This window comes from Castor canadensis, chromosome 1, assembly GCF_047511655.1.
Source record: "Castor canadensis chromosome 1, mCasCan1.hap1v2, whole genome shotgun sequence".
In the NCBI taxonomy this organism is placed as follows: domain Eukaryota; kingdom Metazoa; phylum Chordata; class Mammalia; order Rodentia; family Castoridae; genus Castor; species Castor canadensis.
Window position 1 is genome coordinate 46,100,346 of NC_133386.1, and position 72,089 is coordinate 46,172,434.

At 34.9% G+C, this 72,089-nt stretch overlaps 1 protein-coding gene across 1 annotated transcript; it reads right to left on the reverse strand.

Annotated features, from left to right (window-relative positions):
* Window positions 1–4,925: 4,925 nt before the first annotated feature.
* Rfx6 (regulatory factor X6) lies at window positions 4,926–56,835 on the reverse strand. Its single transcript, XM_020151477.2, has 19 exons — window positions 56,613–56,835; window positions 56,178–56,334; window positions 53,105–53,228; window positions 50,978–51,039; window positions 40,202–40,279; window positions 39,109–39,136; window positions 26,152–26,259; window positions 21,953–22,030; window positions 21,723–21,836; window positions 19,736–19,785; window positions 17,158–17,317; window positions 16,180–16,324; window positions 14,749–14,858; window positions 13,735–13,852; window positions 12,182–12,304; window positions 11,321–11,527; window positions 8,884–9,396; window positions 7,744–7,953; window positions 4,926–5,101 (listed from the first exon to the last, which is right to left on the reverse strand). Exons 1-19 carry the CDS (start codon window positions 56,833–56,835, stop codon window positions 4,926–4,928), a joined length of 2,784 nt encoding a protein of 927 aa, XP_020007066.1.
* Between the last annotated feature and the right edge of the window lie 15,254 nt (window positions 56,836–72,089).

The window sequence follows — 72,089 nt, forward strand, 5'->3', positions numbered from 1 at the left end:
TTTTTCTAGCTGGACTAAATTCTATAAAAAATCATTTTAGTTTGCTCATTCTGGAAAATAATTTTTTTAATAGGAAACATTTCTATTATAGTATTATATAGTTCAGATCACTAAAAATTAAGTACTATTCATAGAATTTTGGTATGAGAAAACTACTTGAGAACCTTTTATCAGTCAGAACAGAGGCAAAACTATTTCATGACAAAACATCTAAAAATTAATGTCTCAACTCTATCAGAGACTCCTTACAACTACGAATCTTTCCCAGTCATTGCTAGTGCTTATAATCAAGGAGCAACTAAAATTTATTTTCTTTTCATTTAATTATTGTGCTTTTGGAACAGATAGGTTGCGTTCTCTGCCATTTACAAACTCAAGGATTTAATTTAGCATTCAATCATTGAATGAGATGGTATGCTAACTTTTTATATGAATTCATCATTTCTTATCTTTCCAAAAGAACAAAATGGCCTGTATGTCATAACCACTGTTGTTTATTTTTTTGGAAGGTTTTTGTTTAAATTTCTATAACTCATCCTGGATTATCAATCTGTCCTCAAAATACAGTGTGACCAGTTTTCTATTCCAGACCCTGTAAGAGCCCATAGCTGCAATTGTGACATTTGTATGGCAATTAATTTCACTCCCTGTTATATTAAAACTTCAGTCCTTATAATATCACTTTCCAGGGGGTTGGGCATTATCACTCTCAATTCTTACTGCTCTTTTGAAAACCTGGAGCTTTGGGATTGGGTTTCAGAATTTGTTTATCTCAAATTTTTTTTCTTTCTCCTCCCATTCCTTTGTCTTTCTGTCCTTCCTGCCATTCATTCCTTACTTCCCTCCTCTCTTTTTCCTTTTCTTTTTTGGAGGTATGGGGAAGGAAAATGCTCTACCTAAGCTGACTTTCAAAATACTATGTATTTCAAAAAAGAAGAAAATAGGTATTTAGAAGAACTAGGAGAAAGAAGTTTGAGTGTTTGAGAAGATAAATGTGTTTAAACTGACTTAGACATTACAAAATATATATACATACTGGTGTATCATGTGTACTAAATTAGTATGTCCAACTTTTATGTCTTTATGATATTTGTTAAAAATAAAGTTAAATTAAAAAATTCAGTATTCTTTGTCCCATTTTTATGGATTGCATTTTTATGAAAATAGATTCAGTCCTTTAAAACTAAAAATCAATGAGTTTATAATACAGTTTAAACAAGTTTATCTGCAGAAAATACACACACCACAGTGGACACAGAAGTATAGTTAAAGCATCTGTGCCATGAATGGCTGAAGGAGACTGCATCTATCAAAGGTCCCAAGGGCAAATTCAAGTGGGCATGAGAGAAGTAGGCAATGCTCCTCACTGGTCAGGATAGCACATCTGCTGCTCTACTGCACTCCAGGAGGACGGGGACCTCCCTAGAGGAACACACTCATCGGTGCCTCCCCGGGCCCCCCTCACAAGTCAGCTTCTCTCCACCTCTGCTTTTCTCTCTCCTTCTAGCCCTACTCCTCCACCTGTTTGTTTTTCTAGGGTGTGTGTGTGTGTGTGTGTGTGTGTGTGTATAAAGAGAAGAGAACAGAAGAGAAGAGAAGAGACTGAAGAGAATTTAGTAGCTAAGTACTGAGGAGATTATCTGAGTTGAGTTGGTTGGATACTGTGTAATATAAATGGCCACTATCAGCAAAAGTTTTAGGGGTAATAACATCAGTCTATTGGTCTTCTTTCCTTTCTTCGTACAAGTATCACTGTCTTTTGAAGCAGGATAATTCTTTAATGTGAAAATCTGTCCCACACATTACCAGGTATTCACATCCCTAATCTTAGTACTAAATACTGGTGCATCTGTCTTTCTAAGGCACCATGGCTACCCGAACACTACCCTCTCTCTTTCTTAAAGCAGGAACAAAGGGACAGATTTTTACATCACAACCATAACTGGAATTTAGCTTAATTTAAAAAAAAATTTTCAACCTGGACATATACTTGGGAACATGTGACTAAGGAGAGTGCTGACTTTTCTTAGTGCAATATTGCCTGGAGAGAGGAAAATAAAACAGGTCCCTTCTGATCAGAGATTCTATGTTAATGACACAGCTGAGTTTTAGAGTGTTACAAAACATGTTCTTGACCTCAAAATTATATTAGTGATTCACTGAATTGAAAGGAGCTTTCATCTGTCATTATGTCTTTTAGCTACATAAATGAAAAATTTGAAAAGTATACCTTAAAAACCAAGTTATAAACTTAGCATTTAAAAATTTTGATTTCTAGTCTTTACTTTGCATTTCACATAAGCAATAGCTTGAATAGGTTACTTCTTTATATTTATTACTCTACAACTTCAAAAAAAACCACTTGAAGAGTAATGTGTTTTCTTTTGAAAACAGGAACATTAAAAAGTTAGGCAAGATACTTTACATACATAAAAATTCAGAAAGAGAATATCAGAAAATACCTTGAGTATTCAGGCTTCAGATCTTTGAAGGAAGAATTCTTAAATGCTGAGTAACTAAAGGGCAAAGGATTACTATGCTGTCTCATGTTCCATTGAGGTAAAATTTAAGGTGCTGTCACCCTTAATTCATGCAGGACCAGCCCATTTGGAAGTGTGTGAGGTGGTGGTGTCATAATGACTCAGAAAGGGGCTCCACTGGCATGTAGTGCTTGAGGACCAGGGTTACTATATTTGTGTAATACTCAGAATAGTCATACAAAATACAGAACTGTCTTGCATGAAAGCCAATAGTGTCTCATTGGAAAACATCTAACACAATCTTCAGTCCTATTCCCTGAGGAAAGTAGAAAGTTTTCGTTCTTCCTGAAGTCAACATCAAGCACCTTGTTACCAGCCAAGTGCACATGAAACACAATGACACTGCTCACCTGTTTTCTGAGTCTCTCTTTCATGCTCCTGTGTCAAATATTTCCACTGCAGAGCTTTGCAAATAGGGTAGGGCAAAACCTTTTCAAATAGGGCTAGTGAAAGGCATTAATATGTTCTTTGAAATGATACTCATGTTTCTTCCTCCCTTCTACATATCCTTTCTTAAGCTTCTAAGTATTCTTTGTGCTTATCTGCTGGGCAGCAGATGAGAGAAATGGCCTGCCAGGTAGGCCTCTTCTATCCAATCCATCTCCTCCCTGCAACTGCTGCTAGATGTCCTCTAAACATCCTTCCCCCAAGTTGCTTTTCTACCCCCAAATCTTCAAGGTGCTTCTATCTCCTATCACATCACCCCTTTGTCAATTGTTTTAAAGGTATGTCAATATCTTTTTCATCTTTACATTTTCTATGTTGTCTAATGTAGCATCTGAGACATATTGGATGTTAAATGTATATTTGATTGCAATTTTAGTTCCTAACTCTCAAGACTCACAGCCAAGCCTTTCTTTTATTTGGTTGAGGGTTGGTCCTGGATCTTGAACTCAGGACTTCACACTTTCTTGATAGGTGCTCTACCACTCCAGCCCCCGAACCCTTCTTAATGCTGTTTTGTTTACTATTTCATCCCAAGTCTTTAATTTCATCCTCCTTTGTATTCCCACTATATTATTATTGTACAGAGTTGGACATTTAGTTTTCTATTTCTTATGATTTGCTAGCATTGCAAAACTTCTCTTCTCAATTAATTATATCATGCAACATATTACTGAGCATTCTACTAAGCAAATGGTAGCAATATACTGACAAGTCCACAGGTAATTGTGTATTGCCTGCTGAAAACAACTCCACAGTTTCTTTTACTAAATTATATCATAATTTTAATGGATATTTTGAGCTTAGGAATTCTCTTATGATGTACCTGGGGCTTATAGTATGATCTAATTCTTTATACAAATAATATGAGTCCTGCATTAAGATTATATGAGAATCTGGTAAAATTAATGGAAGTCTCCTGTTATAGGCTAAGAATTGTACAACAAATCTTTCAACCAAGACATATGGAAAAGAAAAAGAAACAAACATAGACAGATGGTATTATCAAATTATAATAACTTAGATGTAATGAGTCCTTCACTTCTGAATTAGCCTTGGCATTCAGATGATCCTTGAATCCTCATTTATTCTCAATTTATATGCAAAGTATTTGATAAAAGACTGCTTTCAAATATGAGGAAGTTCAAACAGTCTAAAAGTCACAATTTCCTGACATTTATAGGTATTAATATGATATACAAATGTTCATGAATTATAGTGTCTTGACCAACCAGTTTCACTTTTTCATTTCATACCCAAAGGCATTAGTCTCCAGCTTCCTTCAGAAATAGTGCCAGCTCTGAGAGCAACCAAACCTTTGAAAATATTTCCATACATTATTTCTTTTATTTCCTCTTATATTTTTAAATAAAAAGGGAAATCATTTATCATCTCTATTCAGTCATAAAGAATAGGAATGCCACTATGTAACAGAAGTCATCTCACTAATGCACAAGAATGGAAAATCAAGCCAGTTGGTCTAGGCTGAATTGAATTAAATCTTGACCTTGTAAACATTTCCATAGGAGGTAGAACATAGTCATTTGACTTTTTGTCAAATAAAGGATAGTAAACAATGATTCTAAGATCCTAATAAATTAAAGGCATTGTAAAGGCATTAAATATATTTTCTCTTTTTTAGAATCCAAAGGTGAAGGAGCATACAGATTTTCAATAAATTAGAAATATTAAATCTTCATAGTTGTATGTCTAAATCTTCAAATCTCCACCGGTTTCATTAGACAGTGTTTGAAACTATGATTAGTAATGAGATCACATTTTAAACTATTTTGTGAAAGGCAAACTATTGGTACCAGTGACTTGAAAAACAATGTTTAGCCACTGCATAGTCCATATCCTTCACCCTCATGGGAGTTTGAATGAATACATATTAACATAGTAGAGATTTTTAAAGTTTCAATATCACTCAGCATTGCTGGCTTAGGTGCCTCCAGCTGCAGTTCCCATAAACACAGTGTTGATGGGTGGTAAAGAGGACACCATTTCTCTATTGTTTGCTCCATGGGAGTCCAGAGTGTCTTGCGCTGGATACTGACTGGAAGTTCCATACATACACTGGGATGAAGAGGAAGGAATTGGGGTTTGTAAGCTGGAAGCTGGAAGGGAAAATATAATCAGCAACTGAAAATTAATTCACGTATTCTTTTCTCTGCAAGTGTCCCTCACTTTAAGCCTCTGTATGCATTTTTATACATAGCACATGCACATACCTGCTTTAAAATTGAATGCATATGGTTTGTCAGAGCAACCATCTTTTCTTCCACTTTTTCCATTTGTTATTCTCCCAGGTTATTCTTCCATGTATTTTACAGAGGAAACTTCTTTCCATCTGCACCCTTATAATTATAGCTCAGCCTAACCATTTTCTCTTACCTGGACCAACACAGCAGCCTTCTAACTGCTCTCATGACTTTCATCTTTGTCTCACCCTCCCATCTTCCAGAGACCAGCAAGAATGATCTTGCTGAAATGTAAAGCAAAGTACTTCTCTTTTCTCAAATGCTACAATGGCTTCATATATTCTTGGAACAAATCCCAAACTTCTTGGTCTGTTTCATAAAACCCTGCATGAACTGATCCTTGCTTTTTTATTTACTCCACTCTCTCCTTTGTCCATCATGCTCAGATATATTGGCTTTCTTTCTGCCCATGAAATTTTCCAAAGTTGTTCTGATTTCAGAGGCTCTGTAATTGCCTAGCATTCCACCATCATATCTTCATGCTTCAGCTTTCAACTCAAATGTTCCTTCCTCAGCATTCTTTCCCAACCACCCTTCCTAGACTAGGTCCTTCACTATTATCTGCCATTTTAGCTCATATAATCCAACTCAGAGAACCTGAATTTATCATTTTAATGTATTTGTTCATATAGTCCTTGCATTACTCTCTCCTTACTAAATGTAAATTAGTAGCAGGGACTATGGCCTGATTACCTCTGTATCCTCAGAGTCTAACACATACTTGTTCTCAAAAATGTTAATTAACTAGCTCACTGAGTCTATATTTCCCTCATGTATGACTATTGCCATCTCAGTGCTGAAGTGGCATGCTCTCAGTCACTAAGAACCAGGCTTTATATTTAAAGGAGTCTATAGAGGGTCTCAATTTGCCTCATTTTACTTAGTCACTCTATTCCCTGTTTTGACCCTGAAGCCCACTTAGCAATCTGTCAGCCGGCTTTGACAAGTAAAGCTGAGAATCTACCCTACTCCCAACCATGTTCCATCAAAGCTTCCATTATCTCTACAAGTAAACAGAACTAATAGTAACAATAGCAACATGGTACACTTTAGTCTCATGGTGAGGAAATTTCCTGAAGTGGAATTTTCTGCTTCATTAGAGTAACCTAGAAGCGATGACTATTTGCAGATAGCAGGAGATGAGCTTCTAGACTGCTCAGGGAGCATTTGTGATGGTCACAGGAAGGGAAGAAGTACTTCCTATTGAATTATTGGAAAAGTACACTGAATGAGGAGAGGTGGAATTTATCTCATTTTCCTTTATGCTCCAGTTGGGTGTCAATGCTCTTTACTTATGCTAGTCTAAAATCAATTTCATTGAAGATTTCAACATCTTGTATAAACCTTAACACTCTGCCTTGATGCTTAATGAGTATATTGCTTGTGCTGTGATACTTTATTAGCAAGTTCAGAAAATAAATTTATATATAGATTTAGTCACAAAATCTATGGTATTAGTAATAACATATTAATTATTACAGAGTAAGTATATGTGTATATTGAGGGGTTTTGGGGGAGGTTGGTTGGTTGGTTGTTTTTTGGTGCTTGGCATCAAACTCAGGTCCTCGCACATCCTAGGTAAGTGCTCTTCCACTGTGCTAGAAGTCTAGCCCTAAATTTGGTTTTTACTCTTGTTTTCATTCACTGATTTACTGAGTTCCTGCTATATACCAGACACTTTGCTAAGTGCTAGTGATGCATCTGGTATAAGTTGTAGAATTTCTTCATAGGTGAGACTAGAACAGAAAACTGATTGGAAGTAGAAGCTACAATACTTCATGGCAAACTCACTGATTTGCTCACTTTTGTTTCAATTGTATATTACAGAACATTAAAATTAGCACCATTTTCTACAGAGTTGTTCAATCACATTTTATGAAAGGTTGAGAAAATGCAAATAGCTTCCATCACATGATACATTTTTTTAAAACTTGCAGTGGTTTCAGGCACTGATGGATTATGGGGTCCAGATATACCTCTTGGCACTACCAGTGGGTCCAACAATGACCAAGAGAGAATGATATGGTAGAGCACCTGCCTTGCAAGTGTGAAGCCCTAAGTTCAAACCCTAGTACCACCAGAGAGAGAGCAAGAACCAGAATGAAAGCAAGAGCGAGTAAGAGAATAAGAACGAGAGAGAGAGAGAGAGAGAGAGAGAGAGAGAGTGATAAAAAGACATCTTAATTGTCCTTGTGAACTTACTGTCTTTCAGACTGTATTTGACAGGTTATATTAATTTTTGCATACATAATAGATGCCACTATTCTTTTGGGGAAGAATTATAGCTCTAGCAATAGAGCTATAGGTTGCATACTATTTATTTATAGAATGAGAAATGGAAACTGTTACTAACTATATATTCAGTTAAAAAAATATAACCTTGAATCCAAAGTGAAAAATCAACTGTGGGAACATGAATGTGCAGTTTACCCCAAAACATGCTGAATACCTGAGATTCATCATTTTATAAAATGTTTTCAAGAATTACAACAACTTACCTACTACTGGAGTCCGACATGCAACTGGAGATGTGTCTGCATAAAATGAGTTGGTCTGCTTTCTACTGCTGTCATCTAAAATGTTAAGTGGATCGTGGATGTCACTGTAGGGAGGCAGTGAGCGAACGCTGCTGATGACAGAAACATGTTGATTCACCATTGATCCAAGCCTGTGAGCCTCTGGGTAGTTTATATTGCTTCCATAGTATCCTAGAACACAAAGTGATGAGAATGTGCTATTAGCTTATTATAAGAACCATTGTAGGATAGTAAAAATGCCATTAGGTAATTGTGTAGAGCCTTAAAGATATCAAACTGCAAATATTATACCTATCTACTTTTACTAGAGAGCTGGATTTGTGCTTATGTGGTTTTCTGTGTTTTTTAAAAAGGAATCATATTATTAATTTTGAGACACAGATCACATCTTTGCCACCTACACCTTCCTTATCTAAATTGATGAAACCTGCCTATGCAAAAGGAAAAAGCTATTATGCATTTCATATTATACTACTCTTCAAATATTATTCTTATTTACAGGTTCATGCCCATGGAAGAAGGACTGGCCTAACATTTTAGGAAAAAGATGTCAAAGAAGCTATACACAGGCCTATGTTAGTAGCTGGAGTCCATAGGTCTTTCTGTTCCCCTTAACTTCAGCTTATTATTGGCCTAACAGTGAGTACTGTTTTGGTCCCTGTCTTTAAAATCTGCTCTTAGTTCTCTGGAAGAGATATTCTCCACTACAAAATATTTTCAAAGGACATAATATTCTTCTTTGGGCCTATTAAAATTGGTATTAGCATATGGTTTGACATATATATTTTTAATATGTGACATTTAGAAGGGCAACTTTAATTAGAATTAGAATTTTAAAGGTGGGAAAAGTGTCTCAAGAGGTAGAGAACCTGCCTAGCAAGTGAGAGGCCCTGAGTTCAAACCCCAGTACCACAAAAAAAAAAATTAGAATTTTAATTCCTAATTATTATTAGGGAATATCAGCTTTAAATGTCTAAGATTCCGTGATCACTACAAGTCATACATGGATGACACGCTACTTGGTAGAGTTGGAACTCAACTGTCTACTTTTGTTTTATTGTCTTCTCAAAAGCCAGAAAAAAGGTTTTGAAAACTTGATACCATTTGGTGAACTAGAAGGCAGGGTGGCTCCTTGGCAGCTGGCAGCTCCCGCATTGCTCAGGAAATTGAAGCTCCCGGTATTTAAAAACTGCATACTGTGTGCGTCTTGAGCATGTGGGGATGGCCCGTAGCTGGAGGGTGGCCTGGAATTGTATGGAGAACCAGCACAGCTGCCGCTGAAGAAATCTCTAGGAAGCTGCTGTTCAGCCCAGGCCATGCATCGCCCATGCTCCGAGCGATGAGGGTAGAGTCCTGGTGGGGGGTGGGGCTGGGTCCTGAACACAGTCTGATAGTCAGCGCCGGGCCCGTAAAAGTCATGGCTGGCTTGAGCGAGGGCGGGATAATCAGGCTCTGGATGGGTGGAGCGGTGTGGTGGGGCTGCTGGCACTGGGCCCACACCTGGAGGTCTTCCTGCCATTGGCCCTTGGTTAATGACGCTGCCTCGGTTTGCCGTGGCTGGGGAAATAGGTGGCGTCGCCAGATGGCCAGTGCTCTGTGAAAGCTCAATTTGGCCTAGAAACAATTACGAGAGCATCAGTTAGTGGCACAGTAAAGTAAGCGGGCTTGGACTTTCAAAGGTGTTCAAAAGCTCTACTAATATCCTAATTATTCCCGACTTAGTTCCTAGCCTCAAAAATAATGAAACTAGAGAAAATTTAAAATTCAAATTAAGAAATATACACACACACACATACATCCTCAATACAGGCTTATATCACAGAGTAGAGACTTGGAGCTAGTGATTACCATGGAAAGTCTGGGATGGCTTTAGTATTTAACAGGTATGAAGACGGTAGGACTCACATTTGCGAAGGGCAAGGGAGTTTGCTGCTCACATTTTTCCATAGTAAAAAACAAGCTGAATGTGAAACGGTTTTGTCTTAAAGTAAAAGAAAACGCAGTAATGTCAAAATGGCCATGACTTCAAAGCAGTTAAACATATTGTGCACACATCACTGATGAACAATTGTCTCTATGAATGGTGCCAACCACAGTGCCTCTGACTTTCCTTGGCATCACTGAACTATAAGGCCCCACCAGGTTTAATATTCTGACTGGCTAGCCAGGCACCAGTGGCTCACGCCTGTAATCCTAGCTACTGAGGAGGCAGAGATCAGGAGGATTGAGGTTTGAAGCCAGTCCAGGCAAATAGTTCGTGAGACCCTATCTCAAAAATACCCATCACAAAGAAGGGCTGATGGAGTGGCTCAGGGTGAAGGCCCTGAGTTCAAGCTCTAGCACTGAAAAAAAAATTCTGACTGGCCAATGGATTAATGTATCTTAAAGCGTTTTAAAAAAATCATGAGGCAATAAGCAGATATTCTCTAGTACTTAGCTTAAACTACTATACATTCATTTTGACACAAAGGGGATCCTAGACCAAAATGTAAAATAACTGTAATAGATAATCTAAAAAGGTTGAATCCACTTTTTTTTTATGACATTATTGTTGTACTGGGGTACATTGTGACATTTACTAAAGTTCTTACAATATCATTCTCCTTTATGTCCCCTCCCCCTATTCTTGGAATAGTTTCAACAAGTCTCATTTTTCCATTTTCATACCTGAGTACATAATATTTCTACAACATTCACCCTCCTACACCTTTTCTTTATATCCTCTCCCTCCCACTGGTACCAAACTCCCAAGACAGACCTGTTTTACCTTCTTGTTCTTTGTTTTTGAAAAAATGACATTTTTGTCTACTAAAGATAGCTAATACATGGTGTTTCATTGTGACATTTCCATGTATGTATGTATTATAACATGAATTGGTTCATCACCTCTATTTTTCTCCTTTCTACCTGAGTCCCCTTCTTATGATGATTTTAACAGATTTATAGATACAGAAAATTCTATATTCATGAATCCACTTCTTAATAGAGGGGAAATATTATCAAAAGCCACAAAGAAAAAAAAACACCCATTTTTGATTTCAAAGCATCTTAATGATTTTATGTACACCTAATCTAGTTTTTTCTTTTACTAAATGAAGAGAGCTATCTATACATTTTTTTTAAAGACAGTGTCTTACTATGTAGCTCAGATTAGTGGAAGTCACCATGTAGGTTAGGCTGGTGTTGAACTTGTGATCCTCATGCCCTTGCCCTCTGAGAGCTGGGATTACAGGTTTGTATAAGCATGCCTCATACTTCTGATATAACTTATTGTGTTTCAGTGTGTGATACCCATGTTAATAATGGTATTAATAAAAATGTGAATGGTAGTTTCTAACAAATCACAAATATTTTAAATCTTATAAAATTGCAAATAAAGTATTATGTTTTATTACATAAAATATTATAAATCAGTTAAAATAATCCTTTTCTAACCTTGGAATCCGTGGAGGTTAAGAGTTTCATTAAAAACATAGGAATGGGCTCCTCTAAGACAAGTTAAGACTAATAAGCAATTCTTTGTTGCTTCACAGCATACCTGAGAGTGGCATGTTGTCTGTGTTCCCAGCAGGGAATGGGTGCAGAGCAGGGAGTAAGCCTCCAGGTTGACTGGATGACAGAGGAAGGTAGGTTGTCTCCACATTGCTTTCGTTCTTCACAGCATCACTGGAAACTGAGCTCACTTTATTACGATTGGCAAGAAAGCATGAGCTCGGGGAAGCAGTGAAGGCAGCTTTACTTGCATCTGGGAAGATTTTTAAAGTAAGAAAGCTGAGATTACTCCAATATTCCTAGTTGCAAAGGCCAAATAAAACATAGTGAAAATGTCTCATAGTTTAGTAATTAATCTGGAAACTCCTAAGCAATATTTTCCATAGGAAACAAGGCTGGCTGACCTTTGTCCTTGACAGTAGTGCTTTGTGTTACTGTGTGTTTGTGGGTGTAGGTATATTCTGGGGAGCACAAAATAATCCACTCTTGAGTGAACAGTCTTCAAATGCAAGTTTTCACATCCTAGACAGATGTGATTCCTTCATCTTTAAACTCCTATAAAGTTTATTTCTACACCTATTTTTATAGGCAGTATACTATATATGTTATCTTGAACTATAGTTATTTTCTATATTATAGTCACTTCTCAAACTTTATCTAAATTCTCAGAAGTTAGGAACATAAGTTTTTGTAAACATCAAAATTTCCAGTAAAGAATTTTGCCTAATTTATGCATAAATGGAGCAAAAGATAGTGAACCACTAGTGTCAGGAATGATGTTAGTAGCAAAGTGTTTGGAGGAAAACTCTGAGACTATTATAAACCCACTTAACTTGTGTAGTTGTAAATTCTTGAACTTAGGTTTAAACAAAGAAATACGAAAAACATAATAGCTATTTTAAGTTACCAGAATTCTTCATATATTTGTCCAATAAATTCTGTAACTCCTGTTCTTTGTCATTATTAAACTGAGTTTCCATGGCCAGAAGAATATATTCATCAAGAAGCATTCGGATCAAGTGGAAAGAACCTTGTTTATGGATGGGAAAATAAGAAAGGACATGAGGGGAGAGGGAGAGAGAAGGAGAGGGAAAGAGAAAGAGAGAAGTTAAGTTATCTCTGTGACCATCTCACCACACTTTACAAGAAGCAACTGAAATAAACAAATACTTGCTGGACTTTAAATGACCTGCTAAGACCAATATGCTTAACTTGGGTCTCTAATCTTTCTGTGTACTGCCTGCCCAGCTCACTGTGTGTACTGTCCTGCCAGCTCTTTGGCCACTAATTACATCAAAGGAAAATACGGATGAAAGTGAGACATGCTTTATACTTTAAGAGGGCACACATTGGAGTGTGATAAGCTTTAACCTGGGGAGAATGAGCTCTACTCTGCTCTATTTCTGTTTACTTTGTACTAAATAATTAGACAATGGCCAACATGGTCTGAACATTTTATCAAATAAGGTATCTTTTCAGCTTGAAACAAAATATTCTTTGACATTTAAAATAAAAAGCAAAAGAGCAATTTTTGTGTGAAAAATATACTGGAAAAACTAACTTTTAAAAATAATTCAAAAGATTTGCTAACAAGACTTTTTTTTATCATAATAAAGTTGGGCTTCAATGCTATATAATTTGACAAACTTAAAATATGAGCGAGTCTATTTCAAATAATAGACTGAAAGTATTTGCTTATCCTTCCATACAGTTAACAGATTTTAATTGAATCAAACAGAAAATAAAACAGTTTAGTTAATTGTAACCTCTTTTATAATGGGAAGACTTCTTGAATTGTAACTATTAAATATAAAGTATATCCATAAGTTTAGCATGACAAGTTGGAGTCTCAAAAATTTTAGGGAAAAGAAGGCACTCAGTTTTTTAGTAGAATTTGACACAATTTATTTTACGAGTCCTAGTGCTCAGGACAGATCACTTAGAAACTTATGACAATATGTCTTATAAGCTACTCTTTGATTCCTGGAGTACAGCTAAGCAGGTGCCAGCAAAAGATGAAAAATTGCCATATAGTAATGAGTAGTACCTCTAGAAAATAGTGTCTTAATTTTTGTTTGTTTGACAGAAAATTTACCCAAGCAAAGATGGAAGGTAATAATAATAGCTGCTATTCACGAGTGTTTACTGAATACAAGGCAATGCGTCCTCTCATGAAAGTCCCTACACAATTTTAAGAAAAGAATATTCTTCCCTTTCTTAAATGAGCAGACTGGCTTGGGTAAAGCTACAGCCAGAGAGAAGCAGAGTTAGGATTTAACCCTATGTGAGTTCTGATGTTAAAAGCCTGGTTCATAAGTATCATTTTCTACTAAGCCAATATTCAGATATAGTTTGAGAAGTAACAGTGGATAGTAATGTGTTAAAAACTGATAGGAGATCTGACTAGACAATGAATGATATAATTCATGTAAGAAGATTTTTATGAAGCACATAGGATACCAAAACTTGATGCATTGTTTAAGGTGAGATTATGCATTACTCGAGCACCAAAAAAACTCCACTTTAGCAGAAAGTCTTGAGCCCTCTTCTTTAATGATCTTCCATTTTGTTTGCTGGTCTAAAAGTAAAGGAACAACATGAAACTATAAAACCTGTCATTTTATTACTACATGCATCCTATGTTAGATCAAGAGGTAGATAAACTATCTGACAAATGGACAGATGGCATGGTATGATACTTATTTCATCAAATAAAATGACCTGTCCAGAGATTTTAATTTTAGCCTTTCTTTGTTGTCATTTCAAGAGTAATGTCTATTCTATGTAGACATTTATTTCCTAATACAATTAAACAACAAAATAATTTACAAAATAGTTTTATCTTTAATTTTTTGATAGATCTTTAAAAAGAACAGAAGGCAATGTGTGAGATAAAGGTTATATATTTCTGTGAATGATTAACAGACTTTTAAGGTCCTGCATGATAATCTGTTTTCTTTCTAAAAGAAATAAAAGCCCCAGACTATTAACTAGTTTGCTTGATATGGAATGGCCCACACTAACTAATAATGGATATATTTGTCCAATTGAAAGAGTTGAAGAAACCAAACAAGAAATCATTTTTAGAATTCAGAATTGCAAATTGATAAAATCACATTTTCTGTCGGCATTTGTGAAAACTTGCTTTCTAGGAAGGGTAAGGTCATTGTAGTTTCTAAATGTATCTTTCATTAATGATGTTACTCATGTGTAACTATTGACTGATAGGGAATGGATAGCTTTTTGTAGCCCTTAGCTAAAAAAAGGAGAAACAGAATTGAATCTATGCCCAATACTGTCAAGTCTGACATATTCTTAATTTGGGGCTGCCTTATTTGCAGGGCTCCAAAAGCTTTCCAAAGTATTTTCACACATAACCTGCCACCCACCCTCCCATCAGTCAAGAAATTGCAGCCAGTTTAGTGTTAACCCTTACAAAAAATATGTACTTTATGAGCCATCATTAAAACATACCTTAATAACTCTCTGTTCTACTACAGTATCCAACCATTCAATAAAAGCCTCCACAGTGGCATTCTTCTTAAGCAAATCCTTCAGTTCTTGGAACACAGTGATAGAGTCATCTACCAGTTCAAAAAAAAAAAAACATAAGAAAGCAGAATATTGTATCTATTTTGATCCCAAGAGAAAACCTAGAACTATGAATCATTAATAATTTTATAGCATAAAAGAGAAAGATAGGTAAGTTAGGTTAAATGCATAAAAGGAATTAATTTGATATGCTGAGAGCAGTACCAAATATGCTCAGTAGTCTTCAAAATTTTAATCATAAGCATATCTATATGGTATACATTGATGTTTATAAATACTAGAGGAAAGTAAATGAACATAGATGAATATTTATTTTTAACCCAGTGCTTTCATTACATGGAACAGATTAGTTAAAAGCAAATGAATCAATTAAGCTAAGCTCATTGATTTCCTACTTTGTAAATGGTTCTTTATCTTCAGCAGATAAAATTCTGTGGCAAAAAAATAAATAAAATTCTGCACTTCAGAATTGAGCCATTTACATGTATACCTTCTGTTATAAACTTTAAAGGAGACTGTAAGATGGTTCATTTCATGGAAGAGTCTAGAGTTTACTGAATAGTAAAAAGTAATGACATTTTATGTTAAGAAAGAAAAGGTGCAGCTGGTGTTGAGCCCAGAGAGCAGTCCATTGTTTATTCTATACCCTATGGGAGGCTGCAGGTTTTTTATTCTTTTTAGAAAGAAAGGGAGGGGAAAATAGTGAGCTGTTATCCTTTGGAAATCAATCCAAGTTGTCTAATCATGCATATTTTCACTTGGTAAACTCCATGTAATAGCCAAACCTGACTAGAATCTCTACTTTGTATAATGCACTGAGATACCATTTTGATGTGTATCATACACTGCATGGTGACAAAAGGGAAAAACACATGAAAATTTGTATGTATGTAACTGAAAAAAAAAACTCACGAAACTCAAAGCCCTTTTGAATATTTCCAGTTTATTTATGTTTTGGTTATTTGGTTGTCTAGAACAATGAGATTAAGATTACTTTTATTTTCCCCAATATTTGTTTTATTTTCCCCAATATTTGTTGTATTTTCCAGGTTTCCATGCTGAGTAAAGTAGAGGACAGGTTTTTGTTTGTTTTTTTTTAATTAAAAATGTTTCAATAAACAGAGTTTCTCAAACAGATGTGATTTTGTAGCCTGGAGAGATTGGGCAGTCTGTTGACATTTTTGGTTGTCCTTTGGGGGAATCCCAGCACTGGCAGCTAGTGAGCAGGGGTCAAGGATGCTGCTGAACCTCCTAGAATGTATGGCACAGGCCCCACAAAGAAGTTATCTTGTGGAAAATATCAATAGTGCCAAAGTTAGGAAAACCTGTTCTTAATAAAGAAAACAGACTTACGTTCACTGTAGAGGTCAGACTCGGTGTCTGTGCTGCCTGAAATGGTAAGAAGGGCCTGAGATCCAATACTATTCAAATCAACCTTTTCAATATCAGATACCATAGAATTCACAACATGCTGGTCAAAGAGAGCTGGTCTGGCAATCTGCACAGAGAAAATAAAGCAGACACTAAACTATATCATTTATAGTCTATCAACATGAAACTTTTAGCTTCAAGAAAAACAGTTTCTTAAGAAAAAGAATCATTAATAATTACTTTTATTTTAAAATTAAAAGCAATAGCCAAAACTCATGACCACCTTTGATAAAATTTCATTTTATTTTTGGATTTAGACAATAAAATGAATTTTTTTTGTTCATGGTCACAAAATTAGGATTTTAAAATATCACATTTCTTATCTTAGCCAGTTCTTCAAAATTTAGGGAACTAAACACATTTATAAAGCAAATCATCATTTAGGGCAGTGAAGGTTTATTTAACAATATATGGTATTTTTAAAATAAGAGTTATGCTTGTTCCTCACTATTTAAGGGAGCCATAATTAGTAGCAGTTAGTGTGTTGGGTTTGTGGGTTTGATAACATTTTGACACCTTTAATTTGGATTCACTTTATATTGATTTATTTTCACTTTTTATTCTGAAATAATGTAAATCATAGATAAGTTGCAAAGATAGTGCAGAAAAGCTCCCCATACCTCCATCCATCTTCTTATCATATTCTATAAGCATTGCATATTCCCCAAATCAGGAAATTAACATCTGTATAACACTAACTACACTATAGAAGTAATTCAAATTTCACCAGCTTTTCCAGTAACATTCATTCTCACTTCTAGTATTTGCTGTCAGATAACACATCGCATTTTGTTGTTGTCTACTACGTTCCCTTCAATCTGTGAAAGATCCTCAGTCTTTCCCTTATCAGAAAATGCATTTTGATTTGATGACTCAAAGAGTCTCAGTTGACCCACGTACCTGAGCAAGATGTAAGAAAGATGTTTGTCGCTTCAGAGAAGATACGAATCTCCGCACAATGGGTATTTTCTTGTCTGTTAGGGCTTCTGGCAAGTTTTCCAAGGATGAAACAACCCATTGTTCCCAATTTTTAGCAAAATTTCTTATGTCTGCTAATAAGCTACAAAGAAAACTATTTGTTAATGCTACATTGTTCCAAAATAGAATGAGTAAGTGCATTTAATGGAGATATTCTATTAGTCTATGCTTCTGAAAGCATGAAAGCATAGATTTGAAGTCAGAGAGGTTCAGCCCATGGTTGCCATTTATTATCTTGATCAAAATATTCAATTTCCTTAAACTCATATTTCCTCTGGGAATATATGGGAATAAAAATAGTGTCTCATCACAGGATTATTGTGAGGAATATATGAAATAATTCAGGAAAATGTCAGGGAAAATCCTGGAATGGAGTAATCAATAAAATATTTTATTAGTAATAAGTCATGATTCAATTGTTTTCTATAAAATATATTTCTGAGAAAATATAAGTGTATGCTTGATGTTGCATGTCTTGGCTTCTTAAGAGAAACCATGTTGGGATCATAAGATTTCATGAGTTTAACTCTGGTTTTACTAGCATATTCTTTTTTTTCCTTCCTGGAAAGATTGTGAACCTTTGACCTGGACAAATCCCAGGACAGGTACAACTGCATCAGGGATATAAGGAGGAGCATACTCTTAAAATCCAAATGAAATTTTGTGAGATGAATTATCAAAAGCATACTAATTAATTACAGGCCCAACTTAGAAAATTTCAACTGTTGGATGTGAATATATTTTAAGAGCATACAAACATTTAAAAATCAATCTAAAATCCTCAGATCTATGTCAACAAAACAACTCTAAACATACTTGGGGTAGTGCATATGTTGGGGAGCAGTGAAATGGTTCAGGAAAAAGAGCAAGAAGTTTGGGGTCAAAATCTAGCTCTACTTCTTACTAATTAGCTGATATGGAAAGATAAAGTAATTTATTTCTGCTCTCAGTTTCTTCATTTGATTATTTCTGGTTCATAATAAGTACTCTAGACAGAGTGAAGGGGAAAGCAGAGGGTAATGGGGGATATGATCAAAGTACATTATATGGATGAATGAAAATATAATGAAACCCATAAAATTACTAAAAATGGAGAGAGGGATAGGAAAGAGTAATAGGGGGTTAAGATGATCAAAGTAATTATATGTATGTTGGAAACATCACAATGAAATCCCTTTATACAATTAATATATGCTAATCAAAACAGTAAGATGATAGGTTTTTAAAAAAAGAAAAACAATTATTTAATAACAAGTAATTGGTTAAAGCTAGTGTTCTTTGAATGATGGAAATTTATTTCACCACTTAGAAAGGTAATATGGTGGGGTGTAGCTCAGAGGTGAAGCATGTGCCTAACATGCATGGGGCCCTGGGTTCTATATCTAGCACTGCAAAAAAAAAATTAATGTTGATCTGTGTTTATTGATTTGGACAACTCATACTCCAGACTCCAGTTCCCTTTTTCATGTATTTACAGATATTCCTAGAAACAGTCTGTGAGATAATAATTTAAGACATTAAAAACACGGTGAGATTGAGAAGGTTTTTAAAAATATGTGCATGTATGATTTTTATTCTCTACAATGAAACTTTCAGGCTTGTAGAAGTCACATGAACAAATTTATATAAACTCTCAAACACTAATATGTGTTAATATGGCTAGATACTATTATCATTTAAAATGGTCACGTAACCAGGTGTTTGCTACTTTGCTATGACCCCGGAACTATCAGGTATACACAATTCAGAGTACAGATTAGATGTTTAAGGACTGAAATTTATAATTTAAAAAACCACTGAATAGGCCAATACTGTGATATAACTAAATAAAATAGTCTATAGTAAAAGATAAACTATAACCAAAATTAATTGAATACCAATTATGTACAGCCCTAAATGAATTTGTGTCTACCCAGTACTAAAATAACTTCCATTATTTCATTAGACTTTATTTTCATGGGAAAATTTGGCTCTTTTATTCAAGTTTCTACTGTTCTCACATTGGAAAGGCTTTCTTTGTGAAAATTTTTCAGGTATTTCAATAAATTATTTGAGTTCTTTTTTGCTTATTTGTTAAAAGAAGATAGAAGTTACACTATGCCACTTCCTCATGTTGCAATTAAGGTTAATAATAAAAATATATTAATTTTCTTCATAGTTTTTATTATTGTGATTGTCTATCAATTATCCCTATGAGTTTCCTCCAGCTAGTTTCCATTTAAGAACTTTTTTAGTACATTGAAGGTCAATGACACTTAATTACCTATTTTTGGCTTCAGCAGCCCTCAACTGAGGGATTACAAGTTTTTATTCTGCCCATTTTTTTTCACTTACAAGGTCTGAGAAACATCTACTGCTGATGGTACAAAGAGACAGAAGTAGAAAAATATTCTTCTTCATAAATGAATGAATGGCTACTTGTTTTCCTTAAACATAATGACTGGAAAGTGACCCTAAATCATGCCTATCAGAAGCTATCTTATTTATTAACTAAACATACCTTTCTGGCATTTCTTGCATTGTTGCAGGAATGAGTACATCTGTAAGAACCTTAAACACAACAAAAGAGAGTTATCATAAATCTTTACCGTTTATATAGAAAGACACATTCATCAATTACTTTTTCTTCTTAGCTTCCTGGAGAATAATATAATTCCTTTCTGAAGCTATAATTTTTCACTAAAATGAACAGATGTATTTGTAGTATGTGAAACAACAAAGCAAAGGACAGTATTGTGTATGCCCCTAATGCTAATTACCAATGGACTGGCTGTAGTAATTATGTACTGTTTTATTGACTAGAAAGTCACCAAGTGGCTTCTAATGAAGATCTTCAAGAAGCTTATTTTATACTTTTGAATTTACAACACTCACTGTGTGTTCTGTGTCTACCATGAGGAAGAGAAACTAAGGTTATTTAAAAATTAAAACTCAGGGCCAGGCATGGTGGTTTACACCTGTAATTCCAGCTACTAGAGAGGTGAAGATCAAGAGGATTGCAATTCTACCCAACCTGGGCAAAAACAGTTAGTGAGATCCCCATCTCAACCAATGGCTGGGTGTGGTGACAAGTGTCTACCATTCCAGCTAAGCAGGAAGCATAAATAGGAAGATGTGGTCTAAACTGATGGGGCAAAAATGGGAAACCATATCTGAACACAACTAAAACAAAAAGGGCTGGATATGTGGCTCAAGCTGTAATGCACCTGCCTAGCAAGAGTGAAGCCCTAACAAAACAAAATCACACTTAATCTCAGGATTTTTGTGTTGGGCTCAAAAATAATAGATCTTTCTTGGGGGAAGGGAAGTATGTTTCAAGGGTATTCTTAGAAGAGCTGAAACAGCTTTGCTTTGATGGTTATATGAGTGTGAATGAGTCTCAGGTCTTTTCTGTACTTACTTGGAACTACCTCTGTTCCTACTTCTGGTTGCTTTTCAAGTTTTAAGTAGTACAGACAATTAGTACAAACTGAATCTTTTCTCTGTAAATATTAGCATTTATTCAATCCAGAAAGAAAATCCTTCCTCACCTTTATCCTTCTTCAACTTTAGCTTGAACTAAAAGGCAGATAACATCTTGTACATAGTCCTCCACTCTCTTTTTCTGTGATGAGGACCGAACAGTGGATGAAAACATGGCTCCCTCATTCTCTATGCCTTAAGCCAATCTGTCAGTTCTTGGTTTGCAGAGTTGCTTCTGGAAAGTCTACCTCACTTCTGCTTTACTTTTCTGCAAAGCTGAGAACCCAAGAGCGGCACCTGATTTGCTCAATAGGTTTGGGTTTTCTTGCCAACTCAGGTTTTTTTTTTTTAATTAAAGCTTTGGTTTTTTCCTCTTTACAATTTGGTAGATGGGTGCAACAAAAACCACTTTAAAGTGCCCAGATTGCGATGTAATTTTATCCCTCCCTTTGGACCTTATTGCTGCTCAACCAGGGAAGAGACTATTTTCTTCTTTCCCACTAAACCTTTGGCTGGAAGGCCAAACAGCTCTTCTTTACTCAGGATGTCTTCTTGAGTCTCCTGAAGACATTCATGGAATCTTACTTGGTTAAAAATATAATTGGACATTAATGCATCGAAGCTAGAGGTTCTCAAGATTTTTAAGTTATTAATCCTACAAGGGAAGCTAACTCTGTTCTTCTCCCAAACACTGATACTGTAAAATATCCATTGTATCGTTTTAATCTGAAAACACCTTAAAGAGTTAATAAAAATTAAGTAAATCATATATTAGTGAGTATGTCACTTTTAGAATGATTCTTAGCTATAAACAGACACTGAATTTGCTTTACTTAATATGTTTCTTTTAAGCTACATATACTTCTAAGCATGCACTATGATGTTGCTTGTTTTCTTATCAGAAAAATGATAGTGTATCTCCAGACAGGAAAAACAAACTTATTATAAATACATTGCAAGAATTTAGAAAGAATGCCATTTAAAGAAATCAATGGTTTGCATTTAAGATGTTCCAAGTTGCTCACCTTGTAAAGAATTGAGTCGCAAACACAGAAAATGTCAATGATGACAGGGTTCTCAAGTAAGGGAAGAAGATGATCAGGCATTCCTTGCCAGAAGTGTAGTAAGAAATGCTGGATCTAGGTGCAGAGTAAAGAACACATATGTTAAGATTTCCCCTTAAAATAAACTCATTATGAACTGGATGTGAAAGTGTGTGTAATATAGGTAAGAAAGTGTTCTTTGTCACCCTTACCTCTTCAAAGTTCCCATTAATTGCATTATCCAGGATGCACTGGCAGTGAGTTTTGTACATCATTATGAGAGTATCGACCTATTTCAAGGAAGAAAAAGCTTGACCAAAGTATCCTTTGATATTGCTTTCACTTGTTCATTCATGCCACACAGATTTTTAACCTCCTATAGTATACCAGGTACTATGTTCAATGCTGAGGACTCAAGAATAAAGGGAAAATCTTTATTTCAAGGAACTTACTGCATTGTGAAGGAAGAAAGTCAAGTAAATTGATGACACTATGGTATGATAAGAGAAGTGAAAAAATGTAGTTGTGCCTGGAGCTGTCAGTCAAAGCAACAACATCCTAATTTTCTGCCTAATAAAAAATGTCCATGTATTGGACATTGAGCATAAGGCAGTAAAATACACCAATTCTTCCCAATTAAGTGGATGTGTGGAACTCAGTGGGTTCAAGTTTTGGTTTTGGAATCAGCTGAACTTGGGTGCACAGCTTCACTGCAACCTGACCAGCTGTGATTGCACAAATTGCTTTATCTCTGAGCTCCATGCCCTTTATCTTTAAGTAGGTAATAATAACATTGCTCATATGATGTTAAAAATCACATAAAGTAAGATGTGAAATACATAGAACTGTGCAGTAGGTAACACCTTAACTAAATATTATTTATAATGCACAAAAGTAGCCAATGATGCATTTATAAAAAGAAGTTTTAAACCTTTTTTACTATTGTTTAATTGCAATGTTAAATGAAATTCACATAATGCTTTTATAACATAATTTGGCATTACTTTTTTATATTTTCTTTTGTAATTTATTTATTATTATTATATTATTGTTGTACAGGGGGTGCATTGTGACATTTACAAATATTCTTACAACATATCATAGTTGAATTCACCCCCTCCATCATTCTCCTTTATTCCCCCTCCTCCCATTCCTGGAATAGTTCCAACAGATCTCATTTTTTAATTTTCATACATGAATATATAATATTTCCACCATATTCACCCTCCCACATCTTTTTCTTATATCCTCCCCCTCCCACTGGTATCAACCCCACACAGGACCTGTTTTACCTTCCTGCTCTCCAGTTTTGAAAAAAGGTGGTTTCATTTGTTTAAGGTAGCTATACAATGAGTCTCACTGCGACATTTTCATGAATTATTATTATAACCCGAATTTGTTCATCCCCTCTATTTTTCTCCTTTCAGTGTCCATTGTGAACATCATGAGCTGTCTCTATCACTACGTTACTGTGGATATTTGGATCGCAGTTTCAAAAGTTTTAAACTGCTGGACTGGGGATGTAGCTCAGTAGTAGAGTGTTTTAGCATGCATTGGATCCCGGGTTCAAACCTCAGCATTCCAATTTTTTTTTAATTTGTAAAAATAAATCTGTAATCCCAGCTACGTGGGAGGCATAGGTAGCAGGATCGCCATCAGATGCAAAAATAAGAGATTCTATTTAAAAAATAACTAAAGCTAACTAAAGCAAAAAAGGGCTTGGGGCATGACTCAAGTGGTAGAGGGCTTGCCTGACAAGCATGAGGTCAAAAACCTGAGTACTGCCAAAAATAAATAAAAATAAAAGTAAAAAGTTTTAAACATATTCTAAAATTTGTAATGGCTTAAAACCAGATAATATTCTAGTAACTTAGCACTATTCAAACTAAAATCTTTATTTTATATACTAGAAATGTCCCTACCTGTAACTGTAATATTTGTGAAAAGACACATAGCTTCAATGTTAAAAATGAAAGCTTTGCCTTTGGTTATGCAGATTTAAATCCTAGTTCTCATCTGCTACATACTTGCTATGTGGTGTTGGGAAAGCTACTTAATATTTGTGTGCTTTAGTTTTCTCATCTGTGGAACTTATTTGACATCTCAGTAACTATATAATAAGATTGTTGTGAGGTGTAAGCAAATTAACACAAGTAAAATCATTGGAATAATCTATAGAAATTGATGGATATCAGCTACTTAGAACCCAACAGCATTTATAGGGGTGGTGGGCTGTCCTGTCCTACCTCTTTGAATTTCAGTGACAGCTCACATCCTTAGGTCCAACTCACAGCTAAATAGTGATGACATGCATATTACCAATCTCTTCCCAGGGAGGCTTGCTGACTACAGGACACCTCTACAAGATTTGTTACTATCAATGCAAATGAAACTTGCTCTTTAGGCAAGAGTTATATTTTAAATGGATCACCAAGACATACTTTTCAAATGAGAACAAGGGCAACATGGAAGGGCCTTAAAATCTACTAAAGTAAAAATAAGCTGTTTTCTTCACAAGTAACACTTTGTGTCAAAGTGTACTGCTTTTTATACACAAATCATCAATAAATTTTAATTGCAGCTTACTTGCATTCCTAAACACAATTTGACTTCACTTTCTGAGAGTAGACAGCACTTTGGAGAAGGCAGGGCAGAGGCCAGGCTCTGTTCCATTATAGAAAGTGAGCATGTAGTGATGTGTGAATTCAGAAGCTTTGGCCACTATGTATCTCTAGGGTCAGCTTCTCACTGAGCAGTGTCCACTCTTTTAGCCTTAATGAAATAGGTACTTCAATTGCTTAGCTTCAGCTTCACCATCTCTTTCCGGGAGTTGGCTACTGGCTAAGGAAGGTGAAAAGGTTAAGCTGTCCCTAAGGGACAAAGAAGAGTGTCAATCCTGGTGCTCATGAGGGAGCCTACTGGGAATGAACTTAGAAGCCAGGGTTTATTTAAGCACCTTGGTATCCCCATGAGAAATGATCTAGCAGACTTTCAAGCTGACAAGGAAGGAGTTCCTTAGAGGCCAGCAGAGAAACAGAAATAAACTATTGGAGCATATTCCCCACCTCTCTATTTTTGTCACTTTCTCTTTCTCTCTCTCTCTCTGTCTCTCTCACTTTCTCTCTCTCTCTCTCTCTCTCTCTCTCTCTCTCTCTCTCTCTCTCACACACACACACACACACTAGGTATATTTACACAGTAAACATCTTCGTGATATGTTGGAATATAAGCAATATTCTCCACAAAAAGTAACCCAACGATACCTCTCTTAAAGAACTGAGGCCCCCTGATTTTCACAGGTTTCCCTACAAACTGCCACCCATTAACATTTACTGGCAATTCCTCAAGTATGAAGTCATAATGTCACACATTATATCTACAAACAAAATGTGAGATAATCTTGAAAATTGTGATTGGAGAAGATAGCAGAAGGCAGTGGACATACTTCAGGACACTTACTTGGGTTCAGCATCTGAGAATTATCTTCAATACTTTGCCTGTTCTTAACTGTCATAGTATGTCTGTTATCACAATGAACCCTGTAAGTTACAGTTGCTCTGCATCTCCATTTAGCTATCAATAGATTTTTTTAAAATCCATATGCTATTATTATTTCGTTTCTACAAAAATATCATTGCTAAAGAAATACACCTCAAGAATATGAATTAGCTCAATATTCTGTGAAAGATGTTTTCATCAAATGCTAATTAAAATGATCTTAGTTGAAAAAACATATCATATGTTTATTAACTCTGAATAATAGCTTCTGCTATGAAACAGCCAAAAGACCCCCAACAAATGAATCCAGAAGTACAGATACTGAAAAGGACATGGCCTTAGATTTTACTACATAAGCACTGAAAAGTTATACTGGGGATAATTTATAAACTTAATCTAATGAAATGTTTCTTTGTCAACCTTTAAAAGACTTGCAAACGTAGGAAAGTGCATAATTTTAGACGTTAAAGGAGACTTGGTGCCATCTTGTGTAGTCCTTGCATTCTCTAGGAATCTCCCACTCAGGGCTAGGAACAGATTCTGTCCTAGAAAGATGCTTGATGACTGTTTACTGTAATAAAATGAAGTTCACTGAAAACATAAAGCTTAGAATTGAAAATAAACCACATGCAATAGACATATTCTATTATTTTCTTTCTCAACATAAAGTTTTAAATAAAAAAAATCTTTAGTCTTTTAAGGTTGAGTTTTACCCTTCTGATTACATACTATCATAGAGATGGTAAATAATTAATTGAAAAGTGTTTAATCAATGTTAGTAAACGTTTGTCTCTCCTATAAATCAGTCAATTCTATTTGGTTGTGCAGATTTCTGTCTGCTTCCTGCAAGTGCCATGAAATCCCCAGGAGAAGGATATCAGGAAATCAATAGAGAAGTATCTTTAATTGATACCTTGTCCTTAGAAATGCATCCTTGGTACACAAGGTGTTGAGCGCTGGGGAATTCTGGAAGAAGTGTTCCCGTTTTTGAGCTAAGCGAATATTTACGAGTAAAACCACCCTATAATTTAGAAAAAAAAAAAAGAATTAAGTCACTATCAACTACGTGGATCCAAAATATTACTCTAATAAGATAGAAAATCATATGATTTCATTTTCCATTACCCTACATATTAGATTTGGGCAAACTGTTTAAGCTATTAAACTGAGTAACCTAGAGAAGTCAGACAAATTGTTCCCAAACCTTATCTAGCTTTGTCATCACAATATTTTTCTTATCACTGTGGATTTTAGTTTTGAATGTTTGCCAATTTTCACAACTAATAGAGATTAAATTGAAATTCAAATTGCTAATAGCATAAATTTGGGATAAACCTACTGTTGGAATTAGAATTATTTTTATTCTAATAGAGGACAAGAAATTATCAAATTTAAGCTCTTTACTTACAAATTTGGTGAATGAGATGATGGGAAGTACATTAATTTATTCAGAATTAGAGGTAAATAGATAATTACTGGTAAAATCTTGATTACAGTCAAAGTCTACTGAATTCCAAAGCAATAATCTAGATTATTTATATCAACTTTTCCCTGCCCTAACTTTAGATATTTGTTGTTCATTTATGTCTCTTAGGGAAGGCACACCTCTAGCAGTTTTCAGAAAATTAGAAACATTTATAAAAATATGATATATATAATGATGCAGTGCTGATGTACCTATATGAAACCTACAGAGAAAGAATGAATGTATATTCGTTCGAACTGGAACCTTAGCAAATGTCTCCCGGGCCATAACTGATTATTCCTGCTCTACAACAAGACTTTAACAAACTAGACTGTAATCAAAATAAAATTGTGAATATGGTAAAGGAAGTGAAGTGTTCCTGACATGGATGAAATTTTATTCTTTTCCACAGTCTCCTCACATTTATTTATATACTCCTTGGGTTTCTTTGTGTATTTCTGTCATGTTAAATATGCTAAACAGACAAAAATTTATTTCTAACATAAATAGACTGGGTTCCCACCCTTTTTTATTATCCTCAGCCTTTGCAGACTTATCATAGAGAAGAAAGAAGTTGGGAGGACTTTTGAGTCCCAGACACCAGATACTTTAAAAACATTGTTTTCATATTGAATGATTTGCTATAAGCTTTTAACAAATTTTATATTGAAAATATGAAAGTACATTTTTTTCAAATTGTTATGTTTAGTTTTAACTTCTGTTTTCAAGCATGATAAAGAGTAATTGTGATTAAATAAAATTTAAAATTAATAAATATTGCATAAGTAATTGTCATAAACTGATAATAGCACAGTTGATCTCAGCCTACTCTATTTAATCTGTCATAATATTCAGGACATATTTCAAAGACTTTGCATGCTTTGGGTTTACCTATATGAGCATTATTATTTCACTGTCAAAGAATAATATTGTCAATCAAGGGGAAAATAATATAGAATGCAAGAAAATTTAAAAATTCTTTAAAGGAAGCAAAATTTCTGATGAAATATAAACCTAATGTTTGCAGAATGCATTTGAATTGTGCATTTAGGAAACAGATGCTTACAAGTTTAAAAGAATTTTGTTAGAAAACAGAAGAGAAGAGATTCTTTCCAAGTCATTAAAGAACATGTAGACCACAACTAGACAAGGATAGAAAATGAAAGAAAATCTCATGCATCCCTATGCTTTCAGCACTTTCAAAAAAATCAGCAAATGAAATACAGCAGTGTGTAAAAATTGTCATGCTAAATTAGGGTTAAACTTATCACATTAACAGAAGAAATGAAGAATACTATATATTATGTAATCATCACAATTGACACAGAAATTTGTTTAAAATCTAATAGCCATTCATTAGTCTCTCTCTGTCTCTCTCTCACTAGAAAGAAAGAAAAAACTTATTTTAAATTTATCTCAAAGAAATTAAATCATTAGACAAAGAATGTGTCAAAAACCCACAAGTATTTTACTCAATGGTAAAATATTATAAACATTTCCTTGTAAGTTACAAACCAGATAAAGTTGCCTGATTTTATCTCCTTTGTATCTCTTCTACTCAACACTATACTGGAGTTCATAAAAAATGAGTAGAAAATGCTTTAAAAAGTAATAAAAAATTAAGTATTGAAAAGGAAGAGGCAAAACTAGCATAATTGTCAGTTGATATGTTAAATTACATTGAAATCCCAAGACAAACCACACAAAAATTGTTACAATTAACTAAACACCTTTCAGGCAACGTTACAGCATGCAAAATCAATTTGAAAGTCAATTGAATTTCTAAAAATCAAGGAATAAACATTAAGAATATTCAATAAAAATATACTGTGTAAAATAACAAATATTAAAATGTGCATGTCTAATGAAAGAAGTGGAAAAGTATAACAAAATGATTAAACTTTATTAAGAGATATGACAGAAGTTATGAATAAAAACAGTCAATCTTTAGAAAATTTCAGTTACACACTATTCATCTTTTCTTCAATGCAATTCCAACAACAACAACAACAAAAATCCCATTAGGGTTTTCCGTGAAATTTAACAAGCTGATTCTAAAATGCATGTGGATGCCCAGGGAGGGGGCTCGATACCAGTGTGTGGGGGGAGGTGACAGGGAAAGGGGATGGGAGGGTGAATACAGTGCAAGTACTGTGTACGCATATATGTAAATGCAAAACTGATACCTTTTGAAACTATTCCAGGAATGGGTAGGGGGGAATAAAGGAGAGCAGTGGAGGGGGTGAATTTAAATATGCTATATTTGATATATTGTAAAAACTTTTGTAAATGTCACAATGTACTCCCACCAGAACAATAATAAAAAAATACTACAAGTTTTTTCTGAGTCCAAAAAATAAAATAAAATGCATGTAGAGTTACAAAGATCAAGATCAAGAATAAACACAACATCAAGGCTGGTGGAATGACTCAAGTGGTTGAGCACCTGCCTAGCAAGCTTGAAGCCCTGAGTTTAAGCCCCAGGATAACAAAATATATAAACAAATAAACAGTTTTTAATTTTAGATTTTTTATCTTTTAGAAGAATTTAAAGGTAGATTAGATCAGGTAAAAGCAAAACACAAGGTTAAAGAAAAAATACATGTGAACCTATAGAGTCCTAGGAATAAAAAGAAAAGAGATTGATGTGAAGAGAGCCTAAGGGACTTGTGGAACACCATCAAGCCAATCAATATGTATGTTGCAGAAGTTCCGTAAAGAGAAGAAAGAAAGAGAAAGTGTGGTGGGGAGGGAAAGAGACTATTTGAAGAAATAAAGACTGAAAAGTTCCCAAAATTGGTGAAAACAAACATGTAAGAACTTCCATTGACTCCACACATGATACCCTCAAAGAGATCCACATTGAGACATACTATTATCAAATGGTGGAAAGACAAAAATGAAGATAGAATCTTGAAAAGAGCATGTCTCAAGTTGTGTATGAGAATTCTCTTATCAAGTTGTCCTCAATAAATATAGCAACACCCTTGGCCATAAAGGAAATGCCAGCTATACATCTGACAAGGGATTAATAACCAGAATTTAGAAGCAGGGAGCTAAAAAAACACAAGCTCCCAAAGAATCAGTGATCCAATGAAGAAATAGGCAGATAAACTGAATAGAAATTTTTTTAAGGAAGAATTACAAATGGTCAAAAAAACACATGAAGAAATGCTCAACATCCCTGCCCATAAAGGAAATGCAAATCAAAACCACATTAAGATTCCATCTCACTCCAGTTAGAATGGCTAACATCAAGAACACAACAACAAATGTTGACGAGGATGTGGGGAAAAAGGAACCTTCATACACTAGTGGTGGCAATGTAAATTTGTACAAACACTATGGAAAACACTATGGACACCCCTCAAAAAGCTAAAAATAGAAGTGCCATATGATTCAGCAATTCCCACTCCAAGGGATATACCTAAAGGAATATAAGTCAGATTACAAGAAAGGCACCTGCACACCCATGTTTCCTGCAGCACTGTTCACAATAGCTAACCTATGGAAATAGCCAAGATACCCCACTACTGATGAATGGATTAAGAAAATGTGAAAATTTGATATATGAGATATATGTGTGAAATTTTATATAGCCATAAAAAAATGAAATGTTGCTGTTCACAATTAAATGAATGAAACTGGAAAACATCATGTTGAGTGAAATAAGCCAGGTTCAACAGGGCAACAGTCACATGTTTTCTCTCTTATGTGGAAGATAGATCCAAACACAAATAAAGGCATTATCATATACTATGTATATCATATATAATATATATTATGATATTTTATATATATAATCTGTTTCCAATAGTGGAACTGTTAGAGGAGACCAGGAGAGAAGGAAAAGAAGAAGAGAATGATAGTAAATAATAAAAATTAAAATGTCATTCAGTACCATGTGTAAGAATGTTGTGCAAAGGGAATTTTCATACACAACTGGAGAGACTTAAATTGATACAACCATTTTGGAAAACAAAGGCCTTGATTAATAAAGTTAAACATGAGTATGTGCTGGGATCTGGAATTTCACTTCTGTCCATACATACCTGGAGAATGCTCATGTCACTTTTGCTTTACATGTTTAAAAATTCTATTAATAGAATAAATGAATGCATTGTGATATTTTCTTACAATGGAATAGTATAAAACAGTATAAATAAATGAAGCAGAGCTACATTCTTCACATTCTTCAATGCTACAGATTAGCCTTGAACAATCACAAAACTTAAAAGTTGAATGAAAACAGGAAGTCATAGAAATAATCTTTTTATATAGGTTAAAACTGGGAAAATAATAAGTGCTACATTGTTTAGGGATACATTCAAAAGTGATAAACTTTCAACAAAAGCAAATGAATGAGCAACCTAAATTCTGGAGAGAGATAACCTATGGTAAGTAAGAAGGAGAAAATAATGGGTAAAGTCTGGACTTCCATTACTATGGGGTGAAGTCTTGAGCTTTCATCTTCCAGTTATTTAAAAAAAACCAAAAACCTCTATGTATGTGTGTAAAGGGGCTGTTCCAAATAACACATTTCCAAGTAAAAAAAATTTTAGCATTCTAAGGAAACACATATTAAGAAATAATGTATCCACTTTTATTTTAATGTTCTAATTTTCATGATGATAAATAATACTTTAATGTAATCAAAGCTAGCAATATGCACAGAACATCAACAAGAAGCAAAAGAATACAAGAGAAAAATTTTAAAAATTAAATGTCTTTGAATATGTTAACAATTATGTACAAAGATGATAAAAGTCTCATAAATCAAATACTAATATGCTGTCCAGAATGTGTCACATAGAAAGAAAGAAAGGATTGGTCATCTACTCATTTTAATTCCATTACTATGTTTGGCATTATAATTGTATTAAAAATGGTGCCAGATTATAGGCTAAACATAGAGGTCTGACTTTGTCTTCCTTTCTCAGCTGACGACTTCAGTACTCTTAGATGAACTATTAAGAATCTTATTTCTAAGAGAAAATAAGAAGGTACCTATAGAAAAGAGACAAATCTGATTAGAAGGGAAGAGGGACTGATTCATGAAGAAAGATTAAAGGCGATAAGTAGCAGTGCACAGCTTGCCTAAGTGATGACAAAGGAGAGCAGATGACAGTCTACAAATATTTGAAAAGCATATCCCAAGGAGGGAGGGTTTGATACTGATCTTTGTACAAAGTTGTTCAACTGACCATGAATGGTTGATGAAGAGAAGGAAACTCTGGCTATAGGGGAAATTGCTGGCTGTAATGCGTGAAATAAAGCTATTTATTCTCTAAGAAATAGCAACTTTTCTTACTCTAGCTAAATAAAACAAAATTTGGACCACAATGGAAGTGTCACAGGAAAAAGTATTAGAGGTAGATTTTATTTGTTTTACTGACAGGGATTAAAGGATTCTGAGATAATCTCTATGATATTTTTGAAATTTACACCACTGCATTTATGAATAAAAAATTTAAAACAATCAAAATTCATACCAACACAAGGTAACTATTCCCATCCTCTTCCTGTTTTTGTTTTTTGGTTGTTGTTGGCTTTTGCTTAGTTTTATATTTGAAGTAATTGAAACTTCAAAAAAGGTTATACATTAGACAGTTCTAACATTAGAGAAGCCTGTGTAGCCCCTTTAATGCATTCCCCTCCCTCTCCGTAGAAATACTTGATAGTCTGGATTTGGTTTAGATCACTCTTATTCATATCTTTTAAAAAATTATCTCCTATGAGTATGTTCTTAATCAAAACATTTTTTTCTTTTTTATTGTTGTTCTGGGAGTACATTGTGGCATTACAAAAGTTCTAACAATATATCAAATATATCATACTTGAATTCACCCCTCCATCATTCTCCTTTATTTCCCTCTTCATTCTTGCAATAGTTTTATACTATTATATATTAAATAGTATATTAAATATACTATTTAAATCTGGTACCATACAGTATGTATCCTTTTTTATTCAACCTGCTTTTCACTCACTTTTAGATTTTTGAGATGACTATGTCATAACATATATAAATTATTTTCAGTATTCTGAAGTCACAAACAACGTGAAATGAACACCCTCATACATGCGTCCTTGTACTGTGAAGGTTTCTCTATGAGTGTAGTCATAAAGTGTGTGCACCTTCAACTTCACTTGACGCTGGTTATTGCTTACAAGAGCTCTCTAGTTCCACATTCCTACCAACATCTTATCTTATCACCACCACCATTTAATTATTGCTAACCCAGTAATTGTGAAAATCACTCATTATGATTTTAATTTGCATTTTACTCTAATCACTTATATTGAACACATTTTTATTGATAAAGATTCAAAATGTATTTTGACCACATTAAGCACACTTAGCAACTAGAATGGATGCCATAAACACCAGCACTATTAGTCATTGCTTTTTTGCACTGTGTGAATTACATTTTTATATACTTTGCTATATTTCTACTGGTTTGCATTTTAATTATTGACTTAATCTTTTAAAAATTTTTTATTAGAATATGTTAATTGTGAGTTGAACTTTTTACCTATTCTACAGTAGCAGCACTGCTCAATAGAACTTTATGTGATGGTGGAATGGGCTCTATATCTGTATTGTCCAATATGGCGGGCTCTAGCACTTAAAATATAGCTGATGTGGTTGAAATTTTTTATTTTTAATTTTATTTAATTAATATCTTCATGGGGGTAGTGGCCACCATAGTGCACAATGTAGTTATAGATATGAATTCTCTGTTATTTATACATGACTTAAAAATACCCAGTTTTGTTTTACATATTGCATGTTTTACATTTACTTTTATGCCATTTTTTCATAATTAACATTTCTCCATATCATCAAAAGACCCCCTTAATAAGTAAAGTAATATTCAGCTCAATAAAAGTACCACAAACAATATAATTATTTCTTTACTATTAATCATTTGTGTTGCATTTAGTTTTCCACTAAAGTCAATAATAATTTTGTGCATAATGTTTGGTCTGCATTTTCTATTTTAATTTTTTATGTGAATTTCATGCAAAAGTAGCATTAGTAGGAGAAAGGGTACAACTCTTTAGAGACTCCATTATTTTGGCACTACTGGGACTAGAACCCAGGCCCTTACACATGCTAGGCTACTGAGCTACACTCCCAGTCCTTTAAAGACCCTTCCTAGAGATGTTCCAACTGCTTTCCAGAATGTTCATTCTGTGCTCAATAACATGATATAAGTTTATCACAGCATTCTTTTCACCAGATTCACAATGTTTTCTTATATTTGATAATTTTATAATATGAAATTTTATTTTTTTTATTTAACAGTTCCACTTTTATATTTTATTAACCTTTTTCATGCTATGTAAGCTATCTATTTAGTTTCTTTTGCTATTTATTATGGATGTCATATTTTTCTTATAAGTGGTGGAATTTCTTCATGTGATAAAAATATCATATTTGCCAAAGATATTTTCCCCAATTTATCCTTTCTTAAAAAATTTTATATATGATGCTTGAATTTTCCATTTTCTGTACTTCTACTTTTCCTTTGAAATTTTTAATATGGTTCTTATGTCTAAAAAGTGAATTGCCTTATCCTGAAATGCAATAAATACATATATTTCTTTATAGGTATGAATTTTATATAATTTTCATGAAATTGATATAAAGTGTAATATAAAGGCATAGAAATTTTTTTCAAAAATAGTCCATTTTCATAACATTATGCCCTGAGGAATTTTATCTGATATTCTACCTTCCTCTAGGAAGGCTTAAGACAACTCACTAGAAAATATTTTCTTCCTTTCTTTTGCTGCAGTGCTTACTTAATCATACACTAACTCTTTATGTGCTAGTGTTTTAGGTATCTGCTGCTGATTTTTTTTCTGTTTACAGTTGAATCAGTATCACAGGGTCACAATAGTTTGATATCCACTAGATGAGTTCCTTTTTGACTGTTCATGTTTACAATTCTCTTAACTGTTACTTCCATATATTCCTCTAGATTAGGATTCTAACCATTTTGATCACTTCCAAAAAATAATTATCATCCAACTGTTTATCAGAATATTAAATATTAAAAATATTTTAGGAAGAAATGACATATTGATAATATCTAGCATGCCTAGTCAGGCATATGGTGTGTCTTTTTCATTTCAAATTTTTCTACCTGTAGTTTTTAGACAGGCAGTATACTTCTCTCTTATGCTTACTCCTTAATATTTCTGCTGTTCCTGACATTTAAATTTCACAATTTTCTACCTTTCTTATGTTCCACAAAGACTGTTCTCGTATCTCTCTACAAAAGATCTGAGAAAATTCTCTTACTAAAAATGATTTCTATTTTCTCATTATTTAAGAAGATACTTAATTAGTAGCATTTCACAAGTGGGAGAGTTCCTTCCGTGCATACAATAAGTGTCTTTAGGGCATTAGGGTTACATTCTTTCTGGGAATCCTGTTTGAGAATAGTAAGACTTTATTTTAAGCTTTTCAAACTCCTACTTTCTCACCATGATTTTCACTTACAGGAAATAGGGTGAGAGAAATCTAAAAACACCAAACAAAAGCTACCACAACTTCCTGTCACAAAATCTACAAATCTAAACCAAGCACTGGTGGCTCACTTCTGTAATCCTAGCTACTTGGGAGACTGAGATCCAGAGTGCCAAGGTTCCAGGCCAGCCTGGACAAAAAATGTTTGCAAGACCCCATCTCAATGGGGGAAAAAATTGTTGGGCATGGTGACATGTGCCTGTCATCTCAGCAAAGGCAGGAAGCTTAAAATAGGAGGATCTTGGTCCATGCCAGCTTGGGCAAAAAGTGAGACCCTATCTCCAAAATAACCAGAGCAAAAAAGGGCTGGCAGCTCATGCAGTAAAGAGCCTGCCTTGCAAGTGCAAAGCCCATCATTGCATCTGTCTTCTTTTCAGTTTTAAAAAAAGAAGTGTGCCTTCTTTTCAGGGCTAATTTCTCCACTCAGAAGCTTTTCCCTCTGACCTCCTCAGTGACCTTGAACTCTTAACTTCACCCTCATTCAGATCTTCAGCTTCTACCCTTTACTGGATCTGTTTTGCCTACATTAGAACATTAGTCTAATCATCCTTAAATTCCAAGTCCTCTTCCTGCTATCACATTTAATTTGGCTAAATTTTCTACATTTAGTGCCACTGTGTACTCATTTCACAAGTCAATCAAACCCCAACTCGCCACTGAAAATGCTCTCCCCGAAGTCAATTATCTCCACTTAACTAATTCCATAGACACTTTCTAGTTCTTATCCTGATGATCTTTTAGCACCATTTGATAGCATTGATCATTCCCTTCAGTTTTGAAGCATTCTCCCCAACCCACTCCTCAGCGTCTGTGACACTACATTCTGCACCTTCACTTCTCACCACTCTGTAGTCTTCTCAGTCATCTTGCTCTTCCTCTTCTTCACTTTTCACAACTCTTTTCTACTAACCTCTTCTCTTCTCACCCATTCTCCCCACCCTGACCTTCTTATACATTACCATGGCCTCAATCACCATCAACCTAGATCTTTAAATTCTCTTTTCTACTCACATATCCCCAAACTGCCCACTTCAAAGTTACCCTGGATGTTGCCCAACCACATCAAATATGACAAGTCTCAAATCGAACCCATTATGTTTCTACTCTGTCTTCTCCTTAATGTTTTCTAATTAAAAGACTCCATCTCTAGAACTATCTTAATCTTAACCAGATCTTCTTTACTCTGTTCTTTTCTTTTTAATTGTTGTGCTGGGAGTACATTATGACAGTTACAAAAGTTCTTACAACATATCATAGTTTCACCCCTCCATCATTCTCCTTTATCCTCCTCTACCCACATTCCTGGAATAGGTTCAACAGATCTCATTTTTCCACTTACATATATGTGTACATAATATTTCCACCATATTCAATCTCCTACACCTTTCTTTATCATATAGCCTCCGATGGATCTATTGGCTTCCTTTCTTATACTCTTTTAATTCATTTTCCATATCATAGCCAAAATAAGTTTTATAAAACACAAGTCTGATGATATCTTACCCCTTCAATGGCTTCCCATTCTAGAATTCTTAACCTAACCTAGAACACTACCTAGTACATAGTTCTACTCCTATCTCATTCTATATTAAACCATCCTAAATTTCTTTTTCTTTTCTCCTTCCTTCTTCTTTCCTTTCTTTTTTATTATTCATTTATTCACATGTGCATACATTGTTTGGGTCATTCCTCCCTCCTGCCCCCCACTCCTACCCTCTCCCCCTCTTCTTTCCTTTCAAGATGCTCCTTTTGCTTTTCTTTCACATATGTTGGTATTTGGCAATGTCAGAGTCATTTTTGGTTTCTCAATGGTAGAGGCAAGGGGTTGCTACTGGAATCTAGTAGGCAGAGGCCACAGATGATGTGCTTTTACTAAGCATCCTACAATATACATGACATCCTCCCCAAACAGAACTATCTGGACCAAAATGTCCAGAGTGAGAAACACTACCTATGCCATGCCATCTATCAGAGCGCTTGTTCTTCCCTCTCTCTGTAATCCACTCCTCCTTCAGACTCTGCATTTTCAGTTCTTTCCTTTAACATAATTACCTGTGGGGAATGTCCTTATCCCCCTAAATTCAGTAAAGCCCCAAGGTACATTGTATAACCTCCTGTAATTACTTTTGCATGCATTTACAACTTTGTCCCCTAGAATCTATAAAACCATGTGTCTGTTAATTAATATCTTGACCATAGGCTTAAAAAATAGAACTGTGCTCTGAATTGTTTTAGGAAGTCAATACATCTCTCAGTCTCATTTTCCTTAGCTATAAATTAACATTGCTAACACCTACTCACCCTACATCATGGTTGTTAATGTTTAATGTATATATAAGTGTGCCCTAAATGTCTCATGTCTTAAGCAAACAGTGACGGTAGGCCATCCTAAATACAAAATAATGTTTTAAATTTCAATTTTGTTATGAAGATATTTTATTATTATTAGTTATGAGCTTTGTACAATGCTTAATTATGTTGTTTTTTATAGTTGTTATCATAAAATGCACTATTATTGCTCCAGCTTTCTGTAGATAATATATAGGTTGTATAACCTACCTAGAATTTTTTGTTTATTTATTTGGTTTTTGAGAAATAGTGTTGTATATACCCCAAGTTGTCTTCAAACTATGTCGTCCAGTCAGCCTCAAATTTGTGCTCCTCTTACCTCAGCCTCCTGAGTACTGGGACCATAGATGTGTACCACCACACCCAGTTTTTCTAGAATATATTATTTAAACTTACATTTATTAACTAAATTTATAACTGGATTTGTAGTACCCTTCTAAGAAGGAAAAAGTAGACTCCAGAAACATTTTTCTTTTATTAAGTGAAGGAAGGCTTGCTAAATTCATGACTAAAGAGCTGACCGCTCATTAGTACCTCCAACCTCATCAAACTGGGAGGTAGAATACCTGAGAGAAGTTACTTAAAATCTCTATTGACCTAATCTTCAGTGAACCAAAGTGGATTTCTAAGTCAATATTTTTGCAGTTTCACAATTGTTTATTTAATAAGAAGCTATTATTTCATTGATAAAAAGAGCAATCTGGAGGACTTTATTATGTAATTAACCATTAACTGTATTAAAAGTACTGGAAAGAAATGGGTTATTTCAGAGGTTTGGGGGCTTTTATTATTTCTTAAGATAATTTGCTTGCATCATTTCATCAAACTAATGGACTTACACTTTACCTCAGATTCAGATTTACCATGCAACACATTGTCATGTGCTCTTAGTTCTGTGGCACCTTGTTTTAATGATTAGTTAAGTTGAGGATAATGAGGGCCTTATCAGGTGCCTAATTAGCCATGCAGTCCCTAATGGTAGTCTAACTCATTTAGATAAGCTCAGTTTGCTGATCTGTCCTTTAAGGAGAGGGTGGTGATGAAGCCAAGGAAGAGAGTGTGTGTGTGTGGTTTCTTTTACTACTTTGAGTAGTAAATAGTATAGCGCAGCACTGGGGCTTCTTCGTAACTACTAAAGGTTTTTATTCATGTGTATAATACAATTATAAACTCTTTCCATATCCTCCACTTAGGCTTTCTGTTTATATTTAAGTAAAAACCTTTTGGGTCAATGATAGTCCTGTTGTTTTTGAATCTCATTAATATCTGATATTAGGTAAAAATCACTGAAAATTATCCCTTCTAGGTTGATTGAAAGTTTTTCATTAGGTCCATGTAGAAATTCATCAGTTACCCTGAGTCTAATTTAGCTGCATCTGAAATTCTCAGTTATTCAAAGGGCTCATGACACAATAGCATTTTTTCCCTGTATCTGCCAATAGCGATGATTAACAAGTATTGCTGAGCTTGTAAGACATATTACAGTGTAAAACAGACATGAAAGTAATTCTTACCTCATTCTTCAGTTTACTTCCAGAAAACCTTAAAAATCAGTACATTTTCCATTAGTTCAAAGACAAATTAAATTCAAGGAAATGCAGAAGACCAAAAAAAGTAATAACTTCATATCCTGATTAGTGAAATAATTTGGAAATATTTGTTTTTTTGTTCAAAGGAACTCAGGCACATTTCTCAACTTTCTAAAAACATGACTTTTAAGAGACAGTAAAATGAGAAATATTTAGAGAAGTCAGGTACGAGTTGAGGCAAGAACACTTGATACTGAATACTCGTGTGTTCCAGCCTGAGTTTACACTTCAGAGTGGGTAGTGTGTAATAATTGCCATCATGTTTCTTGTTATATTTGAATTTTTCTTAGTATAACTGAGGTGACTAATTTTTTACAAGATATTTTACTTTCAAAAATAAATTCGACTTTTAAGAGCTAAGAGTAATTCTCAATAATCATACCATAAAGCAATATCAGAATCAGTTTTAGTTATTCAGAGTTCCAGTATTTTCTAAAAATAATTGCATACAGTCATGGGTTTGATTGGCTGCCACTTCACCTATTAATGACCTCCTCCTGATAGTTAATGACAGCTTAGAGCAATGTATTCTTCATATTCATTTATGTTTTTCCTGTTACAGAGATCCAAACAGGTAATTGCTAATAATTGATTAGCAATGATTATAATAAACTTTTCATCTTGGGAAGGCACTAATCAAACATACAGATCTTTAAAACAAATTCTCTTAGAACAAAGTGCATTTTTCTACTTTATTTTATTGGATTCAACCTGAAATTACACTAAGCCTTTTGTATAAGCAAATATTAACTTAAAAGCAAATTTGCCTTTTTAATTTCTCTTTTTTTTCCTGGAACAGTTTAGCTTGCCACTAATTTCCTATTAATTTTTATAAATTATACAATTTAATAAGTAATATAGACTATATAATTTTAAATATCCATGTAAGGTTGACATTAAAGTTTGACGATTAGAAGAAAACATTTTTAAACAAAATTATAAAGTCATTTTATTCTAAATATATCATGCATATTTAAAGAAATGCCGAAAATAAGTCTTGAATATGACGTAACTCTACCTTGTCAGGCCCTTTCCAGAATAAACGGAGTGGTAATATGCACTGCTCTCTTTGATGCCAATTCCATAGTAATGATACCTAGGGCAAGGACAGGAGTCAGCTGTATGTTAATGATGGAGTTTCTGAAGGAGACAAAGGGACTAAGGTATGACTGAAGTAACCACAGTAAGGACTGCAGTCCCTGAATGACCTTCTGAATTACCATAGCCCACTTGTTTGCCTATCCTTTACAATTGCATTCATCTAAGACCAGGAAAAGAATGAAATAAAATGAAGGGATTTCCAGTGGACCCCAGCCCAACTCTAACAATTTTGTGCAGTGATCAAAGTTAATGAGCACAGTTGTGGCAGACTGGAAGTAGTTTTCAAGATCTCAGTTTTGGTAGATGGATAATAATAGTCTGTTAATCTGAACAGAGGACTCTTATAATTGCTCCATTTTTACAGAATAGAAAAAATATCATATGGCATTGAGGAAAAAGAATCTCTAAGGTGTATTGGAACAAAGAGAAATGAAGGAAATATGAAATTTACGAAAACTACAAAATACTGATCTGATTTATGTCTCTTATTAGAAACTATAAAAAGGAAGCTTAAGTCATTGAAGACCTTACCAAAAGAGATATATTAACAGAAGTAGAAAAGGGAAATGCTCAAAAATTATGAATAATTTAGCAGATTTAGAGGACATTCAGCCAAGTATATTAGTAGAATTAGAATCCATGAACCTAAGAATCTGGAAAATAGCTAATAGTACTTCTTTTATCAGATTTTAGAGCTAAGCTACCAAAAGAAAAATCTGTATCTTAGAAGAAATAAAACAAGTGATGGTCAAGAACAAAGAAATCTCTTACAATAGAAGGATATTGTAATTTCATGTTCTTTTGCAAAGCTTACTATTTGTTCTATAGTCTTTATAGTTTAAATAACTATTTACTAAGGCAATATATGTCAAACATTGCCTTAAAGGTTGATAAGAGCCTCTTTTATGATAAATTCAACTTTCCTATTTCTCATCTCTAATATTTTTTCAACACACAAATAATATACCATAGTAAAGTAATTTTCCATGTTGACTGAGAAGAAACTACAGTGCCTTTACAGGTGGCAGACAAAAATCATAAGTCAAAGGCATGACAATAAATTCAATAAATATTAGAGTACATTCTGTGTCTGGCCACTGTGCTGGTTGTCAGTACCATAGTGAACAAACAGCCATGGAAAATCTGGTCAAGAATGTTCACATTTCAAATTCTACCCCAATTTATGGTCTACTGAGCCAGATTCTTGCCAATCATGGAACAGTGATCACTCTGACCAGCACTTAGGCCAAGTGTAGTTCACAGCTTTAAACTACCTGATGATCACATTTGTTTTAAATTGCAACATCATTCAGGCTCTAATAAATATTGATGAATATGAATTTGTACTTCTTTTTCTTATTCATGACATAAAGAATATTTCCATTATACTATTTGTTCCTCATTTTTAGAAAAAAAAACTGTTTCATTTGTTCCCTTATTCCCATCTTCAATCATTAGGACAAGGGACCTTTACAAGTCCTTCTACCTGCATTCAGAGTCATTATTTTATATCTACTCTTCCTTCCCCCAAAAAAGTGTTTTTAAAGTAAGGACACTGTCAACCCAGACAGCTACCTTCAGCTCTACATCTGAGAAGCACACATTCTTTTCTCATTTGCAATGTCTCATATTTTCACATGTTGACATAACTGAATTTGTTCTATCAATGAAATTTTATAAATGGGCCAGGAGATAGAGAGTTGCTAAAAGAGTGGACTCTCTTACTGGGTGCTCACTGGTGAGGATGCAGAGAGACGCAGAGGAGAGTCTCTGTGCTGGAGAAGTTGACAGTCTTGAGGGGGAGAAAAGCATGTAAAGAAAGAATTGCAGTTCCAAATTAATATATGCTACAATTGAAGGGAGTGACAGTAAATAATAGAAACAGTTACCATCTGTTGAGTATCCATTAGAAGTGAAGAATTGTATGTGTATACCCTCTCAAACTTCCAGTCTTCAAGTAGAGCTTTATTCCAATTTCAAAACAGAGGTTCAAAAATATGCAGTTACCCAAAAAATTATATTAAGGAGTTATGGGACTGAAGGCAAAACTCAAGTTCACAACTCCATAGAGCACGCTTTATTTCAAAAGAGAATGTTGCTTTAATGCTCAAGATGTAGAAGTTTTATTTAACTTTGTATACCAAGTGTACTTACAGTTAGAAATTCTTAAGTAAAATATAGCGTGAATGTGTTTGCTCTCATGCACATGCTCTCTTCTAGTTAGTAATGAGTTATGCTAAGCACAAATGACAAAGATAAATCATGAAGCCCTACACCATTGATTGGGATATTTCATGTTTGACATTCCATATGTAAACAAAGCCTCCTTCTGGAGGTAATCTCTCTATAACAGGAAGTCAATAAACATTTTCTGAATAACTGAACAAATAACATGAAAATTGTTGAAAATAATGACAGCTCATAAAGAAAACTATAAATATAATTTGTCAACTAGGGCATAAACATATATTATCATTTACTTAAACATTATCAGCATAATTTAAATTTTGGTAGAGATTAAAATATCTCTTATCTAATGTAATATAAGGAAATCTACTAACTCCTTTAACCTTACCACCAGCACTACATAAACTTATCTATTACTGTCAGGATTACTTGCTCTCCATAAATAGCTTATGCATTTTACCTTTGTTTTATTGAACTCTCCCTTGGAATGCCCTTTGACTTTCATGTCCTCATCTCTTACCTGCACCTGAAGCACAGTTTTAGTGTATGAAGTTTTAACTGGTCTCTCAGGCAAAACTAATCTCTCTGTCCCCTGTGTTCCTCGCTTGACCATTTGTCCCATTGTCACCTTATCCTGCTTATCATTAATATGTGTGTACATGGCTTACCTTCCCTACTGAATAAAAAATATTAGAAGGAAGAGAGCTGTATCTTCCCCAGTTAGAAATTATGATAAAGAAAATCCTTAAATATTTTTCAGATAAATCAAGGTGTTCTAGGAATTTGGAAGCTGATAAAACATAAACTTTCTTAAAGCTGATAGTTTTCAATAAATACCACCCAACACTGTGCATTTCAAAGTTACCAGTGAAATACTGAGGTTGAACAAAGGTTCATACCTAAATAACGTATACAAAAGGATGAAACTAGCATATTTAGGTAGAATGACTTTGTTAAAAATACATATTTCCATATTTTAAAGTGACCATTTTGTCAAGTATTTTGTAAGGCTACACATTTCATACCTAGTTTTTTCTGAAGCCACTAAAATAATCTTTCCTCCTTTAATTTTTCTTATGATCTAACTAAGTACATGTTCTCATATGAGTTATGATTTAGAGCCTTTCAGAAAAGATGAGACAGGATAATAAATGAGCACTTCTGTCTTCCTTGTAGCTAAAGATAAGCCTCATAAAAATGGGAAGAGTGAGTTCAGATACAGTGTACGGGGACTTTCCATCTCCCTTACATTTTATAACATGATTTTGCTGTCAACAGATTTCCCTAAAATAAATTCTGCTAGAAAATATTTATTAGAGATGGTGTGATATAACAAGAACATATGCTGGTGCATGTTAAATAAAAAGTGAGGTTTCTCTCACTGTAGGACAAGTAGCTGTTTTAATTTAGATATCACTACCTGATACCTGTCTTGTAGGCTATTCTGAATAAAGATTCTCAAATGTTTCACAGTTCCTGAACCCTATATTATTATTATCTATTTTTGTAAAATATATATATATTAAATGCTAAAAAAAAAATCCTGAGTATGACTAGCTAAGTTCTCCAAGAAAATGTCTATCTTGAAAATGGCCTTTCAAATGCAAATCAAAACCACACTAAGATTCCACCTCACCCCTGTTAGAATAGACATTATCAAAAACACCAACAACAACAGGTGTTGGCAAGGATATGGGGAAAAAGGAACCCTGTACACTGCTGGTGGGAATGCAAGCTAGTGCAACCAATCTGGAAAAAAATTTGGAGGCTTCTTAAAAATCTAAACATAGATCTGCCATATGATCTAGCAATCCCATTCCTGGGGAAATACCCAAAGAATGTGACACAGATTACTCCAGAGTCACCTGCACACCCATGTTTATTGCAGAGCTATTCACAATAGCCAAGTTACAGAAACAACCAAGCTGCCCCACTACTGATGAATGAATTAAGAAAATGTGGTACTTATACACAATAGAATTCTACTCAGCCATGAAGAAAAATGAAATCTTATCATTCTCGAGTAAATGGATAGAACTGGAGAACATCATCCTGAGCAAGGTTAGCCAGGCTCAGAAGACCAAAAACTGTATGTTCTCCCTCATATGCAGACTTTAGATCTAAGGCAAATACAGCAATGTGGTTGGACTTGGGTTACATGATAAGGGGAGCGCACATATGGGAGGAATGAGGATAGGTAAGAAACCCAAAACATGAAAGTATTTGATGTCACCACTGCAGAGGATCTAATACAGAAACCTTAAAGCAACAGAGGTCAGTATGAGAAGGGGATCAGGAATTAGTGAAAAGGTCAGTTAGAGATGAATCAACTTGGGATGTAACACATTTGTACATGGAAACAATGCTAGGAATCTCTTTGTATAGCTATTCTTACCTCAGCTAGCAAAAACGCTTTGTCTTTCTTATTATTGGTTATGTTTTCTCTTCAAAAAAATTAGAGATACTAGCAGAACAGATTCTGCCTGGAAGAGAGGGGGGTGGGGGGTGGGGGAGGTAGGGGGGAGAAATGGCCCAAACAATGTATGTATATGTGAATAAACAAATTAAAAAAAGAAAATGGCCTAATTATCTAACAAAATTTTGTTCCTTTATTAGCATCAGCTATTCTCAGCCTTATATTTTATGTCAAGTTATAGACCTCATTTACAATTTATGAATATATAAGAATTGTGTCCACATTTTAAAGTGAAAATGTTACAAAATACAAGAGTTTAATAGGACAAATGAAATTATTGTAGTTCTTTTTTTACAACTAAAATATTTACACTGTGTCTAATACTTTTCTTCATTTGCTGACCAATTTATACCTGCACTTATATTGCTTCTTTTTCATGCCAGTCCTTATAGAGAATTCCTGAAACATATGTTCCCACTGAGCGAGTAGTCCTGATGTTAGTTTACACTACACAAATGATAACTGATAAGGAAATGATGGGATTAAGCTGTTCAGGGACTTGCAATAACTTGCTATGATAAGAGCAGCTGCCATATCAGTTTTATTAACCCACTAAATCACCACTAATAAATAAGATAATAGCTTTTGTCCATCATGTCTGAAAACCCAGATTTGGTTGATCAAAGTCTACAAGAAATTAAAATGTAACTCCAACTCAAATAGTCCACCATGTAAATGAAATCTATTGTGGGCTCAACTATCTTCTCCCTTACTCTGGCAAGCTATTCTAAGCAAGGATAGAATATAGGCTCACTTTGTGTCTCTAGAACATACTTAGCACTGAGACCCTTAGTGGAACACTTGTTCATTAATAGTGAAAGCTCTTTATTTATAATTCTTGCATTTCCAGAACTCTTTAGTACCATGCTTTGTACATCAATAAAAATATAAATGGATTGACTATTCCTGACATAATGTATTCAGAACCACAAAACCTACATAGGTATAATCACTCTATTACTCCTATAGAATTTTGTTTCCCTTTTATTTATTGAAAACATAAATGTAAAGTTACTATAGAGAATAAGAACAGATTTATACCTTTGTCATTGGTGGTAATCAAAGAAAAGAAAAGAAACATGAAAGTGGAGGTCATTTCTGTCTTGGCATCTAAAATCTGCATTATTCCTTTGGGAACACTAATTTTCTTGGCATGGAGGGATAATAAGGGTGAAGGAATGGCTAAAGAGCTGAGAGTCTAATGTCACTTGCAAATTCACTGGTTTGTCCCAAAAGCCATACTCTCTGGAGTATGGCTTCCTGACCCCATGTATTAATCTTTAAAGAGCTTCCCCATACCATTGGCAGCAGTGGGACAACAGTCTTGCCACTGGAAACAAATTACTATTCCATTTTTAATTGTGTCTAACTTTTAAATTTTTTTAAAATAATTTTTAAGCAAGGAGCCACTGTGGAAATTGTGTCTAATTTTGATAGTGGATATCTGGGCTTACATAGAGATTCTGTACATTGAATGTTTTATTTTAGTGCACCTACTTGTTGTGAGAGTTGTAAGATGAGTCAGTGTTAAGAGTGAGTTACCTCAGAATTTAGAAAGACAAGAATTAAAAACAGAATTCATTCAATTTGTAGACTCTACTCTCTCAAAGAGACTGTCTCTTTGTCTCATAGATCAGTGTTTCCCAAACTCTAGAGTTCACACATGCACAGTGAAATTGGGAGAGTGATCTTGCTCCAGAATACAAATGAGCCTTTTAAATCAATCATGACTTAAATTCTGACAGTCCCAAATGAAATAATTGGGTGCATTCTAGCTATTCCATGAAAACAACGACAAAAACTGAAAACTTACTTTGAATTAATTGTCATCAGAACAGTTACATTAATATCAGGATATTTTAACATGCAATCCATCAAAATTACAATAAACTAGTGGCAATTTTATTTACATTTTATAGTGATTCAGTAACAGTATGCTTAGGGTGCTATATTAATGATAATAAAATAAGTTTTGTGAAATAGGGAGCAATTATGATTTCCTGATTCTCCAAGATATGCTTACTTCATTTTTATTTGTTTCATTCAGTTGTTCATATTCCACAGGTATAAACATAGTTTTCATAAAATGTTAATTTATGAGATATTAAGCAACCTTTATAAATGATGATTGTGAATATAATATACTAACAGAGAATAAGGACAAAAATTAAAAGGCAGAGAGTGAAACTTCATTAATGCTGCAAATTTGCATTTTTATCTGAAATAAATATCTCTAAATTAATTTAATAACTGAGGCTCAACAAAGAGTTAAGAAGATTTGATATTTACAATCCATAGATATGCTCAGGAAACAGTAATTTGAATTTTCTCAAATAGTACCAATGTAGCAATTGCATGAGCTATCATATATCTACTTTACTGATGATTAGTTCATCAAATGTCATACAGCCATATATGGAAGTATGAGATTCATATGTAGATTAGGAAGAATGTAATATATTAATAAATTTTAAGAACTGTTAGATTAGTAAAATCTTAATAAAAGTTGTACATCAAAAAATCAAAAGTTAAATAATTATTTTGTTGGTATGATATCAGAAAGAAGTAGGCTTTCTTACTTTTACTAGATGACAAGCCTAGAGTCAGATAAACCTTGATATAAATGCCAACATTGTTACTGAATAGTGTCTTTGTGGCCTTGGGCAGGCCAATAATAACCTTCTAACTACAGTGTCCTCATTTGTAAAACATAGTAATTCCTACCGTATACATTATTGAAAGGATATGAGATAATGAATGTGTGTAGTATTTAATAAATAATAACTTTTAATTATGTTGCAAACTTTTGGATACATTCAGTCACTAATTTCTATTATGAAGTACAGTAAGGTTGAAAGCATATTTGCTCCTCTGTTCATTTCCTATATTTTATCTCACTTAATTCTCAGAACTATATGAGATATCATATATCCACTTTACTTATGAAAACTAAATAATGTCATGCAGCCATATCTGGAAATATAGGATTCACACTTAGACTTGTCCTACTTCTAACCCATGTTCCTGGCTCTAGGCAGTGCTGCCTTTTTTTGGTAGGGAGAGTGTTACTGGGGTTTTAACTCAGGGCCTTGCACATGCAAGGCAGGTGCTTTATCACTTCCAGCCCTATGCTGCTTTTGTGTGTGTGTGTGTGTGTGTGTGTGTGTGTGTGTGGTACTGGGGTTTGAACTCCAGGCCTCATGCTTGCTAGGCAGGTACTGTCTAGCCAGCCCTGTTTTGTATTGGGTATTTTTGAGATAGGGTCTCAAGAACTATTTGCCCAGGGCTGGCTTTAAACCACAATCCTCCTGATCTCTGCCTCTTGAGTAGCAAGGATTACAGGTGTAAACCACAAGCACCTGGCTCTATACTGCCTTTTGATGTACTATCTTCAAAATAAAATCTAAGAATATTTCTTAGAAACAAAGATAGGAATATTACCTGGCTAAGAATAGTTATAACAAAACATTACTATTCATGAGAGTAAAAACTGTACACCTTACTGTATCTTTTAACATATTTAGTTTATACTGTGGAAATTTATTTTCTTCACTATATAAAAACACCAAAAAAAATGTAACAGTCATGTCATAAAAACCAAATGGAATATCAGTATGGCAAAACATATTCAAATTGTTAGGGCTTTAATCCTGGGCATGCCTATGGCTGTTGGATATAAAATAAATTTGCAAGAAGTTACCAAATGTTGCTATATCAACCTAAGTACTCAGGCATGACTGTGAAACAATAGACAGGGTTAATGATTCATCCCTAATCCTAAAGACTCCTTCCAGGATTAATTGACTTTCTCTATAGCCTGCTTGCCCACCTTCTTGTAGGTCTTGTCAGGAGGATTTCTCTGCATTGCTTTGCCTCTTTTCTCCCTATCTTTCTACTTCTACGTCATTATCTGATCTCTTCTCTACCTGCCCAACCCAAGAGGAATCAAATCCAGTAGAAAATATCAAGCTAAATGGACTTAAGTTTGAAATAAAGCTGACTTGGTTCAAAGGAAAGGACAAATCTTTTTTCAATCTGGTATTTTATTACTTTTTCCCAAATCACAAAACTATGACTACTTGTTAAAATAAATATTAATTGATAATCTATTATGTATCAGACAACAGAAAGGAGATATAGATATATAGATATATAGATATATATACACAAAATCTCTGCCTTCAAAATACTATGTATTTAGAGAAAAGGATAAGTTAATGTCACACTAAAGTAGGTCCAAAAAGTGCTATGAGACTGCAAAGAGCCTACAACAAATCAGTAGATAAAAAATAGACAAAAGAAAAATTTATGAGATTCCTTTAAATGGATCAGGTTTCAATTTACGTACATCCAGGGGAAAAGGCATCCTCATTGAGGGAAGCCAGCATGAACAAAACAATGACAGCTGGGGTGAAGCAAAGGCGACTAGGGTAATAATTTAGTGAGGGCATAAGCTATATGCTGAAAAGTAAGAAGTAAATGATAAGATAGGGAACTGGAACTTAATCATAATGAACACTGAATGTCAAGGTGAGAAAGATTTGTCTTTCAGATTAGAAATTATGAGTCAATGAAAGTTGCTGAGCAAAGGAGAAATACGATTGAATCTGAACTTGAAAAGTCTGTTTGGAAACATTGTATTGAATGAGCTAGAAAGACAGAGTCAAGGCCAGGTTAGGAAAGTGAGAATATGATAATTCAAGGGAATTCAAAAGGCAGGACCTATATTTTGGCAAATGATTAAAGATGAGCTAGCTAGTAAGGCAGACACAAACACATGTTGGTATTGTGCTTAAAATGTGGTTAGTCTGAACTGAGATTATACTGGTTTTCAGAGACTCAGTATGAGAAAAAGAATGTAATATATCTCAATAATTTTACATTGGTTCCATAGTTAAATGAAAATGTATTATATTATTGTATTACAGAAAACTATTGAAATTAATTTCACCAGTTCCTTTTTTACTTTTTATGTGGCTACCAGTAACCTTTGAATGAAATATGAGGCTGCATTATATTTCTCTTGGTCAGCCCTGGACTAGTTGTCAGGACAGAAGGAGACAGCAAGGATGCTAGAAAAAGACTGGCAGAAGGGATCTGGGTAATAGTGTGACAGAAAAGCCAGAGGGGGAGTTTCTATATCTGTTTATTTTATGAGGCCATTAGTGGCAAGATCATATGCTAGGCAAGAGCCAAGGAAGCTGAATAATAATAAGAATGAGCCATTTCAGTTTTCCTCAGGTAAAGAAGTATATTAAGACAGAAGAATATGATCAATGGTAAGTAGAGTGAGCTGGTAGCTACTCTGTCAGGAAACAGCAAAGAGAATGAAAATAAGAAAGCAATGGTGAAGGGTAGAGCAAGTCTCAGATTATTTTCTTCCTGTGTAGATCTGGCTATACTTATAGGCACAGGAGAGGAGGAGGGGAAACATAGTAAACAGGAAAAATAACTGCTGAACAAGAACTTGCACCTGAGGATTCTGCAGTGATAACCACAAAAAAAAAAAAAAAAAGAAGAAGAAAAGGTGAAGATAGAAGATACCAAGAGAGGTATATGTGACAGCTATTTTATTTTTATATTCACAATAAGAGATGACCAAAAAGATCATTTGTGAATGTCACTTGTCTTGAAAAGAAAAGAAGGGGCTATCAGGAAATTATTGTCTGAGAAAGAGAAGAAAGAACCTGAACCATGCTGGGGTAACATTTTTTCTAGTCTTCCTTGGCTGGTATTGGCTTTTGGGAGTGCTGTACATTTTGCTTGGTTGCTATATATAGTCTTATACATTCCTCCTTCAGTAACAGCTTCAAGATTATGAAAGTGATTCACTTATCTCAGCAGAAAGAACAATATGAATTTTCTTTGTAAATTTTCCTTTCTAAACATTATTCTAAATTCTTCTTATTTTTTTTTAGTTCTTATATTTGGTAAAAGCCTGCTTCATTGAGAAGAAAATACCTGTTTCTATTCACTGATAAGGACAAAACTTATTTCACATCCTCATGTACTATCACCCACGTGTCTTACTTTGAATGGCCTCTTGTTCCAAGCCGCCGTGTTGTTAGGAGGGGAAATTTCTGGCGAATTGTCTAAAAAGAGAAACAATTACTTTAATTTTTAGAAAGTATGTTGTTCTAATGCAAGCTACTCATAACCAACTAATTAAGGAATGAAAAATTTGGACTCTGAACTACAAGTGAATACTTAATCTGAAAAAAGTAATATCATATACAGAGTTATAAAAAATACCTCAGGTGGGGAGGTATTGTTTTGATTTTGATCATCAATTACTGAGGCAGATCCTACCAGTATCTTCTTGCCTTGATGTTACTACTGAGACAATTTTTTTTTTGTCTAGAAGAGGAATGTTTGGGTTTCTTCAAAATAATTCCATCTGCAATGGGAAATAAATACCCACAATTAAATAACTCTCCCCAAGGGTCCACACATGAACTTCAGAGGATTCCATAGCGAACTCTATATTGTGTTAATTTCTTGGTGGCTGTGTCTATAGCTTTTGTCAGATTCTCAAGGTGTGTCATTACTCCCAATTAAGAATCACTGTCATTATAATAGATAGAGTGAACTTATTCAAAGTACACTGTATCCATCTATGGAATCATCATAATGAAATCTCTTGTACTATAAATATGCTAATAAAAGTAGTAAAAAAATTGCCATAAAGGAGATCCATAAAACGATAATGTTAATGTGGAAATTGGAAGTTGTATACAATTTCAGTTAGTGAACGGAGCTTTGGAGAGATTGTTTTTCAGAAAGTCTCACAACATATTAGTGACAGTCACGGGCTAGATTTTAGGTCATGTGCCATATTACATTGCATCTGTTAACCAGCAGGTTTTCAATTAAAAAAAAAAAAAAACAACTGGGAACCTGAGCATGGTAGCTCACACCTGTAAATCAGCACTCAGGAAGCAGAGACAAGAGGGCTACATAGGAAAATGCTGTCTAAAAAAAAAAAAAAAGAAAGAAAAGAAATCTCCAAACTGGGGAACTGGACCATTGTGGATCATAGTTTTCATTATTTTCTGGACAATGAGTCCCTCTACAGGTTGGAGTTTGGATTTCAGTTTATATGAGATACAATATTTGAGACCCAAGTTTCTCACCATTTTCTTGAGATACCCTAGGTTCTCAGACAACAGAGCACACAAGGATCTCAAAGAATGAGTCTCTCCCAAGAGATAAATATTGTTTCCTGATTCTCAAAATGATATCAACATATACAACTACACTAATGTGAGCTACACAGGTTCCCATCCTAACTATACAGGTTGGATAGGAAGAAATGATTTTGGTTTTGTTTTTGACAGTACAGGGGTTTGAACTCAGGGCCTTGCACTTACTGGGAAAATACTCTACACTTGAGCCATGCTCCCAGCCCATTTTGCTTTATTTATCTTTTAAATAAGGTCACATATTTTTGTCCAGGGCTGGCCGGGACTGCTATCTTTCTATTTATACCTCCCTTATAGCTGGAATGCCAGGCAGACACCACCACACCCAGCTTATTGATTGAGGTGGAGTCTTGTGAACTTTTTGCCCTGGCTGGCCTCAAACCATGATCTTCTAGATCTCTGCCTCTAGAGTAGCTGGGATTATGGATGTGAGCCACTGTGTGCAGTCAAAAGAAAAGCTTTAAAGTAGCAGAAGTTTAACTAATCCCATCATAAAATTTTTAAGTTTAGGATATAAGCACATTCAGTGTGAAACAGAGAATTAGGAAAACTATTTAGGTAATAGAATAAAAACATGTACTTGGACTATCTAAATAATAAGGATAACCACATTAACGGGAAATTAGCAGCATTAACAGGATATTTGTCACCTTCATTTAATTTTACTTCTCACAGGACTTTAATGCATCCCTCTTTGAGGGGAAATGCTACTGTTAAATGGACCTTGCTTTAGCTCACTTTAAATCTTCTGATAATCAGGACTCTAATATTCAAAATTAAGGTATAAACATACAACAGTTGGAAACACAGTCCTTAAGAGATTTCATTCATGCCTGTAAAATGAATGTCTTAATATTCTGTAAGAGAACTTGCTGAGATGAATTTGTTTCCATGCTGTATGACTAGCATGACTTTATTGTAAAGTACTACACTACAGCCAATACATTTCATATACCTTTCCAAAGGTGGCTGCACAGGCTGGCTCCAGTTTCTCTTTCCTGCAGAAATCTAAATAGTGTGCATAAAGGATACACCGTGGTAGGCAAACTCCTTCACACACTATGTAATTTTCTTCAAGCCTGAGAAAAAAGACTAAATATTAGATCAAACCTTTGCTTTATTATACCTTCCCCCCTTCTCAGTGACCTAATGCTCATTTTGAAAACAGACTATACAAAGAAGTTAATGAGTGGACATGAGTAGACTTCCTTTATTTTAGACATTATTAAAATCTTATCAGGATGAATATAATTAATAATAGTACACTCTACTCAAAATAGTTAGAAGAAAGAAATTTTAATGTACTCACCATAAAGAAATTATAAAAGGTTAAGGTGATAGTTATGCTAGTTACCTTGTTATCCCTACCCAATGTATACATGAATCAACATATTACGTTTTACCTCATAAATATGTATAAATATTATGTGTAAATCAAAAATAACTTTTTTAAATAAAGGAGATTACCCTGGATGGCCTGATCTAATTTGGTGAGCCCTAGAAAGAAGGTCTAGATGTCAAAGACAGAGGACAGGAAGATTGGAAATAGTAGCAGACACACTCCTAAAGATCTTGAAGAAGCAAATGCTCTCATATTTTGAAGATCAACTGTCAGGGAATGACAGATAATCCCTAGGAGCTGAGGTCCTCAATTCGACAGTTACAAGGATTCAATTAAAAAACCAGGGAGATTAGGAGAAAACTAGAACATCCGATGAGACTTTAGCATCAACCAACTTCTTGATTTCAGCCTGGTGAAAGATACCAAGGTTACCCACCCTAGATGCCTAACACACACAAAAAAATGTGTGGTAATGAATTTGTGTTGTTTTGAAACAAAACAAGAGATCACAAAGATTAATATTAGAAGAGCAAGAAGACATTGAACATCTGCTAGTTAGGGAAGTATGGTGCAGCATTTGTTCAAAATATACATTCAGGCAAACTCATTTCATTTAGCTCAAATGATACTGCTCTATTTCTATCCTTATACCTGTTCATTCTGATTAGTGCCATAATTATAACTTCATAGATACATGAAGTTTATATATTATATAATAACATAACTTCATAGATGGCTCCAAACATAACACATATAACCAACTGTGTATTATAAATGTAACTATACAAACTTTGAAAACTTAAATGTAATTTCACTTAATTTACAATTAAATGAAATTTATAAAAATACAATGACTGAAATTGTGTGATAACTATCTAAACAGCAATCTAGAAATCAGAACTTGTAGATTCTTCTCCCAGTTTCTTTATTCTAACATCTCAGTAGATGAGTTTAGCTAGAATTTATTTATGTTTAGTAAAATCCTAACTTGTACTACAAGAATGACACAATATGAGGTATGCATTCAGATTAAAATTGGGTGACATTTTTCAAGACTTCTGATTTAATGTATTCTCAATGTTCACAAGACAAAAAGTTAAGGGAGACATTCCCTTAGCAGGTAAAATATCAGATGCACATTCTTCTATGAAGAAGAAAAAAAGAACAAAAACTAAGACCTAGTGTTTCAAAACAAATTAATTTGCATACACAAAATCAAATGCCTAACTTACAATGAAAATTGGAGTTAATCAATATTTTTTCACTTTGATTTCCATTTCTATTTTTTCATTTCTAATTTTTAACACTTACAAAATAATTTATAGAAACTTAAAGAAAAATTTACAAAGTACAAATTAACTCTTTTTTAAAAATGTATAATACTTATTTTTCAGAAGTATAGAAAATTCACACAAAAAATGACAGTGTCTCATAGTTTCAAAAATATGACAATTGTTATGAAAAATATCTAGCTATTCAAAAATTGTATTTTAATGACATGTAAATAATTCCCACTTGTCATCTATTTTGATATTGTTGTAGGCATTATTTTGTCTTTGAAATACTGAATTATCCTAGACATAAGTAGAATATTAATTTTGAGTAAATCCAAGATTGTTTCCAATCACTCAATTTAAACTGAAAAAGTGGGGTTGATCATTGAAAACACCTCCACAATATATCTGAAATCAAAACAGTTTTGTCCCTATTATCTTAATGAAATTAATTGTATCTTAAATATTCTAGATAATTAGTTCAATTATTTACAGCTCTGGTGTATTCTTAACTAGTAATCATGACATCAACTTCAGCAGTTAAAATATAACTTTAGATGAATATTTGTTTTATATTTCAAATATTTGTAAGGGGCCAAGCATATGCTCACAAAAATTCAATATATGTAATTGCAATTTATTGTTTCTAAAATAAAAATAAAATTTAGTAGTATTTTAACATTCTATTTTTCTATTGCATTGTTCTAAACTTTAGATCATATTGTATATTTAAACAGGTCTTATAACTAATCAGAAAATAAGTAGTCCTTTTATTTATTTGTTTATTATTTGGAATTCGGGAAGAAATTTATACTCCTATTTCTTCATTATCACTCTACTGATAGTCTCTTGGTTTTAAAAGGTTTTCAACAAAATCCAATTTGTGATATTTCACTGTAGTAAATCATATATGACAGGTGCTATAAAGTAGTTGAACATTTGTTTAAATTAATAATGATATCTTAACTGATTTTTTGAAGTTTTCTACTTCAAATACAAGTCGTCCAGTTTATGGCCACCACACTATTTCTAATTTGCCCTCCTACAGATTCAGGTTAAGATCCTTCCATCTTCCAAGTTATTTTGAAGTATGATGTTTTATAAACACAAAAATTGCCAAATAACAAAAATACAAGAACCAAATTGCATGTTAAGCAAATAAGTCAAAGACAAATTCGTCACTGCTCACATTTGAAGAAATTATGATTTTCATCAATAATGTATCTCAGACCGTTTTTCATAAACCAGAATGTGTCTCTATATTAAATAGACAGTTAAAAATGAATGAATTTCTAATTGGACTTTTAACAAAAAGTTTCAGAGAGAGGGAAACTGAAAAAGCAAAGATCCAATGACACTGGCTTTTCAACCTTCAACAGGTGCACGCGCCTCCGCCTGTGGGCCAGTCTTACCACTGCAGCGTGAGCTGAGTCTGCTTCTTTTTATCCTTCATAATTTGCGTGATGGTTTTCTTCTGAGAGAGGTGTTGATCGGCTGTTTTGCTTTTGCTGTAGTGATTGTCTGCATCCTCTTCTTCAGAGGAAAAATTTCCGTTGCTTAAGTGCATTTCTGTTTGCAAATTTGAGAAAAGCAGAATATGTCATCAATTAAGTAGTCTCTAAGTACAAATTTGTGTTGAATAGGGTGCCCTCGAGGGAAGGGGGCGGAGGAGCTATGCAAAATCCCTTAGAGTGGACAATAAACATTTTTCCTGGGGAAATGTAATGATCCCGACAGAACATTCTACGCATTTGTATTTTTGAGATGTGTTTATTTTTATTACCGGATGCCTTTCTTAGACTACATCCAAGTCCCCGTCTTCTCCGGGGCGGGAACCCCGCACTCACCTGACTTCACTCCCACCCGCAGCTCCGCGTCCTCCGCATTCTCCCCGCTGCCCAGCGCGCCCCGGGGCTGCGCTTCGGCCGCCAGGTACGCTCTCTCCTCCGCGTAGACGAGCAAACCCTTGCCCAGGAGCTGCACGCAGCACTCCTCCTGGATCTCGGGGGAAAGTTGGGGCAAAGGCTGCGCTTGCAGGAAGGCGTCCTCCAGTTCCCGGACCTTGGCCATCCTCCTCGCCGCCCAGAGCTCGGCACCAGCACCAGCCGCTGGGCCCGCGCGCCGCGGCGGAGCCCCGAGTCCTGGGCGGGGCGGGGCGGGGCTGGGGACCTGTGGCCGCAGGGGCGGGGGAGGAGGCCACAGGCTTCGGAGCCCCTGGACGTCAGAGGAGGGACGCAGGGCACCGGTACAGCCCAGGCCGCCCCTGGGCGGACTGCCCGTCTTCACCTGTCCACCGTCCAGCAGATGCTCCACTGGGAACTCACTTCCTCAACTGCGCCCGTCACGCCCGGAGCCATGGAGTCCCATTCCTGCTTCCTCCCTTTCTCTATTCTGACGTTTGACCCTGAGTAACTTTTCACACCCAAAAAGTCCAGAAAGATTCCAGGAACCTGTGCTCTTCTTCCTGGAGGAAGAGCAGCTTTAGTTGTCCCCATCCCTACTCCAGGAACACATAAATGTGGCACCTGGCCAGTCTTGATTCTGCACACCTGAGTCAGAAAAAAAGTATATCCCAGAGTACTGCCCAGTTTTTGCATGGAGTGGGTTCAGGCTTATTTATTCCCCCAGTAATGTGAGAGATTAGTGAAGGCTCTTTACACTGACAGGGACAGAGCTTATCCCATCACACAACTGCCATGTCTGTGGACTCCTGGACCTAGCTGCCCTCCAAAATGTGGCCTTCTGCATGGAGGAAACAATTCATTCACTCCCATTTATAGTATTTTGTAATTTGAACGTTTCCCTGACTATTCCTCATCTCATGCCTAGCAGTAGTCAAAAGGACATTTGCTTAAATAAAAAAAACACAATCGAAATGATTTTTTTCCTCCAAAATGGTAAGAGCTACATTTGGTGGGGAATTTGTTATGCTCGCTTAAGCAAGAGCACTTGGTGGAGGCCTGAGGTCTTGTTGCCTGACTGCCACCTAATCTTCCTTCCATCCTCACTCTTTTGAGAAATATGTCCTGTCCCTTTATTTGCCTAGTGCTCTCTAGGAAAAGCAAGGATCCTTCTTTGGTTCACATTGCATCATCACAGCCAAACAGTAACCCTTTCTTGAGCATTAGAAAGAAAAATCATGAAGCAAACTAAGGTATAATATATGTATATATGAAAATGTCACAATGAAACCCCCTGTATAACTATCATATACTAATAAAGATGTTCAAAAAGTATAGAAAGAGAAATCACTCTTGAACTTTAATATCAATGATTTAAGTTGAAATTTAGCATGGAAAAAATATAAGTCCCACAGTGGAGGATGACTGAAGAGTGAATTATGGGGAGGAGTAATACAGTTTAAAAACATTATCATGTCAAAGCAGCTAGAATTATGGTTATAGTTGAACCTTCCACATTTTTAGCACCACTTGTTGGGAAAGGCATCACTCCTCTGTCAAAGGTTTTCTCAGTGGAACCTCCAGGTGCTGCATTCAGACTGGGGCCATTCATTCATCTGCACACTCAAAATTCTGAGACTGTTCCCTCCCTAGGATAGCTTTGCATAGCAGTGTTCTCTTACCAAGTGCCCTGAAAGCCTGCTCAGTCCTTAGGGCTTAGCTCTATAGCACTAAAGTTTAGCATTTCTCCTGTTTATGGAGACACACTCAGACTCATTCTGTAAAGGGAGTCCTTTTTGAGTATGTAAAACAGACTCTCCTCTTATGTCACATAGCCAGGGGAAAAATGTTCAGGAAACTTACTGGAATTTCTTTTTTTTTTTAATATGGATTACTTGATATCCAGGGAGTATGTTTGTGTATGTAAGTTATATAGACACTAAGTGACTCTTTGGAAATATTCCAATTAAAGTGATCAATGGGAATGAAAACCATGATCATTCAAGGCCTTAAATGAACTTTTTGCCTTAACTTTACATAAACCATATGTTTAACAAAATACCATGAAAATTTTTTGTGTGTCTTTTCAGAAATAGGAAATCTGAATAAGTATGTAAAAGGTAAATATTGAATCAGCAATCAATAAACTTCCAACATAGAAAAGTTCAGGACAAGATAGTTTCAACGGAGAATTATACCAAAAGTTTAGGGAATTAATGCCATCCTTCCCAAACTTATAGTATGCCGTGAATACAGTGCTCAGAGTAAAAGGAAAATGCTATCATCATCCTAAGTTGCCATTTCCCATTACAGTAGTCTCCCCTTATTCATATGGGATATGTTCTAAGACCCCCAGTGAATGCCTGAAACCATAGATGGGATCCTATATATGCTGTTTTCCTATATATCCTGTAGCATTGCCACATAATACCAGAGTTAATCTGCCCTCCCATGTTTAATATCCTACTACTACTTCCTTTGCATCACTACTCTTGCTCTCTGTGGCCACAATTTAGTAAAATAAGGGTTACTTGATCACAAACACTGCAGTACCCCAGCAGTCAGTCCAATAACCTAGGCAGCAACTAAGTGACTATCAGGCAAGTAGCATATACAATGCAGACATGCTAGACAAAGGGATGATTCATGTCCCAGGCAAGATGCAAGAGATTTCATTACACTACTCAGAAGAGTATGCAACTTGAAACTTTTGAGTCATTTATATCTGGAAATTTCCACTTAATATTTTTGGACTGTCATTTACCATGGGTAACTGAAACTGTGAAAAATGAAATGCCAGATAAGTAGAGCCTTTTGTACTATAATCTGAGTTTCTGAGATCAATACTTTAGAGAAGTACTAGTGATAGTGACAAACAAGTCAAAAAGTCTCAGGCAGGACAAGAAGTAAATGTGGAGAGAGGTATTTTAAAATGGTGATTCCTTTCTTTTCTTTTCTTTTTCTTTTGGCAAAGAGAAATTTTTAATTTTGATGAGATACAATTCATCTTTTTTTATGGGGTACTGGGGCTTGAACTCAGGGCCTACACCATAATCCACTCTACCAGCCCTTTTTTGTGAAGGGTTTTTCAAGATTGGGTCTCATGAAAATATTTGCCCAGGCTGACTTCAAACCATGATGCCCTGATCTCTGCCTCCTGAGCAGCCAGGATTACAGGCTTGAGCCACTGGTGCCCCAGGCAACTATTCATCAATTTATTCTTTTATAGATTTTAAGTTTGGAATTATATATTTAACGTCTTTGCCTTGCTCAGGGTTACAAAAGTGATTCTTAAGATTTTGTTTTTCTATGTTCTCTTTAAGAAATTTACTTACCTAATGTTCTCCTACTCCAGGAGGGAAATGCCAGTGAATAAAATACAAATACAAATAAAATTCTGCACATAATTTGACCGATTCCAAATAAAGACTGTCTGAAAAAGTTGATTGTTTTAAGACAAAGCATATGGTATCTAAAAGAAGAGATTCTAAAAAGTTCCCAAATGTGATGACTAAAGGCATCATATTAAAGAAGAAAGGAAAAGGAATATAGAGTTAAATATACTTGTACTCGATTTAATTGTGGCTCTGGGAACTTACCTTTCTAGGCTTGTTTCCTTCCCTTTAAGTTGGAAAAAATAGTAGGTATTAATAATGGACCTCTTGAGTGCTCTGCTCAGATCCCCTTAGATTCTTACATTTTCAGTGTACCCATCCCCCCAGCTTCTGCCTCCTTTTGTTGACAGTAACCAGCCCTAAGGCCACCACCAAAAAAGCACCTCATACTTTTCTTTGGAGGAACTTTCCTTGTCTGGCAGACCATTATGCCCACAGGTAAAGAAAGCTCTGGAACCTGAATGTTTAGAATTTCCTGGTTTGCCCTTAGCCAATGTCTGATGATAAGGGAGACGAAAAGGCTCAACTCTTTGACCTCATGGTGGGTACTTCTGGGGTGCAATTTACAGCCTATTGCTTCTCTGTGGGCCAGGCTGAAGCCATCCTCCACTAGACCATCTGAAATCCTTGCTTGGGTTCTTCCCCTTTCCTCTCCTCCTTCTATTACCCCTCACCTGTTTCTCCTGGAAATGTTTCCTTAAAATCACATTTGTAGATTAATATTTGAGTCAAATTTCACTGATATGAGTGCCATATTAGAGAGTCAATGTAAGATTAAATGAAATATCATAAGATAGGACCTAGTATAGTGCCTGGATTAGAGTAAGCTTTCAATAGAATGTTTCTAGTATTTTTATTGTGAAGTGTCAGATTTTTTTTTTTGTTGCCATAGGCAAAAGAGAAATTTTCTCTTTCACTGCAAAAACTTCTGAGGAAACTATATCTTGCTTAGTCTATTTGTGGGTATAGTGTGATTTGGAGTGGCCATACACTTTATTCTGTGAAAGTATATCCTGTAAGCCAATCCAATAAACCTCTTCTTATATTAATATATACTCTATTGGTTCTGTCCCTCTGAAGAACCCTGATTGATACATTGGTTTTTAAAATAGATGTAAAGACCATTCAATGAGGAAAGAATAGCACATTCAATAAATGTGGCTAAAATATTTCAAGTGAATGAATTTGGAACTCTACATCACACAACATACAAAAATTCAAATAGACGAAAGACCTAAATATAAGAACTAAAACTGTACAACTCTTATAAAGAAAACTTGGAATAAATTTTCCTGACTTTGGATTGAGCATAGGTTTCTTAAATATGATTTTACAAAAGATGCAAGAAGATGCAAAGAAAATTGGATAAACTGAACTCCATCAAAAACAAAACAATTTGTTGCTTACAGGAGACTCATCTCACCGACAGAAATAAGCATATCTTAGGATGAAAGGCTGGAAGAAGATTTACCAAGCCAATGGCCCCCGAAAAAAGGCAGGAGTAGCAATACCTATCTCTGACAAAGTAGACTTCAAACCTACATTGATCAAATGAGATAAAGAAGGACATTCCATACTAATAAAAGGGGAAATAGACCAAAAGGAAATAATAATCATCAATCTGTACGCACCCAATGTCAACGCACCCAATTTCATCAAACATACCCTGAAAGACCTAAAAGCATATACAAACGCCAACACAGTGGTTGTGGGAGATTTTAACACCCCATTATGATCAATAGATAGGTCATCCAAACAAAAAATCAAGAAAAAAATCCAAGATCTAAAATATGCAATAGATCAAATGGACCTAGTAGATGTCTACAGAACATTTCATCCAACTTCTACACAATATACATTCTTCTCAGCAGCCCATGGAACCTTCTCCAAAATAGATCATATCCTAGGGCTCAAAGCAAGCCTCAGCAAATATAAGAAAATAGAAATTATACCATGCATTCTATCTGACCACAATGCATTAAAACTAGAAACCAACAACAAAAATAAAGACAAAAAACATGCAAACAGCTGGAAACTAAATAACTCATTACTTAATGAAGAATGGATCATCGATGCAATAAAAGAGGAAATTAAAAAGTTCCTGGAAGTCAATGAAAATGAAAACACAACCTACCGGAACCTATGGGACACAGCTAAGGCAGTCTTGAGAGGATATATGAGTGCATATATTAAAAAGATTGAAAGATCCCAAATCAATGACCTAATGATACATCTCAAACTCCTAGAAAAACAAGAACAAGCAAATCCCAAAACAAATAGAAGGAGAGAAAGAATAAAAATAAGAGCTGAAATCAACGAAATAGAAACCAAAAAAACCATACAAAGAATTAATGAAACAAAAAGTTGGTTCTTTGAAAAAATAAACAAGATCGATAGACCCCTGGCAAACCTGACTAAAATGAGGAGAGAAAAAACCCAAATTAGTAGAATTAGGAATGCAAAAGGGGAGATAGCACCAAACACCATGGAAGTCCAGGAAATCATCAGAGACTACTTTGAGAACCTATATTCAAATAAATTTGAAAATCTAAAAGAAATGGACAGATTTCTAGATACATATGATCATCCAAAACTGAACCAAGAGGAAATTAATCACCTGAATAGACCTATAACACAAAATGAAATTGAAGCAGCAATCAAGAGTCTCCCCAAAAAGAAAAGTCCAGGACCTGATGGATTCTCTGCTGAATTCTATCAGACCTTTAAAGAAGAACTGATACCAACCCTCCTTAAACTGTTCCACGAAATAGAAAGGGAAGGAAAACTGCCAAACACATTTTATGAAGCCAGTATTACACTTATCCCAAAACCAGGCAAAGACACCTCCAAAAAGGAGAATTATAGGCCAATCTCCTTAATGAACATTGATGCAAAAATCCTCAACAAAATAATGGCAAACCAAATTCAGCAACACATCAAAAAGATTATTCACCATGACAAAGTAGGCTTCATCCCAGGGATGCAGAGTGGTTCAACATACGAAAATCAGTAAATGTAATAAACCACATTAACAGAAGCAAAGACAAAAACCACTTGATCATCTCAATAGATGCAGAAAAAGCCTTTGATAAGATCCAACATCATTTCATGATAAAAGCTCTAAGAAAACTAGGAATAGAAGGAAAGTACCTCAACATTATAAAAGCTATATATGACAAACATACAGCCAGCATTATACTTAATGGATTAAAACTGAAACCATTCCCTCTAAAATCAGGAACCAGACAAGGATGCCCACTATCTCCACTCCTATTCAACATAGTACTGGAATTCTTAGCCAGAGCAATTAGGTAAGAAGAAGGAATAAAAGGAATACAAATAGGTAAAGAAACTGTCAAAATATCCCTATTTGCAGACGACATGATCCTATACCTTAAAGACCCAAAAAACTCTACTCAGAAGCTTCTAGACATCATCAATAGCTATAGCAAGGTAGCAGGATATAAAATCAACATAGAAAAATCTTTAGCATTTCTATACACTAACAATGAGCAAACGGAAAAAGAATGTATGAAAACAATTCCATTTACAATAGCCTCAAAAAAAAAAATCAAATACCTAGGTGTAAACCTAACAAAAGATGTGAAAGACCTCTACAAGGAAAACTATACACTTCTGAAGAAAGAGATTGAGGAAGACTATAGAAAGTGGAGAGATCTCCCATGCTCATGGATTGGTAGAATCAACATAGTAAAAATGTCGATACTCCCCAAAGTAATCTACATGTTTAATGCAATTCCCATCAAAATTCCAATGACATTCATTAAAGAGATTGAAAAATCTACTGTTAAATTTATATGGAAACACAAGAGGCCACGAGTAGCGAAGGCAATACTCAGTCAAAAGAACAATGCAGAAGGTATCACAATACCTGACTTCAAACTATATTACAAAGCAATAACAATAAAAACAGCATGGTACTGGCACAAAAACAGACATGAAGACCAGTGGAACAGAATAGAGGACCCAGATATGAAGCTACACAACTATAACCAACTTATCTTTGACAAAGGAGCTAAAAATATACGATGGAGAAATAGCAGCCTCTTCAGCAAAAACTGCTGGGAAAACTGGTTAGCAGTCTGCAAAAAACTGAAACTAGATCCATGTATATCACCCTATACCAAGATTAACTCAAAATGGATCAAGGATCTTAATATCAGACCCCAAACTCTTAAGTTGATACAGGAAAGAGTAGGTAAGAACTTTCTCAATGAAACCCCAGCAGCACAGCAACTAAGAGATAGCATAGATAAATGGTACCTCATGAAGCTAAAAAGCTTCTGTTCATCAAAAGAAATGGCTTCTAAACTGAAGAGAGCACCCACAGAGTGGGAGAAAATATTTGCCAACTATACATCAGACAAAGGACTGATAACCAGAATACATAGGGAACTTAAAAAACTAAATTCTCCCAAAACTAATGAACCAATAAAGAAATGGGCAAGTGAACTAAACAGAACTTTCTCAAAAGAAGAAATTCAAATGGCCAGAAAACACATGAAAAAATGCTCACCATCTCTAGCAATAAAGGAAATGCAAATTAAAACCACACTAAGATTCCACCTCACCCCTGTTAGAATAGCCATCATCAGCAACACCACCAACAACAGGTGTTGGCGAGGATGCAGGGAAAAAGGAACCCTCTTACACTGTTGGTGGGAATGTAGACTAGTACAACCACTCTGGAAAAAAATTTGGAGGCTACTTAAAAAGCTGGACATCGATCTACCATTTGATCCAGCAATACCACTCTTGGGGATATACTCAAAAGACTGTGACACAGGTTACTCCAGAGGCACCTGCACACCCATGTTTATTGTGGCACTATTCACAATAGCCAAGTTATGGAAACAGCCAAGATGCCCAACCACTGACGAATGGATTAAGAAAATGTGGTGTCTATACACAATGGAATTTTATGCAGCCATGAAGAAGAATGAAATGTTACCATTCCCTGGTAAATGGATGGAATTGGAGAACATCATTCTGAGTGAGGTTAGCCTGGCCCGAAAGACCAAAAATCGTATGTTCTCCCTCATATGTGGACATTAGATCAAGGGCAAACACAACAAGGGGATTGGACTATGAGCACATGATAAAAGTGAGAGCACACAAGGGAGGGGTGAGGATAGGTAAGACACCTAAAAAACTAGCTAGCATTTGTTGCCCTTAACGCAGAGAAACTAGAGCAGGTACCTTAAAAGCAACTGAGGCCAATAGGAAAAGGGGAACAGGTACTAGAAAAAAGATTAGATCAAAAAGAATTAACCTAGAAGGTAACACCTATGCACAGGAAATCAATGTGAGTCAATGCCCTGTATAGCTATCCTTATCTCAACCAGCAAAAACCCTTGTCCCTTCCTGTTATTGCTTATACTCTCTCTACAACAAAATTAGAAATAAGGGCAAAATAGTTTCTGCTGGGTATTGGGGGGGGGAGTGGGTGGTAAGGGAGGGGGTGGGGGCTGGGGGGAGAAATGACCCAAGCCTTGTATGCACATATGAATAATAAAAGAAAAAGGAAAAAAATAAAAATAAAAAAAAATAAAAAGCACAAAAAAAAAAAGAAAATTGGATAAACTGAACTCCATCAAAATGTGTGTATCCCAAGACTACCAAAAAAGTGAAAAAAAAGATAGCTGGGGATGATAATACACACCTGTAATCCCAGAATTGGCAAGGCAGAAGCAGGAGTATCATGAAATTTAGGGCTGGTCTGGTTTATATAGTAAAACTGTCTGTTAAAAAAATAGGAAGGAAGAACAGAAAATGAAAGACAATTCACAGAGTGGCAAAATAGTTGAAAATCTATTGATAAGGTTCTAATACCTAGAATACGTAAAGAATCCTTACAGCTCAACAATCAAAATAGTTTAATTGAAAAATGTGCAAAAGATAGAAGATTTAAAAAGACATTTCTATAAGATATATGAATGGCTAATAAGAATATGAAAATATGTTCAGAATCATTTGAATCAAGGAAATGCAAATCAAAACCATGACAAGATACCACTTTTTGCTCACCGGGATGTCTATAATTTTAAAAATGCAAAACACAGAAAATAAGTGTTAGTAAGGTTGTAGAGTAATTCCTTCATATGTTGCTGGTGGAAATGTAAAATAAGCTAAATGCTGTGGGGAGCAGTTTGGCAGTTGAATGTATGACCCAGTAATTTCTTTCCTCATTATATACCCAAGAGACTTGAAACGTATAAAAACCTAGTATGCAAATGTTCATTGCAGCATTATGTATAGTATATGAAAAGTTGACACAAATCAAATCCCTATCAGTTGTTGAGTAGAGAAATACAATGTGGTATACGACACAGGAAATATTATTCAGTCAAAAAAGAATTAAGTACTGACACATGCTATGATGTGCCTGAACTTTTAAGGATATTATACCAAATGAAAGAATTTAGATACAAAAGACCACACATTTTATGACTCCACTTATAGGAAATATTTTGAGTATGAAAATCTATAGAGACAGACAGTAAATTATTGGAGAAACCAAAGATAGAGATAGGGAAAAATGAGGAATGGTTTCATAATAAGTATAGTGTAGAATGGCCATATTCTGGGATTAGATGGTAGTGATGGTTGTACACCACTGTAATATACTGAAAACCATTTAGTTTTACACTTCAAAATTGTAAAAATATAGAATTTTATTTTGATAAAGAAAAATTTAAAATAAGAAAGGTTATAAGGAAACAGATTAAGAATCTGCTACATTCTCACCAAGACTTTGCTGGGAAAGAAATTTAAAAGTTTGGAAAATTTTCCACACTTTTTCTTAAAATATGAGCTATCATCCTTGCTATTATTCTATAAGGATCAGTTTATGCCTCTGTTCCTTCTTCAAGTCTAATTTCCTTTACCTTCAGTCCTTATCATGTCATATGTTATATGCTTTGTAAAATAAAAATGTCCTGATTGCATGCAGAGTGAGAGAGAAATAGTGGGAAAAAGAAACTAAGAAAGGGAAGTGGGAGAAAAGATAGGATAAAGATATGATAGGACCATGTGTGTCAACACAATAAGAAAAGAGAAAGTATGTCCTGTTGGTTAGAATTTAAACAACGTTTGGGTCTAGTCTGCATGTACACAGAACTGTGCTTTTTTCTGTAATTACAAATCAATATCAAAGGTGAATAAATTTGGGGAAAGCCAGGAAAGAGGTTTTCTAGGAAGCTATTGCCAGATTCTGGGTGGACAGTGATCAGAGACAAGCTTGGAAATGAGGTGGATGGAATTACTAATGTCATTTAAAGGGAAGAATTAGCATTGCCTGGTAACAAATGGGTCAGTCTTGGGTGGAAATGAAAAGTTCCTTTTCAGATTGCAATCTGTAGGAAATATTAAAGAAAAGAAATACTTTTTTGCAGTATTGGGGTTTGAACTCAGGGCTTTGAACTTGCTATGCAAGTGCTCTATCATTGAGTCATGTCTACAGCACATTTTGATTTTTAGGTTATTTTTCAGATAGAACCTCACCTTTTTGCCCAGGCTTGTCTCAGATTGTGACCCTCCTTATCTATGCCTCCCACATAGGTGGGACTTCAGGCATGTGCTACCTTAGCCATCTGGGATTTGTTGAGATGGAATCTCACCAACTTGCTGATCTCTGCTTCCTGAGTAGCTGAGATGGAGTAGTTTATATGCAAGTAATTTCTCAGCTAGTAGCTTTGACTCCATGCCAGAACTCAGCATAGTCAATGACAAACTCAGTTACCAGGCAATTTCAGAAGCATAATTACCTCTTGTACCATAATCATTCCAAAGATAGACATGTGTCTTAAGCACAGGAAAGGGACTTCTGAATTGGGGCCTAGAAGTAATAACTCAGCCCTGAGTCAGAAGTTTTTGAAGAAAGTGTGTTTCTGAGCCACACTCCAGTGTTCAGACACTTGATTTTTCTAGGGACTAATCTGAGATGTCCTTCCCTTGTAATTCTTCATACTATTATGAATGACCAATGAATGATAAATTCCAAAATGTTCGTTTGTTATTTGATGTATTATTTAGAAAAATAAAAATGCCAGGATAGAGAGTATATGGGGGACTTGTTAGATTGCTCTTTTTACTTTTCTCTTAGTTGTTTTGACACCTGTAATCCCAGCTACTCAGGAGGTAGAGATTGAGAGGATTATAGTTTGACACCAGCCCAAGCAAAAGTTACCAAGACCCCATGCCAATCAATAAGTCAGATGTGGTGGTTCACATCTATAATCCAAGCTAATTAAGAGGTGTAGGTAGGAAGGTAGTGGTCTGGGACAAGACCAGGCAAAACAATGAGACCTTTTCTAAAAAATAACTTAAAAAGCAAAAAAAAAAAAAAAGGGCTGGGGATGTAGTTCAAATGGTAAAGTACCTGCCTAACAAGTGCAAGGCCCTGAGGTCAAATCCTGTACTGAAAAAAAAACAAACAAACTGAAAGCTGAGTGAGTTTTATTATTATTTTTTATTCATATGTGCATACAATGTTTGGGTCATTTCTCCCCCCTTACCCCCCACTCCCTCTCCCCACCCCTCTCGCTTCCAGGCAGAAACTATTTTGCCCTTATCTCTACTTTCGTTGAAGAGAGAGTATAAGCAATAGTAGGAAGGACCGAGGATTTTTGCTAGTTGAGATAAGGATAGCTATACAGGGAGTTGACTTACATTGCTTTCCTGTACATGTGTGTTACCTTCTAGGTTAATTCTTTATGATCTAACCTTTTCTGTAGTTCCTGGTCCCCTTCTCCTATTGGCCTCAGTTGCTTTAAAGTATCTGCATTAGTTTCTCTGCGTTGAGAGCAACAAATGCTATCTAGTTTTTTGGGTGTCTTACCTATCCTCACCCCTTCCTTGTGTGCTCTCGCTTTTATCATGTGATCAAAGTCCAATCCCCTTGTTGTGTTTGCCCTTGATCTAATGTCCACTTATGAGGGAGAACATATGATTTCTGGTCTTTTGGGCCAGGCTAACCTCACTGAGTGTGTTTTAAAAGTCTTTAGTGAAAGTTGACCTGTGGGTGTTTGTAAATAGAAGATACTTCTTTAATTCTAGGAAAGCATACTTGCACATAAAATGTGTCAAGGTCTGGGAAATATGCTTTTTATTACAAAACTATTGTCAAAAAATGAGCAGAGTACCTTTAAAATATTTTAATATTCACTTCTTGAGTTAAAGTAAAATCACTCTGCTTTTTATTGGAAGTTACTTTGTTAAACCTTAACAACCAGTGTCTCCAATAACCTTTGTCCTTCATGTATAAATAACCACTTACCTGTCTTTCCATTTCCAATAAAAGATAGTTTAATGCTCTTTTTTAGATTAATATAAAACTAACTGTATGTTTGCAAAAGTGAAGAAAGAAAATAGATTAGTCAGTGTATAAAGCAAATAATGTACTGCTTTGTGTGTATTTGAGAAATGCTTCTTATATAGTGTCGTAATAAGTACATATAATAAACAGGAATAATATAAGATGCAAATCAAATTAAATACTAAATGTATATGGTAAGCAGCAGCTGCTGGCATGAAGTGGATATCTTGTAAATATTTGTTACAAAAGGTGAATAGAAAGTGGTGGCAGTCCTCCATCCTCTGCTTAATTTGACCAAAAATAATTTTTTATGACCTGATGATTCAAAAATAAATAAGCCATGATTACTCTCCCATCAATATTATAGGTCTCGAGGAGGAAGTAGACATCTTGGAGCAGAGCATGATAAATACGGCATGGTGATGTGTAAAGAGTGCTCTAGAAACACATAGGTGAGTGTGACCAGCTCAGGCAAAGACTTGGTCCCTAAAATGCAAGTGAAAAGCTTCACTTGAGAATGTAACATTTAGCTTTTCGTGAAGGATTTGAGTGCATTCCCAAGTGGAGTTATGGGCAAAATACATTCCAGACAGAGGAAAGAGAGTGCAGAGACACAGAGGCAAAAGAAAAAGAACATGGATGGTTAGAAGAATCTATATTGAGGGACAAATGAACAAAAAGAATCATAAAGAACATGGAGGATCATGAATTGAGGTCAGGTCTCAAGAAGCTATATACAAGCCAAGATGTATGCTTTATTATAAGGGACTTTAACAAATTGAGGGATTAGGAAGAAAAATATAAAGAATCAATGGATTGTTGGAGAAACATTAGGAAAACCAGGAAGGCTTGGACTAAGCAGTGAAGGTAGGAAAGACAGGAATGACTAAATTGCCCAATGAGGATATATAATGGTGATTGGGGTAGATTCATGTGATACCCACCCCAATGCTTCATACAGCCTCCACACATGCCCTACTATCTTTACTTTGAACTTCTCTATTAGCACATGGACACAAACAGAGGCTTGAAATGCACTTAGGCATCAGAGCTTTGCTACTCTTGCTGATGCTGGAAACATCTGGACCATCACCATGTGGCTTAGACCAGGCTAGCTTATTGGAGACATGTTAAACCCATTATTCCAGCTGAAACTCAACTGCCAGACAAGTGACAGTCAGAACCAACTTCCAGACATTTGAGTGATGTCGAACAAAGCCATTCTGAAATAACCAGTCTTTAGATGACCTGCCAGTTGACTTTAGCCTCCTGAGTGAGCCCCTATAAAGGTATCAAAGCTGAACCCAGGCAAAATAGTTGACACAAGGTTGTGCACCAATAAACAATTGCTGTTTTAAGTCACTAAGTTTGGATGACTTGTTACATGACAAAAACTAATACAGTAAAGGATAGGCCATAGCCTTGCATTTCACAAAAACTTTATTAACTTTTAGACAGCAGGGAAGCAGTAACTAGTGAGAGAAACAATTTGAAAAGTTGTGCTTGAGGCAATATTTTTGTTGTTTTTTTTAGTTTTTGATATTTGTTTTTGAAGGGGTTTTTGTTTGCTTTTGTTTTTAGTTGAGGAAGAATAGAACTCAAAAGTAAGGAATATTTTGAAAATAAAACTTCCAAGGGTTCATATAAAGGTCAAATGGAATAATAGACACAAAAATATGAGTGAAAAACAGTTGCCTTATAAATATCTCTCTATATGTGTGCATTAAATGCATTTTCTTTTATTTTACTTATTATGGAACATAATAAGGGTATACATGTGCACATATCCCATTTTGAGAAGAACAATTTGGGTGTAACAGTATGCTCTGAAGCAGATCCCTAAAATCCTGGATATCCATGGATGGAATGTTATTTTTGCAGACAGTTCTCTTCCTCTACACCATATCCAAGGAATTCAGCATCTGCTTCCTCAAAATGAAGTGTTCACGCAGAGATACACTCTGTGAGTATAAACACAATAATATATTCCAAGTGCCAGCATTAGTTTCTTGAAATAATTTACACATGTTTGAGAACTACATAAACTTTTCTTCACTTTCAAAATATTTAGTTATTATATTTGTCACATATTTCCATACTAGCTTTGGGGCTTAAGTGTCAGTTATTTCAGGCAATGAGTTATGTAATAAGATATATTATTTTATCATGCACTTAATTTCAAAACATAATGTATAGTTTACCAGATGAGGATAAAAAACTGCTTAATGCCATGTCAATGTTCACTTGGGAAAAATGGGCAAAACCAGAATGCTTTTCAGTCCTGAAACTTCTATCACACAAAGGCAAAAAATGAAAGTATTGCCTGATATTTTAAGTAGATTTTAGTTAAGATTTATCTACTGTCATGAGCAATATAGAAGAAATTAAATCATCTAAAATTTAAGGCAATGTACATTATTTATCATAAAATTGTTATACCCAGTGGATCACAAATTTATCCTTAATAGTTTGTAATCAATCATGGGCTTCAATCCCATTTTAATTCTCAGTATACCTTACAGTCCATTAAGGTGCATTGAATCCACATATATACAGATGTAGAAAAGGTAACTTTTTCATTTGGTACTTCTCTGTGTCGTTGCTTAGTTGTGAACTGCACTCTGAATGGCTTCTTTACTTAGAATAATCATTCCATGAATATTTAAGATTGCAGTCTTTACTTGTTCCACA

Coding starts and splice junctions, on each gene's coding strand:
- Rfx6 (XM_020151477.2), bottom strand. CDS start 56,835: ATGGCCAAGGTCCGGGAACTGGAGGACGCCTTCCTGCAAGCGCAGCCT. Junction 19,786..21,722: donor GCGACTCAATTCTTTACAAG/GTGAGCAACTTG, acceptor GTTGTGTTTAAG/GTTCTTACAGATGTACTCAT. Junction 7,954..8,883: donor GCCTTCTAGTTCACCAAATG/GTATCAAGTTTT, acceptor TTTGTGTTCTAG/GATACTATGGAAGCAATATA.